At 40.8% G+C, this 72,089-nt stretch overlaps 1 long non-coding RNA gene across 1 annotated transcript; it reads right to left on the bottom strand.

Moving 5' to 3' along the window:
- Nucleotides 1–23,121: 23,121 nt before the first annotated feature.
- Nucleotides 23,122–61,248, bottom strand: LOC133261664 (uncharacterized). Its single transcript, XR_009741071.1, has 3 exons — nt 61,105–61,248; nt 43,078–43,197; nt 23,122–23,602 (listed from the first exon to the last, which is right to left on the bottom strand). It is a non-coding gene; the product is annotated as an uncharacterized LOC133261664 (long non-coding RNA).
- Between the last annotated feature and the right edge of the window lie 10,841 nt (nt 61,249–72,089).

Genomic DNA, 72,089 nt, shown 5'->3' with positions numbered 1-72,089 from the left:
TAGACTGGGCAAATGGGCTTGGGAGGAGTTGGATACAATAGAAAAAATTTAAATCTCTTAAGTCTGCAGATCTCTCCTGACAGTGGCCTCATCTGGTATCAACTGGAACATATCCTCAAAAGGAATACCTCTACAAAATGAAGCTTGGAAGATAGGCGAATGGGAGACAAATGAGGCCGGTGGTACAGAAAACACACAGGTCAAACTCAATCTGACTTCTGGTTTCCTACTCTCTGATCTATTCATGTAGCTTCAGGATTTGTTTATGATTGTTTGCATAGTTGAGAATCTCTGGGGCTTTTTGATTGTTTCTTCTTTCAAAATCCAACACAGCAGGATACAAGTTTTCTGCTTCTATTCCCATTTTATCAGGAAAGAACAGAGTGAAAACTTTTCAATCCCCCCCCCACACCTCCCGACTCCCAACATTACTGACATGATTTAATGCCTCATAACAGAAGTAATTTTGTGATAATGACACAAAGGCAGCAATTAAAAAGTATTGCTTATTTCAGGGCCTATAAATTGACTGTTGGTAATTGACAACAGAATGTGTTTTCTAATCCACTGAAATGATATCCTATTGCAAGCTGGCATGGTAATTACTGTATTTGTACAGTACCAGAGGAGTTCCAGCCCGAATTTGACAGGGAGTTGATTAAATCACCCAGGTGTAATTGAAGGTTTTGATTGCATTGCCTCTTAGCTGATCAGCATTAGTAATAGCTCGGCTTTCTGCTGTCATGTGTTTTTAGAGCTGGTGGTATATCAGCCCCTTCAATCTCCCTCCCAATCCTCAGCCTGCTCTGTTGTGCCAGTGTCAAGGGGAGCAAAGAGAGTTCCTCAGAGCAGAAAAAATGAGAACAGACAGCAGATCCTTCGTGCTGGACCTGAATGACATCATCTGAAACAAAGAGAAACCTGTTTCTAACTGCCTGCTTTGTTTCCTTAGACAGAGAGGGCAGGACTATGGCACTCAAAGATGCAGCTTGCACATGGCTTGTCAGTACAGCATGAGGACATATGTCCATGTTAGACAGAAAAAGGCTTCTGTTCATGATTTGCTCATTTGGTGATTGCAAATTTTTTTTGAAAAGTATCACTTTTCAAAAGGGGAAATTTAACTTGTTGATCTTAAATGAAGCATCTCAGTCAGTTATCAGGAAAGATTTTATGGTGCAGTGTTGTGAAGAACCCTTGAATTCATTGATATTGTCCCATTTATTTAAGTGGTATTTTCTGAGTACCTCTTTTGCATAAAGCACATCACCAAAGAGAAGATAAATAATTTCCCGTACAAAGCTGAACATGGTAAAGGCCTTACAGTTAATATAAACTTATTGAGGTAGAAGTACAGAAAATATTCAGCATATTTCAAAACACTTATCAACCACAAGCTAAGATTATCTATAGGTGATAGGAAGATGAAGGAAATGAGACTTCTTTCCTTTAAGAGTATACAATCTAATCAAGAAAGTAACAGACAATAAAATGATAATAGTTACTTTTTTAAAACGTGCTTTATCTCTGAATTTTCATAGAAGCTTCTGTGGGACATGCAATCTTTATTTCCATTTCACAGTTTCATAAACTGTGTGTAAAGAAGTTAACATCTCCAAGGCAGACTTGGAAACTGGGGATGAATAATTTGAGTCCAGATTCCTCACAATAACTTGACAAAATAATTGTTTTCCCCACTTAAGAATAAGAAAACTGAGGTAAAGGGAGTAAACAAATTGCGTAAGTTGAGCTGTTAAGAAGTGGTAAAGTAGAACCATAAACCAAAGCAGAAATAAATGTTTCAGCATATTAAGCAAAAGTGCTATGTGAGCACTAAGGAAGGGAGAAATAGTTCAAATGAGGTTTGATTGAGGAATCATTCATAAAGGACTCCGTTTTTGAATTGAGACCTGAGTGTAAGAACTGAGATGTGGAAATGTTCCAAGGGCTTCTTCAAAGCCCTTCAAAGTTGGGAAGGTCAAGTCCAAATCAATCAGTTTTCTTTTGCTACCTGTCATCAGATCCAACAAGGAATTGGGCAAAATGGAGAGAATTGTTTTAAAAGCAAATTTTCTGATACAGTTGGGAATTTTGAAGTATCTCTGGAATTCTTCTATCTACCCATCTTCCCACAGGTGTGATAACTGATCACTGATCAGAAAATTCAGATTTCTTCCCTCCAATAATTGGGCTTCCCAGGTGGCTCAGAAGGTCACAAATTTACCTGCAATGCTGGAGACACAGGAGATGTAGGTTCGATTCCTGGGTGAGGAAAATCCCTTGGGTTGGGAAGATCCTTTGGAGGAGGGCATGGCAACTCACTTCAGTACTCTTGCCTGGAGAATCCCATGGACAGAGGAGTCTGGGGGAGCTACTGTCCATAGGGTCCGCCATGACTGAAGTGACTTAGCGCACGCAGGCAAGCAGTCTCTGAGCCAACTCCCCTGTTCTCTTGATAGATGAAAACTCACAAAAGAGGGGCCCCCTGTCAAGGTTCTGTGGTTCTGTTGCTTTGTAGCATTAAGAGGAAAAGGTTTTTCATCCTATGCTCAGCGGATGGTTGTGCAGCAGACCCGGAAGACACTGGGTCACTTCCGGGGAGGACGCGAAGAAATTACTGGGGGTTTCAGGTGGACATTGCAACATGTTTGGATGTTGCTTCTTAAAGGAATGCTACAGGCGCAAAGTCTTAGAAAGAGTTAGTGCTTCCTAGGATGGCATCTTTGGGTAGATCTGCCTCTAGTCGGCCTCTAGAAGCCAGTGCCACACATTAATTGTCAGGATTTATTTTCTCAGTACTTAAACCAGTGAGGCAATTTGACATTATTTCCTCTGGACAATATCAATCTCTATCTATAACGATTAAGAGGGGTTTTGAAACCCTAAGGAGAGGAATATATATCTCTGAAGGTTGAGCACATTGAGCAAAGAATGAGCCAAGATGGACTTTATTTCCTATGCAAACTAGGCTGTGAGGCTCAGTTCAAGGACACATTTGGAACTGTGCCATTTCCTGTGCTCATGTGGCCCAAGTCCTTTTTAATCCTCTTGCAGAAGGGCAAGGTGGGGACAAGGGTGAGGCAAATGAGGCACTGACTTTGGGCACAAATTTAAGGAGCCATCTTAAATTCAGAATCTAGTTAATGTCTGCCCAAATCCAGTAAAGACAAGATCACTATCAAAGTTTTTTTTCCTCTTACTTCAGGTTCCAATATGGGGTGCCAGACCCTTGCAAAGGGGTGACACTTTGGTGGCACCTACCCTGATGCGCAGCACCCAAGGAGAGGGAGAAGAGCCTTCTACAGCACTTGAGATCCTAAAGTCTGACATTCAGAAGATATAATAGAGTAGGATCTAATTAGCAACATGGATCTTGTTCTATTACCCAAGTCATTCAGAGGATTCCAGGGTATCTCAGGCCTGGTGTCTACTGCTGCTGCAATTTCGTTAGGTGTGCCTACTATTGTTTGCAGTTATGTGTTGGCAGCCAGAAGTTAGAGGCTTGCACATACAGTCAGGATGTACATTTGTAGTCATAATGCATGTGGAGTAACAGACGTGTGAATTACAGAAGTGACTAGCTTGTTCTCATTGCTGAATAAGTAAATGCATGAATAAGTGAACAAATGGAAAAAATAGGACAGAGATATAGGACAGTCCAGGAAACTCTTTTTGCATGGTTGCTGGTTTTAACTTATTTGCATATCTGCAGTGAGAGCATACTTGGGCTCCTGGTTCCCAACTAATCTTAAAATAGTGAAGACCCCTTTTACAGGATGATCACACATTATTCAGCAGCGATTATACTTAGCTCTAGAGTGGGCATTTGAATTTGTTTTGCTATGTTTCTTAAAGCTAGGTTTCTCATCTGTTGAAATAGGGATGATTAAGTCTAAGGTGGTGATCCAGATGGCAAGGTGGCAAGTTTTATTATCCTTGAAACAGGGCTATGGAAGAAAGACAAAATATAATCTCTGTAGAGTGTAGTGTGTTGGCCTGAAGTTAATAGGAGCTGATCCTGTATTTCTTCACAAGATAAAGTAATTTCTTATTATCCATGGGGTTTGGCACATTGCCAGTACTCAATAAATGTTTACTGTGTAAGAAAATGTGATGTAAGAGACATTACATTAATTTAACATCTTTGGAAGGAATCACAAAGGCTTTTCAAATTTTTTAAGGTGCCAAAGTAGAAAATACATCACATCTACTAATTATGTGCATTGACTTATTGAGTGACAAGGTTTAACATCTAGCAGGGGCCAATCAGGAATAAGGTTATATTATTTGCAGTCTCTCCATGTATAACCATAATAGAGTTACAGAAAACTCCATCTACTGTCACAGCATTCAACCACAGTTTAATCAAGAGTCACATCAATCCCAGTTCATCTGGACTGGAAGCTGCCATTGTTGGGTGGATGGGTTCATTTAAGAGCGGCAGAAGAAAAGCCTCAGATTCATGACATGATTTATCCTGAGACAAACTGTGAGAAAATAGATTGTGGGGAATTGAAGAGAGTGAACTGTTGCTCATCTTTAGGAAACAAGACTCAGATGGGTAAAGGGATTTCCAAAGGTTACACAGCAAGTAAGAAGCACCAGGTTTCAAAATTGGATCTTCAGATTCCAGATCCCATCAGCAAGCCACAGGGTCACTGCAGGAATAGTTTCTCCCAGCTTCCAGGTGATTTCTCAGTGTGCACATCCCACTCCACTATTCTGTTTGCTTCTGTCTCCACCTATGGCAGGGATTGTTCTAAGCCATTAATCATCTCCTAATTTTCAAACCCAGTTACTTTGATACAATCTTTATTTTCCTTGTCCTCTCTTTAGTGTTCCACCATGCCCTCTATCCACCTTGAAACTGTTTTTCCTTGACCTCGATTGTGAAAAAAATGACCCATCCAGTTTTCAGATTAGAAACCTAGGCAGCGTCACTGTCATTAGTAACCCCCCCCCTCCCTTCTTTAACTATCTTTCTTTCTCACACCCACACAAATACCACACACTGGATTTTGGTAACTAATACCTAGCAAATATGGGCTTCCCAGGTGGTACTAGTGGTAAAGAACCTGCCTGGCAATACAGGAGATGCAGGAGACCCAGGGTCAGGATCCCCTGGGTCAGGAAGATCCCCTGGAGGATGACATGGCAACCCACTCCAGTATTCTTGTCTGGAGAATCCCATGGACAGAGGAGCCAGATGGGCTAATGTCCACAGGGTTGCAAAGAGTTGGACACATCTGAACACATAGCTAGCAAAAATGTCTTTTAAAATATCCTTCTAACCCCCGATTCTGGATCTTCACTGTCTCTGGCTTTGTTTATCTTCTATTGACTAGAATGCATTGCAGGAGTCCCCTGTGTGGACAGCTTGTTTTGAAACTATCTATCTTTCCTCCATGCTCCCACCCATTCCATTCTTTACTAGAAGAAGAAAGGTGTGCTATCATATGGCAGTAAATCCAACATGTTTTCATGGGCCAACAGTCCTTAGAGGAGATCTACAAGTATATCGAGGCACCTCTTCATTTGCTGGAGGTGTCCTTCTCCTCTCCTCGAAGTCCTTTACGTTCTGCTAGGTGGTTCATAGGGAGGTAAACTATGAGCAGACAGAGCTACACAGAGGATGTGAAAGTGTCCTGTGGGTACAGATGCAGCATCAGGTGGTGGAAATAGCACTGAGGTTGAGTCCTATCTCAACCACTCTCTAACCATGTGACCTTGAGCCAGTCCCTGAACTCCTCTGAACTTTGGCTTTGAAGTAGAGTGATAATACTTTCCTATGAGTTATTCTGTGGTTTTAAGTAAATATTAAATAGAATAAATATAATATCACCTCTTCAACCTTTTATATAAGTATAGGCAAGTTGGTTATTTTATTTTTAAACTATAAATGGAGAGAAATTTGGAAACAGTAGCTCTAGAGAAGGTAAAGAGAAGAAAATAGTGGAAGTGAAATAGGGAGAGGGCTAAAGATATAAATTGGGATGCAGCAGAAATGGCTTAATCTAAATTGTTGTACTCAAATTCAGAGAAATTACAACCTAGAGTTTATTACAACCTAGAGTTTAATAAATATTAAATTATCCAGTTTAAATTGTCCTGTATTGGAGTTCTAAGTCTCCACTTGAGAGTTGTGTCCTCAGACACATGAACAACTCCAAAATAATTTATTATTATTACTATTTTCCATAGCCTTTATTAGTATATATACTAGACCCTGTTCTAAAGGTTTACACGATTATTTCTGAGTTTCAGTTTCTTTGCATGTGAAATGAAAAGTGTAACTATTATAAAATGAAAAGCATAACTATTATGCTTTCCTCGTAGAATTACTGTGAGAATCAAATGAATTAAACAGTGCTGGTTATGTACATACAATTCAAAACAAGGCAGCCATCATTGTTAGCATTAGCTATAGAAATACTAAGTGTGGAAACAAGTGAGTGGGTAGATACACTTCTCTCTAGTCCTCCTGCTAAGTATAGTTACAAACCCTGGACATTGTATATAAAACAAATATAAAAAGACTCAAAGGTAGAGTGATAAAGACAATCTTGCTGGGCACCTTGGGCCATGGCAGTGAGTTTTTTGGGCTATCTTTGTGTCTCACACGTCCCAGACACCAAGCTGAAGGGCCCAGCAGCCTGGAAATGTCTGTAGGAGAAATAACAAAAGCTCCAACGAAAGCCTGCTGTCTCAAGCCAAAGACCAAGATTGGGGCACCCTAGCAAGACAGAAAACTTTTAGACAAAAACTATTGTCCCACAGACTCCCCAGCATTAGCCAAGGCTGAATGGGGAACCTAGCTTGGTTATTTACAGCCCCATTTGCTTGGATAACAAAGTTACAACAAAGTTCTTACCCCCACCTCCTGCCCAGTGGTGTCAGAGAAGACAGAGTAGGGAGCCAGGACTTTCACACCCATCTAGTGAAAAGCGTGCTCCCCATAGAAGCCCACTTGAGGACCCCATTCAGGGGTAATAAGGCTCTCCTACCTCTTCCTGCAAAGGCAATGACAGAGGAGGCCAAGGGGAACTTGGACTTTCACTTCCACATGGCAGTAAAGATGAGTGTTCCCACCTTGTTCTGCCTGAGTAGTATCAGAAAATGCTTATTACAGCAGAAGATTTAAAGAAGATGCAAAATTTCATGACAAATACTCAAAATGTCCAGATTTCAATAAGAAAAATACTCATACATACCAAAACCCAGGAAAATGTCAACTTAAAGGAGAAAAAGTATTCAATCTCCACCAACACCAAGGTAAAATAGATGCTGGGATTATCTGAATAGAATGCTAAAGAAGATATCCTAAAAATGCTTCAGTGAGCAGTTATGAACGTGCTTGAAACAAATGAAGAAATAGAAAATGTCAGTAAAGAAACAAAAGATACATAAAAGAACCAAACAGAAAATTTTAAATTGCAAAATACAGTCAGATCAGATCAGATCAGTTGCTCAGTCGTGTCCGACTCTTCGCGACCCCATGAATCGCAGCACTCCAGGCCTCCCTATCCATCACTAACTCCCGGAGTTCACTGAGACTCACGTCCATCGAGTCAGTGATGCCATCCAGCCATCTCATCCCCCGTCATCCCCTTCTCCTCTTGCTCCCCAATCCCTCCCAGCATCAGAGTCTTTTCCAATGAGTCAGCTCTTCACATGAGGTGGCCAAAGTACAATAATCACAATAAAAACAACAAATGGGCTCAATAGCAGAATGCAGAGGACAAAGGAAAGAAACAATGGAGTTAAAGTTAAAATACTCAGTCTGAACAACAGAAGGGAAATATCCAGAGAGAAAATAAAAAGACCTGAGGGACCTGAGAGATCTAACATTTGTGTTTTTAGACACGAGGAGGGCAGGAAGATACAGGGATGACAAAGTATTCAAAGAAATAATGATCATACTATGGTGGTAATCATAGTGTGATGTATAAGTGTATCAAATCAACAGGTTGTACATCTTAAAATTGTGTGGCTCAGTGATAAAGAACCCACCACCAATACAGGAGATGTGGACTCGATCCCTGGGTCAGGAAGATCCCCTAGAGAGGGAAATGGCAACCCACTCTAGTATTCTTGTCTGGGAAATCCCATGAACAGAGAAGCCTGGCAGGCTACAGTCCATGGGGTTGCAAAGAGTCAGACATGACTTAGTGACTAAACAACAACAACAATAGCACCTTAAAGTTACACAATGTTTTATGTCAATTATATCTCAAAACAGTAAAAAATGAATAAAAAGTTCCAACTCATGGGAAAAAATCTAACAGGCTAACTTAACAAAGTTAAGATACTGAAACAAAAGAAAGAATGGCTGAAAATTTCACAAATTTGGCAAAAAACATAAACTTAGATATTCAAGAAGCTGAACAAAAGCTAAACAGGATGAATTTAAAGAAATCCATAAGACAGTATGGATTAATTCAAACTTCTGAATGCTGAAGACAAGGAAAGAGCATTAAAAGCACCCATAGAGAAATGATACATAACTTGTAAGGGAAAAACCATTTCAATGACAATGGATTTCTCATCAGAAACCGGTGAGGATGGAAGAAAGTAGCACAATATTTTTCAAGTACTGAAACAGAAGAATTGTCAACCCAGAATTTTATATCTAGGGAGAATATTTTTTGGAAATGAATGGGAAATCAAGACTTTCTCAGATAAGGAAAATCTAAGAGAATTTTCACCTCAGTTGTATCCTAAAAGAATGGCTAAAGAAAGATCTTGAAACAGAAAAAAAAAAAAAGATTAAAGTATTCAAATGTCTGGAGAGAAGAAGAAATAAGCAGCAACAGAAAGATTTAAAATATGGATAAATTCAATAAACTTTCTTCTGTTGAGTTTTCTGATTTTATATTTGATGACTGAAGCAAAAATTATCACATTGATGTGGTATTCAATATACATCAAGGAAATACTTAAGACAAATTGTAAATGGGAGGAGGGAAAAGGAGTTAAAGGAAAGTAATATTTCTACACTTTATTCAAACAAGTAAAATTGACATCAGTCAGCTGTGACAAGTTATATGTGCATAATATAATGCTACGGGCATCATTTAAAAAATCTATACAAAGAAATATATCCAAAAATGCTGTAGATAAATCAAAAGGGAATTCTAAAATTTGTTCAAGTGACCCATAGGAAGGCAGGAGAAAGAAGAGAAATTAAAAATAGCAAAAAAAAAAAAAAAATTAAAAAACCAAAACAAAAAAATAAAAGGCAAGCTTAAGCCCTTATATATCAGTAGTTATATTAAATGTAAACAGCCTGTGATTCCATTTGTATGACATTTTTGGAATGATAAAATTAAAGAGATGGAGAGCAAATTAATGGCTGTCAGGGCTTCATAAAGTTGGGAAAGATGAGTAGATGTAACTGGAAAGGGGTAGTACCAGGGAGTCTTTTGTAATGATGGAACAGTCCTTGTCTTGATCCCAGTGGTGGTTGCATGAAACTACACCTGATAAAATGATATTGAACTACACACCCACTGTATCAATGTCAGTTTCCTAGTTCTAATTCGGTAGATGTAACCAGTGGGGGAAATAGATGAGGGGTAGGAGGGACCACTTGGTACTATCTTTACAGCTTACTGTGAAACTTTTCTATTTCAAAATAGAAAAGTTTGTTACTTTGCTTTGTCTTAAGTAAGCACAGAAAGCAGCAAAGGAAGTAGATTGTTTAGCATCCCCCGTCAAAATTCTCAGGCAAGTAGGGATTGGGAGTGAGATTTTGAACACTTTTTATTCCCTCTAGGTTTCACTTCAGTTTATTTTTTTTAAACTTGTATGGAGAATGGAGGATTCGATGCCTTCTGTTGACTGCTAAGATTTGACTGCCTAGTTGAAAGCTAAAACTTGTTAAAGGCTACCAGTCTGTCTCCAGCTTTAGCCAGATTAAGCCTCTAAACATCATCAGGCACAAGGTTTCAGCCACCAGCCAACTGTACCACTAGATGAAGTTCAATGCTGGGGTCAGGAGAGGGTGAAAAGGGAGACAAAGAGCGTGGCACATTTTTCACAAAAGACATGCTCCGTTTTCTTGTGACTGAGTATGCTCTCATGCTCTGCCAACAACAATATTCAGTTTTGAGATCCAGTTTTGGATAGTAAAACCTTCAGCACTTTACACAGCTGAGGGTTTCTTTTTATTTTATTTTTTCTCCTTCACGTGAACATGGAGATTTGATTACCTTCTGAGAGTGAAACAAGAGCGGGTGCAACTCTGTGGCTAAAATTGTCTGAGAACATCCATGTGTAATCATATAATCTTGTGCGGTAATGGGGCATGCCTAGATTGCAGTCATATTGAATTAATTATATTGTCTTTTGCCTGAAGAAAGAGCGCTAATGAAATAAAAAGAAAGAAAAGAATAATAATGAAAAGAATGACCAAGCAGCAGGGATTTGTCAGCCTTTGCCCAGAACTGTACAAAGAAAGACGATGAATCTCACTCGACCCAGCCATACTCTAGTCTTTTACCCTCTGGATCTCTTGCCTGTCTTCGTGTTTTTCAGCCATGGGAGATGACTCTCCTGTTCACTTGTGTCTTCCTTCTAATAAATTGTCACTACGTCTAGGAGAGACCTCAGGCTGGTATCATTCATTACAAACCAAGCAGGTACAAGTGAAGTGGGCTTTTCTTTATGTTTTAGGGTAAAGACTAGATTTTTATATATTAACCTAAATAAATGAGAAAGCAATAGTCCAACAGTGAGAAGTGCAATTGGAGGAGACGCTTCAAGGACCCAGGTTTCCTCTTTCTTGTTGCTATGCTATCCTCAGTTGTTGTTCTAGCCACAGGGTTGGATCTGGATCTTGCCAAGTTAACATTTTAGAGCCTGTGGAAAGGGCAAGTTTTGTTGAGAGTGTAGCCAGTGTTACAATTCTATATCAAAGTCTGATTTGACTGCTCACATCCTAAACACATGGATTTATCCAGATATAGGGAATCTATAAAATACAGGCTCTGGCTCTCGAGCTGGGCAGTCATGTATCCTAGGTTAAACGGAGGGTAATTGGTGTGGATGTCCATCCTCAAAAGAGAGCAAGAGGCAATAGGTAACTGAGGGGACAGTTAGTATCTCGTCCACATTTCCCATCTCACCACCATTCCCCTAGATGTCCCGGATTCCAACTCAGAAGTATATTTGTGTCTTGAGACGTTAACATCTCCATATGAGTCAGCCAGTAGGGACAGAGCAGAGTCTCAGGATAAAGTTGGTACCAGTCAGTCGATCTGTGCTCTGAATGTTATTATAGCCTTCACAGGACATCGATGGGAAGAGGAACCAATGAGAAAGGTGGAGCTTGAATGGAGTTTCCTCTACTGTATGTTCTTCTGATGTTTATCCCAAGTCCTTCCATTCTCCTGAGACCTCATTTTCTAAAATTCAAAGTCTAACTTCCTCTGCTCTGCTTTTTTAGTTCTGGTCTTCCTTCCATAAGGTAAAAGTACAGACTGTGAAACTAACTAAAAGAAGGGTGGGCCAGAGGGATAACAGAAAATTGCAAGAATGAAATTAACAATAAATTTAGGAGTATATACTTTATGCATCCTTATACTCTCAGACCCCAGAACAGTACCTGAAATGTAGTGAGTTTTAAGAAATGTTTCCTGAAGTGAATTATATTTTTTTGAGAGCAAAGATAATTCTGAGTTAGTCTTCTGAGATACCAGACAGGAGGTTTTACTCCACCATTTTCCTCATTAGCCCTGCAGTACAGTTCTGCCAGGTATTTAGTAACTAAGTTTTTGCTCCAGAAACCTCAAGTACAAACCAAGTAGACATTGAAATAACATCGGTCAGGATTCAGCTTGCTTCTGTGTTCCAAACAAAAGATAAGCTGTTCCTTTTCAGACAAATAAACCACATTAAGTTTACTGTGCTATTGCATTAACAAAATACCGTGTTCAAAATACCGTGTTGATGGCCAACAAGAAACATGTAACATTCATTTATTTAATCTATCCACTTTGCATGGATTTCTGATGAAGTTAAATAGATCTTTCTTTTTTTCTCATTTTTTTAAACAGACTTCTAAAATTGTATACTCATTTGTTCTTTAAGGGCATCTTGTTTTTCATATTTAATTTGATCATTTTCATCATTCAAAGGCTTTCTTCCTTTTAATTAATTGGAGGCACTCTTTCTAAATATATCTTGACCTTAATCAGTACAAGACCCATCAGACATCCCCTTCTATCTCACCAAATGCTTACATGTTCTAAATAATGAAAACTTGCAAATAAACCTTTACATAGCTTTTCTGGGCACATAATGTACAACACAAAATATTACATTGGAAATCAGGGATAACATTTTTTTTCTTTTCTGCACTTTATATTTTACACATCAGCTTTCACTTTCATTATTTGACAATTTTTGCAGCTTCATAATGAGTTATTTTTATTATCAGAACTATATAAATGAGGAAATTAGGGCTCAGAAACGTACCTAAGGTGACACAATCAAGATCCAAATTCAGGTCCACTGACTTCAAATATTTTGCTGCACCAACATTTCCCCCTTTTGTGCTTTGTTTACAAAATGTCAGTATTTGTCACTGAAAGTCAAGGTTGCTCATAGACTTTCTCCCATAAGCTGTTGTTGACCATGGAAATATATCAAGAACAAAAGGAAAGTTTCAAAGACAGTCTGGAGACTTTTGTGAATGTAATGTCCACAAAGGATGGTCAGCATAAAAGATAATCAGCTTTGCATAGCCAGACAGGTAGTGGAAAGTAACATTAGTAAGAAGAGCTGAGTTTGGTTTACTCCTCCAGAGCTTCTCAGTCCCTGTTGCCAGATAGTAAACAGTGAAGCCATGTTTTTAATCCAAATCTCTGATTCCAGCACCACAGTTCAGAAGCATCATTTCTTCAGTGTTCAGCCTTCTTTATGGTTCAACTCTCAACTGTGGTACTGGAGAAGACTGTTGAGAGTTCTTTGGACAGCAAGGAGATCAAACTAGTCTATCCTAAAGGAAATCAACCATGAATATTCATTGGAAGGACTGATGCTGAAGCTGAAGCTCCAATACTTTGGCCACCTGATGTGAAGAGCTGACACATTGGAAAAGACGGTGATGCTGGGAAAGATTGAAGGTAGGAGGAAAAGGGGGTGACAGAGGATGAGATGCTTGGATGGCATCATCATTTCAATAAACATGGGTTTGAGAAAACTCTGGGAGATAGTGTTGGACAGGGAAGACTGGTGTGCTGCAGTCCATGGGGTTGCAAAGAGCCGGACATGGCTGAGTAACCAAACAACAACTGATTCCAGAGATAGACACCATTCCTATGCTCTCCTATCTTCCCAATTACACTTAGTCTTCAAGAACATGCTACGTGATGACAGGCAGAGATGAATTTGTTTCTCCACGTAATTCATAATGGTTGACAAGAAGAGGCTATGTAGTTAATTTTTTTTAAGATTTAAAAGATTCTTCTTTGGGGACAATCATGAGTTTGCTATACTGGCAGCTCTAGAGGAATACTTGTCAGAAACAGTTACAGGAGGAACTCTGGTAAAGGAAAATCATAGAGAAGGGCTTTGTGTATTCTAAAATGATTTTTCCTATTGTCAAGAAATGAGTTCTTTCTTAGGAACTCATTGAAATAGATGCCTGTCCCTCTTGCTATGGTTCCATTTACTTATTAATTCATCAAAATTTTTTATTATCTCCTATATGCTAGGCTGCTAGCTACATGACGAATAAAACATGGGTCCTGACCTCAAAGATTTGTGGCCCCTGGAGAAATGGGGAGGGAGTAAAGTTTGGGTTAGATCATGGTTCCTGAGAGAGTAAGAGATGCGGATGAAGACGCAAAATTGAAAAGGCAAGTTCAGTATATTGTCATCAAGGACAGACTGCTGCCCAATCTCCTCTAGTAGGGAATCTATCCCAACTTTGAGGATCAGGAAAGACTTACAAAGGGCTAACAGTCAAAGTGGGTCCTGAATTAGGAATAAAGAAGCTGAGCAGGTTGAATGTATCAAATATACTTCCAGAAAGCAGTTGGGTTTAGAGGAAGACGAGGAATCTCAAGGTCAAGAGTACTTTACTTACCTTACTGCACAGGCCCCCTCCAAGGCCCATGGAGGAATCCTAGAAATGGATCCATGGTCATTGGTTTTGTAAAATTTTAGAAAGTAGATTCATAGCTCCAAAAGATTAAGAATCCTGTTTCTCCCTTTCCGCTATGATTTTCCCTCCATTAGATGCTGCATTCAGTTGGGTTGTCAGAGTGGCTGCAGTCATTTCTGAGATCCAGTCTAGGGGAGGCTGAGTTGGGGATATCTTTATTTTGCACTGGGTGGCATAAATTTTATGACTTACAGTCTCCTCCTTGCATGTCTCCTATCCGTATACTTCCATACCAAAGGACATGTTTCGTGACAGAATGACCATGGGTCCTTCCAACTGCATGTTACTCCCCTCCCAAGCCCTCCTAAGCAAACTCTGCCAAAGGGGAGGCTGAATTATTTTTCTGTTCTTTTTATAGAAAATAATATTACACAGTTGGTTGTCTCACGAAGATGCAGTTAAAGAGTATGCAGCCAAAAATGGACATATTTTCCCTGCACATCCAACTTGGAATATGACTGAATTTGCCATCCCAGAGCATAATAAATTACTTCAAGATTTTATGAACATATAGAGAATGTGTTCCATCTTGTGATGCTCTGCTCATATCCCCTGACCTTCCTTAGAAGTCACAGGCTTTCAGGCATACAGATAACTTTCTGTGTGTCTCTTTGTTGACAGCATTCAAATAGCTATGAATGCGTGCTCAGTCTGAAGACAGGGCAGGGCGAGCTGATGGGCCAGGAGCAACCCTGAGCCAGTGAGGGACTGTGATTGGTGGAAAATGCCCCAACTTTTTCTTCCCGCAGTGGGTTAGTTCTGAATCATGTCCTGCTGGCTATCATAACATAGCCCTTAATCTCTGCCTTTGAGTCTCCTTTGCTATGGCAGAGGACCCTGGATGGACACTCTGCTGTGTGGGTGTCCACGCCTGTGGATAAAGCATTCTGTGTGCTCACTCACACTGTCGTGTCTGACCCTTTGTGATCCCATGGACCCACCAGGGCCTCTGTCCATGGAATTTTACAGGCAAGAATACTGGAGTGGGGTGCCAAATCATAAGCACCCCATAAGCCCTGGTTAATGGTGCTAGCTGAGATTTAGTGGGCTGGAATGGCAAACCCATACCCAGAAAATGTATCTATCCATTTCAGAATGAAAGGGTCCTGTGTCGTCACTTTCACGCTAAGGTCATTTCCTCGAGAAATAGGGCCATATCAAGGATTCAGAGCTCTTTACTTTTGCTGGCAGGTTGGTAATCAAGAGGTAATAAGAACTAGTAGTCTTGGAAAGTTGGCACCCACATTGTTGAGCCCCTATGTAGCTTTGTCTGTGTTACAAACCACAGCACTCATGGGTCCTAAGTGCCAATCTGGAGTTGCTGATAACCAAGACTGGCTAATATCAACTAGCTAAGTCTACTTGTTGTTCATTTTGTCTATTCAGTTGTTCAGTGTGTCTTCAATAATGGATGATGGTGAAAAAAAAATGTTTGATGCTCATTCATTGCATCTAACCAGACTTCCTTGTCTCCAGTCTTCTAACTCTTTATTCCAAGCCCCTGACCAAACAGTCAAGTCATTGACCACCGTCTGAAAATCTGCACATGGTCTCCCTTTGAGCTACTTCTCTTTTCATATAAAGTGGGAGACCAGATACCTTGCTCATAGTTCCACTCACTGCGATTAGTCCCCTCATCCCTGTCTTTCAAGGCCCCTAGAATGTCTATAATGGAGCTGCCAACCATTTTTGGCTGGCACCCATGTACCACGCTGACCCTTCTGTAAACTAAGCTTGAGATTTTTCCTACTCCATCAACTGCTTCTATGAGATATCCTGCCCCAGTCTGATCATAGGAGTTGATTGGTGCAATTCGGTGAGTAACATGAGAGTCTGGACCATCTACTGGTAGTTACTCATGTTCACAGATCCTGCTCAGGCTCAACCTGAATGTACTCCTCCCATCTTCCCAGGAGCTACTGTTGCGCCCATCTGACTTTTTGACTGGGCAGGTTCAACAGGACTCAACTTATAATGGACAGTTCCAGCGTCATGGCCACTTGGCACCTCATAGCCAAGTGTTCCTTCTTTACCAGGGCACTATTCCAGATGTTGTTTCTCAAAAGGCATATAATTCTCTGCTGCAGATGGCATGGCTTCCCTCCAGAATCCCAGTGGCCAGACTTGTGATTCTTGCCCTGAGGCTGCCATAGACCCTGTATGAGGTCTTTTCCACCACAGACACCTCCAACACCAGGAAGTCTTCTCTATCATATGGTGAAAGTGGCTGGACTGCTTGCATTGCTGTTAGAGCTGGCTGCAGAGTCCCTTCCTGCTGTTGGCCCCACTCAAAGCTGTCTCAGCAAATGGGCTAGAACAGTATCCCAGGTATGGAAAGTTATGTCTTCTTATTCCAAAGAAGTCTAACAGATATTGTACTGCTTTGTGTGTGTGTGTGTGTGTGTGTGTGTGTGTGTGGTGGTGTTGGTGGTGGTAAAGGAGAGAAGACACATTTATTTTCCTCTTACTTTGAAGGTTATACTCCTTATGCCTAGATCACTAAAAACTTAACTGGTGACAGTGTTTCTGAATCTTCATAAGGCTTATCTCCCATCCTCTGCAGCTTATGAGTCTTCCAAGCAAATTAGTCAACTTTTGCTCATCCCATCTGAATAACATGAGGTCATCCATATATTATACCCATGACAATCTGTAGGATGGATGTTCAGGTCATCCTGATCTCTTATGACTATATCATGATGGAGGATGGGAGAGTTAACACAGCCCCAAGGCAAAATCTTCCCTCTTCAGCCAGAGGGTCCAACAGACTTTATGAATATTGTTTTCTGTCCTACATGAATGCAAAATCTTTCTAATCTTCTTTTCTAATTGGAATGGAAAATAACACATCTGTCAAATCAATCTTACATACCATGGATTTGAAGGTTTATTAAACTGCTCTAACTCTGATACGTGTCTGGCATAGCAGCTGCAATTGGGGCTTCTATAATACTTGGTTATGCCTTCAGTGAATTGGTTATGCCAGTGAAGTCATTCATTCTTCAGGATCCATCTGATTCCTGCAGGAGCCAGACTGGCATATGAAACAGAGATATAATTATTATCTTCTTTAATCTTGCATCTTATGGGTCTTTATTTAATGGTAGCATTATCTCTACCATGATCTTCCTTGGTGGCTCAGATGGTAAAGAATCTGCCTGCAATGCAGGAGACTCAGGTTTGATCCCCTGGTTAGGAAGATCCCCTGGAGAAGGGAAAGGCTACCCACTCCAGTTTTCTTACCTGGAGAATTCCATAAACAGAAGACCCTGGAGGGCCACAGTCCAAGGGGTTGCAAAGAGTTGGACATGACTGAGTAGCACACTTTCACTTTCATCTCTACCATGCAACCACGGATGTGTTATTGCTTTTGACTCACTGTCTTGGCCAGGGCCAAGGGCAGTTTCAGAAGTATCTGTTTGCTTTATCCAACATAGTGGATAGAGTTTATAGCTCTTATCCTACAAGCCAGTGGTCCCCAACCTTTTTGGCACCATGGCCCAGTTTCATGCAAGATGATTGTTCCACGGATGGGGAGTGGTGTGGGGGGTGGGGATGGTTCAGGCGGTAATGCAAGTGATGGGAAGCAATGGGGAGCAGCAGATGAAGCTTCTCTAGCTCACCCCATTTCTCCCCTCTTGCTGTGTAGCCCTTTGCTAACATGGACCAATACTGGTTCATGGCCTTGGGGTTGGGGACTCCTGCTATAAGCCAAAGACCAACATAGAGACTATTCCAACTGCTAGGTACATCAGTTTCCATTATACACTCCAGGACAAGGGAAACAACCACTAGGTGGGTTCCTGATTCCAATGAGTCCACTGGAGGTCAGATTTTAACCAGGACTGCTTATTACCTGGCTCTCATAAGTCCCCACTCTAACAGAGGGGCCATAATGTATTTGGGGTCACCAGCTATAGATACCAGTTCAGGCTCTGTGTCCAATAGTCCTCAGAATGTCTAGGTACTTCCATTTCTTCAGTGTGCTGTCACCTGAACAAATGGCCATCAGTCACTAAGGGGGAAGATTTGGAGAATCATTAAAATTTATATATGCCATGATATCACAGGGCATTCCTTCCTGGGGACCTGGTCTTCTCTTCAACTAATGAGCTCCCAAATGAAAATTGGTTCAGCTTGGGATCATGACTTTTTACTGGGGTGAACACCCTCAGTAAGTCTTCTGCTCCCCCATTCATTCATTCATTTTTTCACTCATTCATTCTTTCTCTTTCCCTCCCTCATCTTCCCTCCCTTCTTTCCTTTTTTCCTTCCTTCTTTCATTTTGTTTCTGATTATATGTTTACCAACATCTTTGTAGGCTGCCCACCTACTTTGCCCCTAGGAATCCCAAGCTCTTCTAACTATCTCCACAACTCCTTGGGTCTCAAACTTCATGATAGTGTCCTCCTAGCTTCTGTTAATAAAGTGCTGCCACCTGGCCCATTTGGAGACCACGTAGTTCCCTTGGCTGTTAAAGCTCTGTGATCATCTGTCTTCCATCAGCCCGGGCCCGCAGAGGACAGCAACCCCTTCTCAGCGGTTCTGCCGCCCCTTCACCTGTACATTCCTGGTGGCCTTGACAAAAGTGGTGTCCTCTGGTCACTCCTGGGAAGCATAATCCTCTGGGGTTTTCTAACTTCATAAAATATACCCATGCCTCTTTGTTTCTTCCTATACCCTTGACCAGGTTAAAACAGGCGCTGGTACTTCACTCAATATGTCACTCATCATTTTTCTCTAAGCTTCTGAGAGCCAACCTAGCAGCAAGGTTGTCCCATCCCTGAGGTTCTTGAAGATGCTAAATCCCAGGTTCCAAGAAAGTGTTCCCAAATCAATGAATTCTTATTTTCCCAATCTCTCATTCCAGCCCTCTTAATCAAGTACCGTTAAAAATTCTATCCCAGTGGTACTGCATTTTCTTCTTCTGGTACATCTGATTCCATCTTGAAATCTGCTTCTTGCAGAGTCAAATTAACACACAGTCCTTTAGAGAACCCAGGAGGTGAGCCCCAGCTGAACTAGTGGAAACTTACTCATTAGCATACCCTTTTTTGGTGTTTCTATCTTCATTGCCTAACTCCCCAACTCTCTTACGTGTTTCCCAAGCTCTCCTTTCAAATAAACTACCAGCATCCAAATGCTTGCTTCAGAGATGACTTTTGGAGGAACTCAAACTAAGACACTCTCTCTCTTAAAGCATAGCTACATAAAGAGAATATATGATTTCCAAAAGTGTTTATTTGCTAAAATCTTTTTTATTTAGCAATCATCTTTATTTTCTGATGTGTGCTTCTTTTAGAGTTATGGTAAGTTATGATTGGATGTCATTTAAGATGACCTCTCCTACCTCAAAGAAAGTTTAAACAAAGGTCAGAACCTCTTTGCTCTTTAAAGTCATTGTTCAGTTATACCCATGGTGCTGGCCGACAGGTTGTGACAAGCCTTTTTGAACACCAAGACCTTTTTGAACACGAAGACCAAAGGAACTATGCCAGTTCAGCAATCCAGACCACTTTCATTTCCAAAAAAAATTCTACCTTTGGTAAAGGGCAGAGTTCTTCTTTGTCTCTTGAGATCATGAAATTTCCTTTTTATTGTGAATAAAAGAATCTAAGTAAGAGGAAACTTTAAGGAGTGAGGAATGAAGCAATATTTTTTCCCCACAAACCCTAATAGGGCTCATACTGAACTTTCAAAATTCTTGAAAACCTTTCATTTTAATATATTATTTCTTTTAAAATATGAATTGATATCCTCAAAATCAGCAGTGAAAATTGACACGCCAGAAAATCTGATTTGTTCTCATAAGAATTCATATGTTTTCACTGAATACTGCTGCACAGCCCAGCTTGAGAATCGTGGCTTTCCATTAGAAAGACCCCCTGCCTCATGACCTGTTCTGTAGGGTTCAAAAAGAAAATAAATTCTTGAGAGCAGTGATATGAATGCATATATGAATATAAATGTATGCATGATGTAAACTCTGCTATGTTCAAGCAGTTCCCAAAGATTTTCATATAAAGGTAAAATGAAGAGAAAAATGGTTTAAAAAAGCCGGGGGTAGCATGAAACAAGGGCATCAGGGTACAAAGAAAAAACAATGAGTTAGTATATCCCCAAGTCTTATGCACAGGCTTGAACCCCAATGGAAAAAGAGAACACTTAAACCCTGCCACTGCTGCTAAGTTGCTTCAGTCGTGTCCAACTCTGTGCGACCCCATAGACAGCAGCCTACCAGGCTCCCGCATCCCTGGGATTCTCCAGGCAAGAATACTGGAGTGGGTTGCCATTTCCTTCTCCAATGCAGGAAAGTGAAAAGTGAAAGTGAAGTCGCTCAGTCGTGTCCGACTCTTAGCGATCCCACAGACTGGAGCCTACCAGACTCCTCTGTCCATGGGATTTTCCAGGCAAGAGTACTGGAGTGGGGTGCCATTGCCTTCTCCGTAATCAAACCCAGTGCTGTACAAAATGTGAAGGATAAGAGGAAAATAGAAAAGAGACTCCCAGTAACTGTAGCCTAGAGGAAAGGTACATCTAAGAACCACCACAACAAAAAGCAGCCATAAAACCTAAAAACTTCCCACAGTTAAGGTAGTAAATTCCATGAGATAAAATGCCTTAATGTTAAATAAACACTGGGGACTCTCAAATCTCTACTAGTCAATCAATCTAATGAAATTCCAATTGAAACGCTATTTTTCACTGCTATCTTTAGAAGAAACATTTGAATCTGACTGGACCAATTAATCATCTATTCCTTATTGACGCCTGCTGAAAGTTGGATCCATGATTGGCATACATATCACTCAGTTTGGGATCTTGAAACTATCCTACTTGTTTGGCCTGCCTGCCCCTGCCCATCGGGATGAGTGGTGGGAGGGGTTACCTCTTGGCAGTTGGGCAGTAAAGCTAGTGTTACAAGGACCTGGCACCTATACAGTGATGCTACGCTCAAAGTGGTGCCAACTCTGCATGCCCCACCACCCTTGTCCCTAATTATACTTTGCCTTTAGCTATTCATTTATAATAAAGTGTCCTGGAACACTGAAGCATAACAAATTTGGGGAGAGATTCTGGCAAGTGTGCAGATTGGCTCTCTGCGGTGTCTATACAATGCCCCTGGGGCAGCAGGTGAGGCTGTTAGAAGGATGAAACATCCAGCATCGTCTCTGTCCATGCTTCTGGCAGAAAAAGACAATGTCTGCTCAGGGTGAAACACATTAATCATTCAGAGGAGAATTCAAATGCAGTCTTTACATTTCAGAAAATGGCACCAGAACCCACCCAGTTACTTGGGCTGAAAACCTAACAGTCACAATTCTTTTTAACTTTTTCTCCCTCACACACTATTTCCAAACCACTCTCATGTCTGCTGTAGTTCTGAAACCATCCTGAACCCACCCTCTTGTCTTTACATCTTCAGATCTTACCTTGGTGCAAGCCGTCATTTTACACCAGGCTCCTGGAACGCTCCCTTCATTGATGGCTTTGATTCTTTCTTGCTCCCTTATCATACATGTTCCTCACAGAAGCTGGTTATCTGATTTTGAAATGTAAATCAGATTACCACTCTTCTGCTTAAGATTTTATCAGTCTCATGCTGACCTTCAAATAAAATCCAGAATTCTCACCATGACTTTGCCCTCTTCACTGACCTTATCTTAGTCCCCAATTTTTTCCCTATTCTAGGCATTTTTTTTCTTTAAGTTTAGTCCCATGCTTACTCCTTGGAAGGAAAGTTATGACCAACCTAGATAGCATATTGAAAAGCAGAGACATTACTTTGCCAACAAAGGTCCGTCTAGTCAAGGCTATGGTTTTTCCAGTGGTCATGTATGGATGTGAGAGGTGGGACTGTGAAGAAGGCTGAGCGCCGAAGAATTAATGCTTTTGAACTGTGGTGTTGGAGAAGACTCTTTCGAGTCCCTTGAACTGCAAGGAGATCCAACCAGTCCATCCTAAAGGAGACCAGTCCTGGGTGTTCTTTGGAAGGACTGATGCTAAAGCTGAAACTCCAGTACTTTGGCCACCTCATGCGAAGAGTTGACTCATTGGAAAAGACTTTGATGCTGGGAGGGATTGGGGGCAGGAGGAGAAGGGGACGACAGAGGATGAGATGGCTGGATGGCATCACTGACTCGATGGACGAGAGTCTGAGTGAACTCCGGGAGTTGGTGATGGACAGGGAGGACTGGTGTGCTGTGATTCATGGGGCCGCAGAGTCGGACACGACTGAGTGATTGAACTGAACTGAGCACCTTTGCACTTATTTCTGCCCAAATCTTCCCACTTAGGACTTTACTCAAATATTGCCTCTCCATCCTAGACTTTATTGATGAATATGTCTAAAGTACCTCTCCCTATAGCCAAACCTTGCTCAGAATAGTTTGCTATTATATTATCCTGTTTTATTATCTTCATAGCATTTATCACTAATTCAAATCATCTTATTTATTTGCATGTGTATTTATTTTTTGACTCTTCCCACCTAGAAAACAGACTCCAAGACAACAACACTTTTGGTTTCCAAAGCTTACATCAGTGCCTGTCACATAGTAGGCATCTAAAGCACATCTTTTGAGTGTATGGATCAATCAACTGAACAATCAACCAACGGAAACTCTGTTTTATACCTGGTAAAAAGGAACCCTGCCACCTTTAATTTAGTAGCTCTAACAAATACCTAAATTTTTCTGGGGAATATGCTTGGTGATTGGGTGAGATTCATAAGGCAAGTCTTTTAGGGTAAGATTTTTTGTGATTAAAGATATCATTCACATAATTTGATGTTAAGAATGAAATTTAAATCAACCTTTCCTCAGAGGATAGAACCTTCCATTGACCAAAGAACTTTGAATGCTATGTACTTCCAGGATCAGAGACTGCTATGGGGGGAAAATATATATATATATATATATATATATATATATATAAATGAATAATTTTGTTTATCTTATTTATTTCTGGCTGTGCTGGGTCTTTGTTGCTGTGAGGTCTTTTCTCTAGCTGTGGCAAGCAGGGTGATCCTCCAGTTGTGGTGCACAGGCCTCTCAGCGCAGTGGCCTCTCTTGCTGTGGAGTATGGCTCTAGGCCTTCAGATTTCAGGAGCTGCAGCCTGTGGACTCAGTTGTGGCAGCTCCTGGGCTCCAGAGCACAGGGTCAATACTTGTGGCACACAGGCCCCGTGGCATGTGGGATCTCCCCAGATGTGGGTTCTCCCCAGATCAGGGATTGAAACCAAGTCTCTTGCATTGGCAGGCAGATTCTTTACCACTGAGCCACCAGGGAAGTCTTCACCCCCTTGCTTTTGACCTAATCCTTCTCTGACCACACAGAAGAGAAGCCTTGGATGGATTCCCCAGGAAACACATTCTGAGATGGAGCTTAGCTTACAGGAGGTTCATTATGGAGTATTATTGGAATCAACACCTGTAGAAAGGAAGAGAAGGAAGCACTGAAGGAGGGAGAAGTTGAGCTGTGATTCAGTCTCCTTGGAGGTCTCAGTCAACCCTATGGGGAGTTCTGAAGCTGGAATTACCTTTCTTTTGTCCCAAGTTGGAGCAGGGAGGCTGAGCTTTAATATTTCCACTGGAATCCATCATGAGATGTAAGACACTCTGGAAAAGGGCAGTTTTCAGCCAGGCAGCTCTCTTTAGCAGAGGGAATCCCCATAAGGGAATCAGAGATGCTGGGGCTCTGCACTAGCCATACTCCCCATCAGTTGGGAGAGTAAGTCAGTCATCCCCAAAGGGGAATCTAGGTGATGCATCACAGCATCACTGCAGACCCAGAGTCCAAGAAGGACTGAAGTTGACCCTTCCTCACCAAACAGAGAAGGAATGGAAGGAACTTGCGCTCTCTGTCTTGAACCAATATCACAGAGGGGGCAATGTGGAACGTTCTTAAGCATGACATTCAGCAGCTGCTTTTAAAAAAGAGTCTTGTTCTTTTTTGTTTGTTTATTTCCTACTTAAGAAATGGAAAATATTTCTGCTCTGGTCTGTGTCAGACTGTGGCTAAGCTCTCATTGATCTAAACTCCTGTCTCTGCAATGGATCCTCCTCTTTTAATGGCTCTCTTCCATCCATACCAGCTTTTAGGTTATAGGAGGGTGTATTTGAAAGAAATAATTTCCTAAATTGTATAGTGACCAAAAACTAGTGGTAGGAGTTGACCTAAGAAAAAAAATCTATGATGAGTGAACTTCTAAAGTTCCAAAAAGGAGGGGTAATTGTGCCAAACTGTCTTACTCATGTTTTCTGATTCATTTTGTTTTTAATTCATTCCAATGTCCCTGATGTTAACAATATCTGTCTCTTTGGACTTCAAACTATAATGCATCCTAGAATAAGCTGGTGTTCTTTCGAAAAACATATTGTTGGGCTTCTTTCCCATGGAATCAGAAGATCCAAGTGGGTCCTAGGAATCTGCATTTTAAAAGTACTCCAGATGATTTCTGATGCAGATGACCCAGACATCACACTTTGAGAATCACTAACTCATTTCATGGCAAACACCATTTAACTAATGAAACAGTACTTGTACTGACTGATTCTTAGGAGCAATACAAGCAATGTAATTTGAGAAAGAACTTAAAGACAGCCTATTGTCTTGCCCATCTTCAGGGAACTCCATTCACACAAAGCACAATTGGATTATGCTCCCAGAATTCCATTGTTCATGTTGCAATCTCCTCTCTGTCAGCAGCACCTGCAAACTGATTTGAGAGGTGGCTCTGTTAAAGGAAATACAACCATCTCAGGATGAGTGGCAGGCTGAGGTCCTCACTCAACTCCTGAAAGCTCTGGTTTCCTTTCACATAGAGAAGGACCAGGATGGCTCTCGATCATCTGGAAAGTAACAAGCCTTCTCCCAGTTCTAGTCCTGGGGGCTTCAGTCAATTCCCAGACACCCTTCAGAGAAAGAATGTTTCTTATTCCCATCCATACCATGTTACCCAAAGCACAATCTTTTCTTAATTTCTCTCCAGAGCTATCTTGAACCCTGGCTGTCAGCTCTCTCATATAATGCTAAACTACACCTTTATGGGAGGCAACGAGCATTCCTTAGCATTGTCTTTCTCATAACCCCCTCCCTTGAACTTCTCTCAGTTAAAAAAAGTATTCTCTAATTGATAACCTAGCTCCTCTGATGGGTCAGACTCTTTTCTTTGGACTAGTTTAAAGCCACCAAACAAAACACAACATGTTATGGTTATGAATCAACTTACACACATCTACCACAATTACAAGGTGCCCAACCTAAAGAAGCTGTCTGCTTCCCAGGGTCAGGAAAGATACCATATTCATATTTGCTATCAAAAGCTCCGTTCTGAGGACCAGCTGTGTAATTACCTATCTTTAGGTCAAAGACTTTGTATTTGCATAAACAAATTTTTGGAAGATGGGATTATGCCCTTGAAATATACCAAATACTGTACCCAACATAGTATCTGTATTAACTCATCTTGTTGTTTAGTCACTAAATCATGTCCAACTCTTTTTGATCCCATAGACTATAGCCTTCCAGGCTCCTTTGTCCATGGGATTTCCCAGGCAAGAATACTGGAGTGGGTTGCCATACCTCTGTCCAGGGGATCTTCCAGACACAGGGATCAAACTCATGTCTCCTGCATTGGCAGGCAGATTCTTTACCACTGAACAAGCAGGGAAGCCTACTAACTCAGTTAAGCCTCATTAAAAACCCAAGATGGTAGTATTGTTAGTGTCAGTCTTTTGGACTCGGTGGGAGGTGGGGGGGGATGATTTGGAAGAATGGCATTGAAACATGTATAATATCATATAAGAAATGAATCGCCAGTCCAGGTTCGATGCAGGATACAGGATGCTTGGGGCTGGTGCACTGGGATGACTCCGAGGGATGGTATGGGGACGGAGGTGGGAGGGGGGTTCAGGATGGGGAACACGTGTACACCCGTGGAGGATTCATGTTGATGTATGGCAAAACCAATACAATATTGTAAAGTAATTAGCCTCCAATTAAAATAAATAAATTTAAATTAAAAAACACCCGAGATGGTAGTATTGTTAGTGTCTCCGTTTTACAGAGAGGAAAGCTGACTGTGTGTGCAGTGTGCTAAGTCACTTTAGTCGTGTCTGACTCTTTGTGACCCCATGGACTGTGCCCACCAGGCTCCTCTGTCCATGGGACTCTCCAGGCAAGAATACTAGAGTGGGTTGCCATGACCTCCTCCAGGAATCTTCCCAACCCAGGAATCAAACCTGCATCTCTTATGTCTCCTGCATTGGCAGGTGGGTTCTGCCTGAGAAAGCTGAGGGAAAAGTTAATTTTTGATGATCATAGAGCAAGAATTGGCAAAGCCAAGGTTTGTACCCAGAATCATAATTAGGCACAAAAATACACTTCCCAGGGCAAGATTGCAGTCTATATCATGAGGTCTTACCTGCCCCTAGGATGTCTTCCCCTAGTTCTGCTACCATAAAATTTCTATCATGAGACAAATTCTTGATTTGAGACCATATTTTCAGAAAACCATCATTAAAGCCAGAATATAGCCTAAAAACAACAGACCTTTTCCTCTTTTACACATAAGCACCACTAGAAAACATTTCTGGACTATTTTAGGAGATAATCTGTTCCAATGTTGACAACCAGAGAACAGGAAGCCTGGGAGAAGGAGCTTTAGGACTGTTTTTTTTTTTTTTTTTTCAAATTTCAGTTTATTTTTAGGAAACTTTTAAAAATTTCTTATTTGCTTTTTAAAAACTTTTGATTTTATATTGGAACATAGCCTATTAACAGTGTTGTAAAAGTTTCAGGTAGACAGCCATACATATACATGTATCCATTCTCCTCTAAAATCCCCTTCCATAGGACTGGTGCATTGTGGTGGGGGAATGAAAGGAAAGTTCTGGACATTGAATCACTGATTAAATTTCACTGTACATTTCTGGGAAGCTATGACAAGTGAGCCTACTTTGAGAAAGTAGAATTAAAGGAAGAGGGCAGGTAAAGTCAAGAGATGTGCTACCCAGCACAGATTTGGCCAATTTTTACCACTTTGCTTTATTCTTTACGGTCTTATTTTTAATTTGATTTTCAGAAATCAGTTTGCCATGTACAGCTTCAAGCTTTCTAACGGATGATCAATGAAACTTCTCCAGATCTGATAACTGAATGCTTATCAATCATTTAAAGTGAAAGTGCAGTCACTCAGTTGTGTCCAAGTCTTTGCAATCCCATGGACTATAGCCCACCAGGCTCCCCTATCCACGGAATTTTCCAGGCAATAGTACTGGAATGGGTTGCCATTTCCTTCTCCAATCAATCATTTAAAACAAGCCTCTGTCCACCAGCCCACACCAATCCCCCACCACACTTTGTCTTCTATCCTGATTATTCCTCTTCAAAACCAGCATCATTACCCTAAATCACACTCAATCACATTATATTTTATTTCATTACATTATAGTATTTGCTTGTTTATTGTGTCTCTTTGTCAAGATAGTAAATTCCATGAATTTGTCAGTCATCTTCATCCCTGCATTGCCAGCTCCTAAAACAGTCTCTAAAATGTAGTAGGTATACAGTGAAAAGTGAAAGTGAAAGGCACTCAGTCCTGTCCTACTCTTTGCGACCCCATGATCTACACAGTCCATGGAATTCTCCAGGCCAGAATACTGGAGTGGGTAGCCTTTCCCTTCTCCAGGGGATCTTCCCAACCCAGGGATCAAACCATAGATATTTGTTAGATGAACTAATAAATTATGGTATAGACTGCTGTAAGAGGTACTGAGCAAGTTCACATAAACATTATTTAGTGTTTACTATTTCCCAGGCCTGTTTCAAGCACTTCACAGACATTTAGTCCTTTAATATTCGTTATATTTTTATAAATTAGATACTATTATTATCCTCATCTTACAGATGAAGAAACTGAGGCACAGGAGTTTATGTAACTAGCTCAATGTCATGTCTAGGGCAGGGTGGTTTCCTTAAACACCATACTAAAATAAGACAAGACACCACCAGTTTGTTTGGGAAAAGAAGTCTTACCCACATGAAAAAGAATGAAGCTGATAGTGAATAACAAAGGAGGGATGATCAAGGTTTCTAAGGGCTGAGAGGAGAGAAGCCTCCTGGAGGACTGAGATGGTCAGGAAGGTCTCAAAAAGAGGAGGGAGGAGGGTTCAGGATGGGGAACACATGTATACCTGTGGCGGATTCATTTCGATATTTGGCAAAACCAATACAATACTGTAAAGTTTAAAAATAAAATAAAATTTTAAAAAATCAGAATATAAAAAAAATTTCTAACAAAATTAATACACGTTTTTATAAAAATAAAATAAAACAGAAGTGTAAAAACTGGACAAATAAAAGTTTCCCACAACTTGAAAAAAAAAAAAATCTGAAATTTGGCTGGTTCTTGAATAATGGTTTGGCTAGTGATAGAGATCTTGGACTCTGTGGGAGAGGGCAAGGGTGGGATGATTTGGGAGAATGGCATTGAAACATGTATAATATATGTGAAACAAATCACCAGTCCAGGTTCTGTGCAGGATACAGGATGCTCAGGGCTGGTGCACTGGGATGACCCTGAGGGATGGCATGGGAAGGGAGGTGGGAGGGGGGTTCAGGATGGGGAACACGTGTACACCCATGGAGGATTCATGTTGATGTATGGCAAAACCAATACAATACTGTAAAGTAATTAGCCTCCAATTAAAATAAATAAATTTATATTTTAAAAAAAGATCACTGAAGTCCCAATGATTACAGTTAAAAAAAAAAAAAAAGTTGCTCCAATAAAGACATAAAGGACAGTGATCATATGACACACAAAAATCTTTTTGAAGGTTCTGTTTGCCTTGGCTTCAAAACATTTACTGATGCTTATAATCAATCAGGGAACAGAGGAAGCAGAACTAAATGGCCTGAAGATGTCAGTCTCCTGAGATATTCTGGGAAAGACATCACTGCTTTGGGGACCCCAGTTCCTAGAAGTCAGGAATTCTGCCTGGAGAAAGCAAGACAATTGAGAAATGCTCACCCTCTGTCCTCCATTTTGTCTCCCATCCCTGCAGTGAAAACTGAGATATTATTACCAAAATATTTAGAAAGTCAGGACTTTGTTAGGAACAACTCATTTGTGCTGGGTGGTGATCTCCCAAGGGAAGTCAAAATTTCAATACACGATTCAATACTGATTGCCTTGATGATTTTTGAGATGTCAAAAGATTGGCATTGCTGTCAATGAGAAATAAAGTGGCTCATTCCCTCTGGGGTTATGATCTATGGAGCCAGGCACTGTAGGGGTTTCAGTGAGGTGAGGAAAACAGCATGCAAGACATGGCTCCCATTTTTCACTTTCCCATCCAAGGCTAGACCACAAGATTCCATTAGTGGTGCTTTCAATTCCTTCTATTCATCAGGGTGGCAGGATTCATGATTCAGTGACCTAAGAATTAGAATCTTTTCTCTTGAAAATTGGTTTTTGAAAGTGCCTGGTGGGTATGACTAAGAGGTTTTGTTCACTGGGGTTTCAGTTGATGTTTGTGTTTTTTTCTTATTATGACTTAAAGGAAAAAACCAAAATCTAAAATTAGTACTTGTTTTTTTTTTCAACTTGGAACTTTGTAAACAGACCAGCAAGGGTGTGTGTGTGTGTTTTGCAATAAGCAGTATTACAATCTTTTGACATTTTCATTGCTGTTTTTTGACATATTTAGTGAGGTTTTAAAGGTTTCTTTAGAGAGAGGGGGAAAAAAAGAAAGAAGAAAAAAAATGGCTGGCTTCCAAATCACCATATGTTTCCAATTGCAAATTTAAAAGCAGAAGACAGGCCTGAACTCCAGCTGTACAGACTTCTGTGGGAGTTAGAGAGCTAGAGAGGTAGGTCCTCTTTTAAAATTTTGCTAGTAGGATTTCAGTGTTACCCAATAACAAGTGATTAGGAAGAAGATAAAATGTTAGTCTCTCAGTCATGCCCAACTCTTTACAACCCCATGGACTGCAGCCCATCAGTCTCCTCTGCCCATGGGATTTTCCAGGCAACGATGCTGGGGTGGTTGCCATTTCCTTCTCCAGGGGATCTTCCTGACCCAGGGATTGAAACTGGGTCTCCTGCACTGCAGGCAGACTCTTTATCAACTGAGCTATGAGGGAAGCAGAAACAAGATAAAGCATTCAGCAAATATTCATTGAGTACCATATACTCAATGATGGTACCATATACTCCAGTATGGTACTGGGTGGGTGAGGGGGGCAAAGAGGTTTAAATGTGATATGGTTGGGGACACAAGATATGAGAGAAAGCAAAAATCCAATAAAAGATGGTAAGTGTATTCAATCAGAAATTGTCCAGGAGATCAAAGTAAGGACTGTGAAAGAAGGATTCATAGAAGAGGTAAGATGTGAGCTGAGTCTTAAACATGGACAATGGAATATTCCAGATTAGAGACACTATAGGGCCAAAGCCACAAGGATGGATGTGCAAAGCACATTCAGGTGTGATCTGTGCAGCTGCAACTGAGTTTGTGTCGGGGTGGAGAAGGGAGACTGGAGAAAAGATTGGAAAAGTAAGTGGAAGTCAGAATATGGTGAACCTGAAAGACAAGTTTGCTATGTGGTTTAAATTTTATTGAGTCCAAATAATTCCTGAGTTAAATGTTAATTATTAGCCCCATTTTATAGACAAAGAAACTGAAGCTCACAAAAGCTAAGTAGTAACTGTCCAAAGTCAAATAACGAAAATTTGCTGAAACCAGATTGGAACTGAGGTCTCAGTCAGTTCAGTTGCTCAGTCATGTCCGACTCTGTGCAACCCCATGGACTGCAGCACACTAGGCTTCCCTGTCCATTACCAACACCCAGAGCTTGCTCAAACTCATGTCCATTGAGTTAGTGAAGCCATCCAACCATCTCATCCTCTGTCTTTCCCTTCTCCTCCTGCCTTCAATCTTTCCCAGCTTCAGGGTCTTTTCTGATGAGTCAATTCTTAGCATCAGGTGGCCAAAGTATTGGAGTTTCAGCTTCAGCATCAGTCCTTTCAAAGAATATTCAGGATTGATTTCTTTTAGGACTGACTGGTTTGATGTCCTTTCAGTCCAAGGGACTCTAAAGAGTTTTCTCCAGTTCAAAAGCATCAATCAATTCTTTGGCACTTAGCTTTCTTTATAGTCCAACTCACATCCATACATGACTACTGGAAAAACCAAAGCTTTGACTAGATGGACCTTTGTTGGAAAAGTACTGTCTCCGCTTTTTAATATGCTATCTAGGTTGGTCATAGCTTTTCTTCCAAGGAGAAAGTGTCTTTTAATTTTGTGACTGCAGTCAGCATCCCCAGTCATTTTGGAGCTCAAGAAAATAAAGTCTGTCAATGTTTCCATTGTTTCCCCATCTATTTGCCATGAAGTGATGGGACCGATGCCATGATCTTTGTTTTCTGAATGTTGAGCTTTAAGCCAGCTTTTTCACTCTCTTCTTTAACTTTCATCAAGAGGCTCTTTAGTTCTTCACTTTCTGCCATAAGGGTGGTGTCATCTGCGTATCTGAGATTGTTGATATTTCTCCTGGTGATCTTGATTCCAGTTTGTGCTTCAGCCAGCCCAGCACTTCTCATGATGTACTCTGCATATAAATTAAATAAGCAGGGTGACAATATACAGCCTTGATGTACTCCTTTTGAGTACTCCAAACTGATGTACTCCAATTTGGAACCAGTCTATTGTTCCATGTCTAGTTCTAACTGTTGTTTCTTGATCTGCATGCAGATTTCTCAGGAGACAGGTAAGGTGGTCTGGTATTCCCATCTCTTTAATAATTTTCAGCAGTCTGTAGTGATCCACACAGTCATAGGCTTTGGCATAGTCAGTAAAGCAGAAGTAGATGCTTTGCTGGTATTCTCTTGCTTTTCTGATAATCCAACAGATGTTGGCAATTTAATCTCTGGTTCCTCTGCCTTTTCTAAATCCAGCTTGAACATTTGGAAGTTCACATTTCACATACTGTTGAAGCCTGGTTTGGAGAATTTTGAGCATTACTTTGCTAGTGTGTAAGATGAGTACAATTCTGCAGTAATTTGAACATTTTTTGGCATTGACCTTTTTTGGGATTGGAATGAAAACTGACCTTTTCCAGTCCTGTGGCCACTGCTGAGTTTTCCAAATTTGCTGGCATATTGAGTGCAACACTTTCACAGCAACATCTTTTAGGATTTGAAATAGCCCAACTGGAATTCCATCACCTCCACTAGCTTTGTTTGAAGTGATGCTTCCTAAAGCCCACTTGACTTCACATTCCAGGATGTCTGGCTCTAGGTGAGTGATCACAGCACTATGGATATCTGGGTCCTGAAGGTCTTTTTGTATAACAGGGTCCACTGGAGAAGGAAATGACAAACCACTTCAGTATTCTTGCCTTGAGAACCCCATGAACAGAACGAAAAGGCAAAAAGAACTGAGGTCTATTTGATTCCGAATCCTCTTACTTTCTTTACCTATAATGGTTGAGCAGACTCGAGTGATAATTACTGTTGGCCAGTGGGTGCAGTATTCCAGCAGGAACTCCTATTTTAAGAAGTCCTATTTTATGTCAAGGCCAAGAAATAGAATGTGTAAATTAAATATCAACTGCTTAGACCAAGAGGAGAACAAGCATTGTCAAAGTGGCAAGACCCCTAGAGCTACTGTGCCCGCCCTGTATGAATCTTCAAGAGGGACTTCATCATTGAAGGCTAGACTTCCTAACCTCAGAGTAGGACAGTCCTCCTTCCAACTCTGTGTATGAATGGAAGCACATTCATTTATTAAGAAGCCCATATTGGATAGGGAGTCAAAGCAGCTAAGTGTGTTTGGATCAATGGCCATCCAACATTTCCTATTTGAATAATTGTCCTCCTTGGAGAATTAAAAGATTTCCAAGACTCAGGTCCTTGAGTCAAATCCAGTTAATAAATATCCCAAGGCAGTATGACTCACTGAAGTGACAGCGGCTAGGGCCTCTGAAGCCACTTTGCTTGCAAGCAACATATCTAATTGTACAAAGGGCTTATTGTTTCATGTCACTGTAAAAAACAAAGAGCTGAGTTGACTACAAGTATAACTATTAATAGATCCAGGTGCTCAGAAAATATATGTGATTCATCTTTCACCACCTCTTAGCTTTGTTATTCTCAATAATGGTTTCTTTCTAGAGTCATTTCTCTAAGTGATGGTAAAAATCACTAAAAGTTCACATAATCCAAGGGAATGAGGATAAGGTGACAATGCATGCCCGCTAAGTCGTTTCAGTCATGTCTGACTCTTTGTGACCCTATGGACTGTAGCCTGCCAGGCTCCTCTGTCCATGGGATTCTCCAGGCAAGAATACTGGAGTGTGTTGCCATGCCCTCCTCCAGGGGACCTTCCCAACCCAGGTATTGAATCTGTGTCTGTTATGTCTCCTGCATTGGCAGGCAGGTACTTTACCACTAGTGTCACTTGGGAAGCACAAGGGTAACAGTGGAGTGTTTCTCTTTCCAAAAATGCAGCAAAATTCCTAACACTAGGTCTTAAGGATCTAGCTTGAGTCACATGCTCATTCCTTAGCCTATTACAGCAGCCAGTAGATGCCATGCTCTGATTGGCTACTCCTGGCTCACAAAGCTTCCCCCACGGTCAGGAGAGAGGCCCAGCTGCATCCAAACCACATGGTATAAAACTAGGAAATGGATGATTCTCCAGGGGGAAAGGGGTTGCCATTACTAAAAGATAAGCAAGGGTGGCTGGGCAGCTTCACAGTAGTGTTGAAGGCACTACTGACATAAGGAGTGGAGACAGGCCAAAGGGATAGTAGAAAAGAGCCATCTACCACTGTGATGAAGTAGACTGGCTTCTAAGTTTCCCACTTACTGTGGGAAGTCTGTGCCTCCCGTCTCTAACAACTTCTTCGCTACGCCCTTTGCTCTTGACTTGCCAAACAAGCTGGGCCCCGTCATGCATCCAGGCCTCTGCATGGACTGGCCGTCTGTCTGGAATGCAGACGCACCCCAACATCCTCCTCATAAGTCTGTATTTTCACATCCTTGAGCATACCTCCCAGCAGCACATCAGACATTCTTTTCTGTCTGTTCCCATGGCAATTCAACTTTTCTGGAGGGGGAATGGGGTGGTGGAGTAGGCAGTGGCCATTCCATGTTATGAGCTTCCCTTGGGAACAGTGACATATAGTATGCCACCTTGGTAAGCCCTAAGAGTTTGCTGAATAAATCGTTTGCTGATTGCTGTCTTTGAAGGGGCAAGGGAACCCAGTCCTTTCCTCAGAGATGATGTGTTATAGATGCTATGCATAGGACATGTATGTCTTAATATCATATGTCACTTAATATCAACCCTTAGCAAAGACATGAGGCAAAGTCTTTTAACTCTGCCTTCCTCACAGAACATAGATGTCTTTTAAGGAAACATCAAAATACAAAATCTTCTAGAACTTTCTAAGAGTAATTTAGATCCTTCCCTTACCACTGTGACTCAGTGCTAGATAAACCTTTGAGGTCCCTTCTAGTCATGTGTGAAGTGGCCTGATCCTTCCCACAGAGGCTTCCTAACAGATATCATGACTTGAGAGACCATTAGGACAGATGAAAGATGGCAGAATATTCCATATTTGATGACAGAGCCACCATTCATCCTCAGGTAACCCAGTTTATTCCATGTGAGGAACCCCAGGGAAGCCTACTTGGAATTAACATTCTTGCCATCATTTTTCACAATGTGGCATATTTAGGACAGAAACCATCAGACGTTTTATAATGGTGCTTCCCTGGAGGCCACTGGCAAACCTTAGTTCTTCACAGGACAGAACTTTCACCTTTTTTAAATTGTAAGAACTGTGATGGTGAGCTTGCCAAGTTTCCAGAATGTAGCAGGTCCTGCCCAACCAGCCCGGTCAGAGTGAGGTGATTGATAAGCCCAAGTCTGAGGCACCAAAAGGAAAAAAAGAATGGAAAGCCTCTGAAAGGGGCAGCTAAGAATAGTTTTCATTCCTCACCTTCCCATGATACTCTGGGATGGTCTCGGTAAGCAGGCAGCTGCATCTGTCTGGGGAAAGCCCATTGTATAGTCACAGCAGACATTAGTGATCAAGCAGGGCATTCTTGCTCTCAGGACCTGAGCTGGTCCTTCTTGTAACTGAAAGTGGGGTCCAGCTGCTTGCCAAAAAAGCCAAAAAAAAAGGGACAGGGTTGCTGGAAAGAAAAGTTTGCTTTATTTTGCAAGCTGGCAACAAAGAGGGAGTGCAGATGCCTGTCCAAAGATTGACTGCTCCCCACCCCTACGCACTGACAATCAGTGGGAGTGGGCAAGGGCTTTTATAGGCTAAGGGAGTGGGCTACAGGCAGACATAGTACAGTTAGCTCTGAAAGTAATCTTGTAGTTCATTATCATTTGTCCCACTAATGTCATCTTGATTGTTTTAAGCACAGTGAATCTTCGGTTCCAGGGTTGGTTTGTTCCCATTTCCTTGAGGCCAGTTCTTGGAACTGATACAGTTTATGTCATAGCTACACTCTGGTCATCATGTAGTTAACTTCTACCATGCAGTGGGGGTTTCAGTATCTATAAAACAGCTCACAGGATATGGTTCAGAATATTATCTATAGCCCTTGAGAAGCAGCTAAAGGTTAGTGACTACAGTATTATTATTTGGTCTCCTTTGGTTGTTTTCCTTTGTTTCTGCATTTTCTCACTTCTCTGATTAAACTTATTCTTTGGCTAAAGTATATCCACAGAATAAAAGCAGGTAAAGGACTTGGGGGACAAGGACTACAGGGTCTTGCTCTGTTTCATCATCACAACCAAATCCTTAGAAGAGGTACCTGAAATGAAACTCATTCTTTTCTAGTATACTTTTCTATGGCTTCCCAGTGAATTCTAGTAACATCTTTTCCTACTCTAGCCAAATTTCACTGATTTTCTAATATTTCTCCTCTCTAAATCCTATTTGAGACTCTTCATCATCCCAGTCAGTTCAGCATTCATTTGCCCTCTATCTTAAGGCTTTTCGGTAAGATCAAAAGGGATCTTAGTGGGTTCTTCTGTATCCATAACTTCCACAGTTCCAGCCAGAGGAAATAAAATTGCTGATTGGCAAATGAGTTTTGGACAAATAATTTAGCTGCTGAGTATGTGGGGGAGGAAATAACATTTATACAGCAATAGCTGTCTCTTGGGCACTGTGTCAAGTGCTGTACACACTTTATCTAATTTAATACTTGCAGCAGATATTTGAGGTAAGTGTTATCATCCCTGTTTTACAGGTTCAGAAACCGAAGTTCAGAGGACTTATAGATTTGATTAGGTGGTGCAGTGGTAAAGAATCCACCTGCCAAAGCAGGAGACACAAGAGACATGGGGGGCTCAATCCCTGGATCAGGAAGATCCCTTGGAGGAGGGCATGGCAACCTACTCCCATATTCTTGCCTGGAACATTCCACAGACAGAAGAACTTGGTGGGCTACAGTCCATAGGGTCACAAACAGTTGGAAAAACAGTTGGAGTTAGAGCACTGACTCCAAGACCCTACCAGATAACTAACCTTAGGGAGTATCAAATAATGAGAACTCACACAAAGGAAATCACTTGAATACAAGACCCAGCATCACCCAACCACAAGTAGCACCCTGTGCAGGATATCTTATCTAAACAACAAACAAAACAAAAATACAAACCCAATCAAGAGCAGACAGGATTACCACCTCACTCAGCCTTGCCCATCAGAGGAAAAACAAACAAACAACAACAACAAAAACTCAGCACAAATCACACCTTATATGAAGTTTACACAAACCACTGGACCAAACTTAGAAGGGCAGAAACCAAAAGGAAGAAAGAATTCAACCTTGAAGCCTGGGGAAGTGAACCAGTGAAGTTGCTCAGTTGTGTCCGACTCCTTGCCACCCTATGGACTGTAGCCTACCAGGCTCTTTCATCCATGGAATTTTCCAGACAAGAGTGCTGGAGTGGGTTGCCATTTCCTTCTCCAGGGGATCTTCCCAACCCAGGGATCAAACCCAGGTTTCCTGCATTGCAGGCAGATGCTTTACCATCTGAGCCACCAGGGAAGCCCTGGTGAAAAGGAGACCTTAAACACAATGAGTTGAAAAAAAATAATGAAAAGGCAGACTAATAATGCACAAATGAAGGAACAAAGTAGAAACACAAAAGTCCAAATAAATGAATAGGAAATAGGAAAACTACCTGAAAAAGAATTCAGAACAATGATAGTAAAGATGATCAAAAACCTTGAAAACAAATGGAGAAAATGCAAGAATCAATTAACAAAGACCTAGAGAAATTAAGTACCCTTGCCTGGAAAGTCACATGGATGCAGGAGCCTGGTAGGCTGCAGTCCATGGGGTCGCTAAAAGTCCAACACAACTGAGTGACTTCACTTTCACTTTTCACTTTCATGCACTGGAGAAGGAAATGGCAACCCACTCCAGTGTTCTTGCCTGGAGAATCCCAGGGATGGCAGAGCCTGGTGGACTGCCGTCTATGGGGTCACACAGAGTCGGACATGACTGAAGCAACTTAGCAGAAGCAGAAGCAGAGAAATTAAAGAATAAACATACAGAGACAAACAACACAATTACTGAAATTAAAAATACTCAAGAAGCAATTAATAGCAGAAGAACAAATCAGTGAGCTAGAAGATAAGATGGTAAAATAACTTCTGAAGAGCAAAATAAAGTAAAAAGAATGAAAAGAACTGAGGATAGTCTCAGAGACCTCTGAGACTATATCAAACACACCAGCATTCAAATTATAGGGGTCCCAGAAGTAGAAGAGAAAAAGAAAAGGTATGAGAAAATTTTTGAAGAGATTTATAATTGAAAATGTCCCCAAAGTGGAAAAGCAAATAGTCAATCAAGTCCAAGAGGCACAAAGAGTCCTATACAGGGTAAATCCAAGGAGAGACACACCAAGACACATACTAATCAAACTACCAAAGACTAAACACTAAAAAGGAATATTAAAAGCAGCAAGGGAAAAGCAGCAAGTAACATACAAGGGAAACCCCATATGCTTAACAGCTGATCTTTCAGCAGAAACTCTGCAGGCCAGAAGGGAATGGCAGGATACATTTAAAGTACTGAAAGGGAAAAATCTACAACCAAGATTACTTTACCCAGCAAGGATCTCATTCAAAATTGATGGAGAAATTAAAAGCTTTTCAGACAAGCAAAAGCTAAGAGAATTCAGTACCACCAAACCAGCTTTACAATAAATGTTAAAGGGACTTATATAGTTTAGAAATACAAGAGAAGAAAAAAGATCTAAAAAATCAACCCCAAACAATTAAGAAAATGGCAATAGGAACATACATATTGATAATTACTTCAAGTGTAAATGGATTAAATGCTCCAAACAAAAGAGACAAACTGGCTGAATGAATTAAAAAACAAGACCCATATATATGCTGTCTACAAGAAACGCACTTCAGACCTAAAGACACATATATACTTAAAGTGAGAGGATGAAAAATATATATTCCATGCAAATGGTAAGCAGAAGCTGGAGTAGCAATTCTCATATCCGACAAATAGACCTCAAAACAAAGAAGATTACAAGAGGTGAGGAAGGACACTACATAATGATGAAGGGATCAATCCAAAATGAAGACATAACAGTTGTAAATATCTATGCACCCAACATGCTGCTGCGGCTGCTGGGTCGCTTCAGTCGTGTCCGACTCTGTGTGACCCCATAGACGGCAGCCCACTAGGCTCCCCCGTCCCTGGGATTCTCCAGGCAAGAACACTGGAATGGGTTGCCATTTCCTTAGGGGCACCTTAATACATAAGACAAACATTAACAGACACAAACGGAGAAATTGACAGTAACACAATAATAGTAGGAGTCTTTAACACCCCACTCACACCAATGGAAAGGAAAGGAAAGCCGCTCAGTCGTGTACGACCCTCAGCGACCCCATGGACTGCAGCCTTCCAGGCTCCTCCATCCATGGGATTTTCCAGGCAAGAGTACTGGAGTGGGGTGCCAATGGACAGATCATCAAAACAGAATATTAGTAAGGAAACACAAGCCTTAAATGATACATTAGATGGGATGGATCTCATTGATATCTTCAGGGCATTCCATCCAAATGCAGAAGAACATACCTTCTTTTCAAGTGCACATGGAACATTCTCCAGGATAGACCACATCTTGGGTCACAAATCAAACCTCAGTAAATTTAAGAAAATTGAAATCGTATCAAGCATCTTCTCTGACCACAACACTATGAGACTAGATATCAATTATAAGAAAAAAACTGTAAGAAACACAAACATATGGAGATTAAACTACACATTTCTAAATAACCAATAGGTTACTGAAGAAATCAAAAGGGAAATCAAAAAATTTCTGAAACAAATAATAATGAAAACACGACAACTCAAAACCTATGATGTGGGGCAAAAGCAGTTCTAAGGGAAGTTTATAGCAATACATTCCTATCTCAAGAAGCAAGAAAAACACCAAATACACAATCTAAATTTACACCTGAAACAACTGGAAAAAGAAGAAAAAAAATTATTAGAAGGAAAGAAATCATACAGATCTGAGCAGAAATAAATGAAAAAGAAATGAAAGAAACAATAGTAAAGATTAATAAAATGAAAGGCTGGTTCTCTGAGAAGATAAACCAAATGACAAACCTTTAGCCAGACTCATCAAGAATAAAAGAGAGAAGAATCAAATCAACAAAATTAGAAATGAAAAAGAAGACGTTACAACAGACAATGCAGAAATATAAAGGATTATAAGAGACTATTATGAACAACTATATGGCAATAAAATGGATAACCTGTAAGAAATGGACAGATTCATAGAAAAGTTCAATCTTCCAAGACTGAACCAGGAAGAAATAGAAATTATGAACAACCCAATTACAGGCACTGAAATTGAAGTTGTGATCAAAACTCTCCCCAAAAACAAAAGCCCAGGATCAGATACCTTCACAGGAGAATTCTTTCAAAAATTTAAAGAAGAGCTAATGCCTATCCTTCTAAAACTCTTTCCAAAAATTGCAGAGGAAGGAACAATTCCAAACTCACTCTATGAGGCCACCACTACCCTGATACCAAAACCAGACAAAGACAACACAAAAATAGAAAACTCCACGCCAATATCAATGATGAACATAGATTCAAAAATCCTCAAAAAAAAAATTAGCAAACATATTTCAGCAACACAACAAAAAGCTCATACACCATGATAAAGTTGGGCTTATTCCAGGGATGCAAGGATTGTTCAATATATGCAAATCAATCAATGTGATACACTATATTCATAAACTGAAAGATAAAAACCATAGATCATCTCAATAGATGCAGAAAAAGCCTTTGATAAAATTCAGCATCCATTTTTTATTAAAACTCTTCAAAAATGGGCATAGAATGAACCTACCTTAACATAGTAAAGGCCATATATGATAAGCCTATGGTAAACATTATTCTCAATGGTGAAAAACTGAAAGCACTCCCCCTAAGATCAGGAACAAGATAAAGGTGTCCACTTTCACCCCTATTATTCAACATAGTTCTGGAAGTCCTAGCTACAACAATCAGAGAAGAGAAAGAATTAAAAGGAATCCAGATTGGAAAAGAAGAAATAAAGCTCTCACTGCAGATGACATGATACTGCACATAGAAAACTCTAAAGATAGTATCAGAAAATTATTAGAGCTAATCAGTGAATTTAGCAAAGTTGCAGGATACAAAATCAAAACATAGAAATCACTTGCATTTCTTTACACTAAGAATGAAATACACAATGAAAAATCAGAAGGAGAAATTAAGGAATCAATCCTATTCACCACTGCAACAAAAAGAATGAAATATCTAGGAATAAACTTATTAAGGAGACAAAAGAGCTGCACACAGAAAATTATAAGACACTTATGAAAGAAATCAAAGATGACATAAACACATGAGATATTCCATGTTCCTGGGTAGGAAGAATCAATACTGTGAAAATGACTATACTACCAAACACAATCTACAGATTCAATGCAATCCCTATCAAATTACCAACGGCATTTTTCACAGAGCTAGAACAAAAAAGTTCACAATTCATACCGAAACACAAAAGCCCCAAATAGCCAAAGCAGTCTTGAGAAAGAAGGGGCCTGGAGGAATCAACCTTCCTGACTTCAGATTATACTACAAAGCTACAGTCATCAAAACTGTATGGTCCTGATACAAAAACAGAAATATAGACCAATGGAACAAGATAGAAAGACCAGACCTAAACCCATGCACCTATGGGTACCTTATTTTTCACAAAGGAGGCAAGAATATACAATGGGGACAAAGACAGCCTCTTCAATAAATGGTGCTGGGAAGACTGAACAACCACATGTAAAAGAATGAAATTAGAACACTTCCTAACTCCATACACAAAGATAAACTCAAAATGAATTAAAGACCTAAATGTAAGACCAGAAACTGTAAAACTCTTAGAGGAAAACATAGGCAGAACACTCAGTGACATAAATCAAAGCAAGATCCTCTATGACCCACCTCTTGGAGTAATGGAAATAAAACGAAAGTAAACAAGTGGGACCTAATTAAACTTAAAAGCTTCTGCACAGCAAAGGAAAGTATAAACAAAGTGAAAAGACAACCCTCAGAATGGGAGAAAATAATAGTGAATGAAACAACTGACAAAGGATTCATTTCCAAAATATACGAGCAGCTCATACAACTCAATTCCAGAAAAATAAACAACCCAATCAAAAAGTGGGGAAAAGACCTAGATAGACATTTCTCCAAAGAAGACATACAGATGGCTAACAAACACATGAAAAGATACTCAGCATTGCTCATTATTAGAGAAATGGAAATCAAAATTACAATGAGATATCACGTCATACCAGTCTGAGTGGCCATCATCAAAAAGTCTACAAACAATAAATGCTAGAGAGGGTGTGGAGAAAAGGGCATGATCTAGCACTATTGGTGGGAAGGTAAATTGATGCAGCCTCTATGAAAGGCAGTATGGATATTCCTTAAAAAATTAGGAATAAAACCACCATATGATCCAGAAATCCCACTCCTAGGCATATACCCTTAGAAAACCAAAATTGAAAAAGATACATGTATCCCATTGTTCATTGCAGCACTACTTACAATAGCTAGAACATGGAAGCAACCTAGATGTCCATCGACAGATGAATGGATAAAGATACATGGAATATGCAGTTCAGTTCAGTTGCTCAGTCGTGTCTGACTCTTTGTGACCCCATGAATCCCAACACATCAGGCCTCCCTGTCCATCACCAACTCCCGGAGTTCACTCAGACTCACGTCCATCAAGTCAGTGATGCCATCCAGCCATCTCATCCTCTGTCGTCCCCTTCTCCTCCTGCCCCCAATCCTTTCCAGCATCAGAGTCTTTTCCAATGAGTCAACTCTTCACATGAGGTGGCCAAAGTACTGGAGTTTCAGCTTCAGCATCATTCCCTCTAAAGAAATCCCAGGGCTGATCTCCTTCAGAATGGACTGGTTGGATCTCCTTGCAGTTCAAGGGACTCGAAAGAGTCTTCTCCAACACCACAGTTCAAAAGCATCAACTCTTCGGTGCTCAGCTTTCTTCACAGTCCAACCCTCCCATCCATACATGACCACTGGAAAAACCATAGCCTTGACTAGGCGGACCTTTGTTGACAAAGACTCAGCCATAAAAAGGAACACATTTGAGTCAGTCCTAATGAGGTGGATGAACCTAGAGCCTATTGCACAGAGTGGATGGAGGAGCCTGGTAGGCTGCAGTCCATAGAGTCGAGAAGAGTCGGACATGACTGAGCGAGTTCACTTTCACTTTTCACTTTCATGCGTTGGAGAAGGAAATGGCAACCCACTCCAGTGTTCTTACCTGGAGAATCCCAGGGACAGTGGAGCCTGGTGGACTGCCGTCTATGGGGTCACACAGAGTCGGACATGACTGAAGTGACTTAGCAGCAGCAGCAGCAGCAGCAACACATATATATGGAATCTAGAAAAATGGTATTGAAGAATTTATTTACAGGGCAGCAGTGGAGAAACAGACAAAGAGAATAGGCTTATGGACATGGGGAGAGGGGAGGAGAGGGTGAGATATATGGAAAGAGTAACATGGAAATTTACATTACCATATGTAAAATAGATAACCAATGGGAATTTGCTGTATGGCTCAGAAAACTCAAACAGGGGCTCTATATCAACCTAGAGGGGTAAGATGGGAAGGGAGATGGGAGGGAGGTTCAAAAGGGCGGGGATATATGTATATCTATAGTTGACTCATGTTGAGGTTTGACAGAAAACAAAATTCTATAATGCTATTATCCTTCAATAAAAAATAATTTTAAAAAAAGATATTCACTGTTGCTGGTAAAAGTTGTGCATTTTCAGTGTTAAATTTGGTGCAGAATTAGCCAGACAGGAGGAAAAGTTTGGGAAGTTGTGCTCAGAGTGAGGCACAAAGAGTATCATTCCAAGCAGAGGACACTGCAGAAGTAAAGGCACACAGGAAAGAAACCAGACAGCTTGGGTAGAGACTATATAACTAGTCTGACTGCTGCAGCAGAAAATGTGCAAATGAAAGTAAATCAAGATGGAGCAAGAGAAATAAGCTTAGGACATATTCAGAGGTCATACTGGATGCAGCTGACAATAAGCACACTACAGCCACCAAGCTATCAGAAGAGATACTGGTCTGGGAGTCAACCTGTGTGGACAGGCATTACCCTTTAGTTGCCTGATTATGGAAGACAGCCCAGAAAGCTTGGAGGTGTGGCAGGGATGAGTGGAACGAAATGTTGAGCTCAGGACAGGGAGCTGGACAGGGGCCTAGACAGTTCATCTAGAGTAACCACGGTATGTATGCCAATGGGGAGATGTGGTCTGGAGCTTGCGGAAATTCTTTTCTAATTGTTTGGCTTTTCCCAGTGAAATATGAAGCCAGGCCATCAGCTAAGCCTGAGGATGGAGCAGAAGGGGCTGGAGATTTGTTGAGGGATGAGAAGGTCTCAAATAATCACGTGGAAGGAGAGTGAATCAGAAGGATGTGCAGGGTTGCTGGGGAGCACTAAGAACCCACTCAGGTTAATTATCATGAGACAGAAGTGAAACTCATCAGTATGATCCTGTGTTTTTCCTCTGTCAATGCTGAGCCCCCTGAGTGCTGGTGTGCAGTAGGTAGAGTGTTGGATTTAGACAAAGTTGTGCTTTTTTCCAAGTAGATGTGAATGAGAAGTTAAGGCCTGATGTCATAGAAGTATCTACACTTCTATGTATAGATAGCGTTTCCATACTCTGTGTTGTAAAAGAAGACTGAGGGACTCCCCTGGTGGTCCAGTGGCTAGGATTCCATGCTCCCAAAGCAGGGGGCCCAGGTCCAATCTCCGGTCAAGGCATTAGATCCCACATGCCACAACTAAGAGTTCACATGCAGCAACTAAGACTCAGCACAACCAAATAAGTAAACAAATAAACAATTTTTAAAAGATTGGATAGACCAAGTCTCACCCCATCTCTTAAATCAATTTTGCATACAGGCCCCTGACATCTTGCTCCTCCTCTTCACAACTAAATCTCTTGAAAATGTTGTCTACACCAACTGGCTTCATTTTTTTTGCATTCCACTGAGTTTTCACCTTACTTCTTTGGACACTTCTTCAGTCTTCTTTGTTTCCTCGTGTTCATCTCTGATTCCCTTTCAACGCTTCCCATTATCCCTGGGCTCTCTCACCTCCTTCCACAGTTTTCATGCCATATGCTTACAGAGCACTTTCAAATCTGTGTCTTCAGTTCTTATCTCTCTTTGAGCTCTGAGCAGCTTCTCCCACTCCTTCTGTGGCTAACCATTCAGATGTTATTTGCACAAGTTCAAATGTCCTACATGATTTATTATCTTTTTCCTAACATATAGCTCTTAGAGCTAATGTTCCTCTCTGCCTCAGTGGTTCTAGTCAGAAACCTGAAGAAGTGAAAGGTGCTCAGTCATGTCTGACTCTTTGCGACCTCATGGACTGTAGCCCATCATGCTTCTTTGCCCATGTGATTTTCCAGGCAAGAATACTGGAGTGGGTTGCCATTTCCTTCTCCAGGGGATCTTCCTGACCTAAGGGTTGAGCCTGTGTCTCCTGCATTGCAGGCAGACTCTTTACCATCTGAACCACTACACTCAATTCCCCCTTTCCTCGTCACATATATCCTATTAATTAATCAGCAAGCAGCCATCAACTCTACCTTCTTGATATTTTTCTGAATTTCCAAAATTACTGGCAATGGATATTTAATCAGAAAACTCTTAATTAAAGAAATATTTTTAATGTCAAGTTGACACTGGTGCTCAGATCACCTCCATACTCTTGGGAAACTTACCACAGACATTTGGCAAAAAAAAAAAATTTTTTTTTTCCTCTACAAACAGCCTGACAGTTTTTGGCTTCTGCAAAAAGAGACTGAGGGCAGAGCTATGAATACTTAATCTGTTTCTCATTGAATTATCCAAAAAAACAGAAATGGAAACCCCACCCACTGACCAGCCCTGGTTGCATAAGTCAGCATTCTCACATTTTATGGTTGGGGCGACAGGAGAAAATTCAAAGAAAAATTATGGGTCCTTTATCTTACTGTGTCAGAGCCTTTTATGGGCTCGTGGGCTGACTGTGTACCTTTCCATGTAGAGCTGCTGCACATCATGACTTCGAAAAGGAAAGCAAGCTGGAATGATTTCTCGGGAAATGCTGGATGGCTGGGGCATATCAAAGGGAGTTTGGAATGGTTTATGTGGTTTGAAAATTTTGGGGGCAAAACTGCCTTCCTGTTGCTTTTGGAAACTGCAGTCCAGAATTGGAAAGGAGGTAAACAACAGAAACTCCCTCACCATTTGGTTTGTTTCCCGTTTGTACTTAGCTAATTATTTTATGCTAACAAGAGAGCATGTCGCTCCACAGTCTTTTTTCTTTAAAGGTTGGCTGCAGTCATGGGACGCTTGGAAGATGAAATCAGTTAACTTTCCATTTACAAGTTTACACACAAATGGAGCCAGTTGTCTTCTGCTGTGCAAACCAATGAATGAGCTTTCTCATCTGCTTCCCTGCTCTCTCTGTTCCATGGTACCTCAAAGGGATGGAATTCATCTGGGATGTGATTAGCCATCATTCAAGGCTAGCAGTACTGAAAATTCAAAGCAGTAGTTGTTGTTCAGTCACTAAGTTGTGTCCAACTCTTTGTGACCCCATGAACTGCAGCATGCCAGGCTTCTTTGTCCTTCACCATCTCCTGGAGTTTGCTCAAACTCATGTCCACTGAGTTGATGATGCCATCCAACTGTCTCATTTTCTGTCACCCTCTTCTTCTGGGCTCAATCTTTCCCAGCATTAAGGTCTTTTCCAGTGAGTCGGCTCTTCACATCAGGTGACCGAAGTATTGGAGCTTCAGCTTCAGCATCAACCCTTCCAGTGAATATTCAGGGTTGTTTTTCTTTAGGATTACTGGTGTGCTCTCCTTGCAGTCCAAAGGACTCTCAAGAGTCTTCTCCAGAACCACAGTTCATTTGAAGCATAAATTCTTTGGTGCTTAGCCTTCTTTATGATTCAACTCGCACATGTGTAAGTGACTACTGGAAAAACTGTAGCTTTGACTATACAGGCCTTTGTCAGCAAAGTGATATCTCTGCTTTTTCATACACTGTCTAGGTTTGTCATAGCTTTTCCTACAAGAAGCTGCAGTCACCTTCTGCAGTAATTTTGGAACCCAAGAAAATAAAATCTGCTACTCTTTCCATTTTTTCCCCATCAATTTGCAATAAAGTGACGGAACTAGATACCATGATCTTAGTATTTTGAATATTGAGTTTTAAGCCAGCTGTTTCACTCTCCCTTTTTGCCTTCATCAAGAGGCTCTTTAGTTCCTCTTCACTTTCTGCCATTAGAGTGGTATCATCTGCATATCTGAGGCTGTTGATATTTTTCCCAGCAATCTTGACTCCAGCTTGCGAGTCATCCAGCCTGGCATTTGACATGATGTATTCTGCATATAAGTTAAATAAGCAGAGTGACAATATACAGCCTTGATGTACTCCTTTCCCAGTTTTGAACCAATCCACTATTCCATGGCTGGTCCTAACTGTTGCTTCTTGACCTGCATACAGGTTTCTCAGGCAGCAGGTCAGGTAGACTGGTATTCCCATCTCTTGAAGAATTTTCCACAGTTTGTTGTGATCCACACAAAGACTTTAGTATAGTCAATGAAGCACAAATACATGTTTCCATGGTATTCCCTTGCTTTTTCTATTATCCAATGGATGTGGGCAATTTGATCTCTGGTTCCTCTGTCTTCTCTAAATCCAGCTTGTACATCTGGAAGTTCTTGGTTCACATACTGTTGAAGCCTAGCTTGAAGATTTTGAGCATTACCTTGCTGGTATGTGAAATGAGGGCAATTGTGCAGTAGTTTGAACATTCTTTGGCATTGCCTTTTCTGGGATTGGAATGAAACTGATCTTTTCCAGTCCTGTGGCCATTGCTGAGTTTTCCAGATTTGCTGGCATAGTGAGTGCAACACTTTAACAGCATTATCTTTTAGGATTTGAAATAGCTCAGTAAGAATTCCATCACTTACACTTTGTTTGTAGTAAAGCTCCCTAAGGCCCATTTTACTTCACACTCCAGGGTGTCTGGCTCTAGGTGAGTGACCACACCATCATAGTTATCAAGTCATTAAGACCTTTTTTGCACCATTGTTTTGTGTAGTTTTGCCACCGCTTCCTAATCTCTTCTGCTTCTGTTAGGTCCTTGCTGTTTCTGTCCTTTATTGTGCCCCTCTTTGCATGAAATGTTCCCTTGGTATCTCCAGTATTCTTGAAGAAATACCTAGTCTTTCCCATTCTATTATTTTCCTCTATTTCTCTGCATTGATCACTTAAGAAGTCTTTCTCATCTCTCCTTGCTATTTTCTGGAATTCTGCATTCAATTGGGTATATCTTTCCCTTTCTCCTTTGCCTTTTGCTTCTTTTCTTTTCTCAGATATTTATAAGGACTCCTCAGACAACCATTATGCCTTCTTGCATTTATTTTTCTTTAGAATGGTTTTCATCACTGCCTCCTGTACAATGTTAACAACCTCCATCCATGTTTTTAGTCATTCTGTCTATCAGATCTAAACCCTTGAATCTACTATGTCACTTGCACTGTATAATCATAAGGGATTTGATTTAGGTCTTTCCTGAATGGCCTAGTGGTTTTCCCTACTTTCTTCAATTTAAGTGTGAATTTTGCAGTAAGAAATTAATGATCTGAACCATAGTCAGTTCCAGGTCTTGTTTTTGCTGACTGTATAGAGCTTCTCTGTTTTAGGCTGAAAAGAATATAATCAATCTGATTTCAATATTGACTATCTGGTGATGTCCATGTGTAGAGTCTTCTCTTGTGTTGTTGGAAGAGGGTGTTTGCTATGACCAGTGCGTTCTCTTGGCAAAACTCTGTTAGCCTTTGCCCTGCTTCATCCTGTACTCCAAGGCCAGACTTGCCTGTTACTCCAGGTATCTCTTGACTTCCTACTTTTGCATTCCAGTCCCCTATGATGAAAAGGACATCTTTTTATGATGTCAGTTGTGGAACCTGCTGGCGAATCTCTCACTGAATTCTATATCCCTGTCAGGAGAGCTTTGGGCTGTTACCTTCTTTCGTTCCTCTCAATGTGCACTTTTCTTCTATCTGCAATTTTTGTCCAAAAATTTGCTCTCTTGTCATCATCTCTGCCATTCATTTTGCTCTTATGGATTACCACATCTTTATATCCCTTTACTATGATGTTTTGTGGTCTGGGGAAGGAGAGAAGGTAAACCAGAAGGGTCAGTCACTAATTTTTAACCAGACCCCTAAATTCCTTCAAGGCAGAACTGGGTGTATTAATTTCTGTCCCAACTACTTAGCACAATGAACAGTTGGCATTTTCAGTCATGCTTAAGAAAAAAAGGGAAAAAGCTGGAACGAATGTCTCTAAGAGTTGTTTTGCTATGCTCATGCCTACAACAAGATATAAGCTATACCAAAAAGTTTAAACAGATAGTGGTTACAGAGCAGATAATGATAAGAAAATGGGTCAAACATACTTTGGGATCTACAGGAAAGCCAAAATGCATTTTCCTAAGTGGTGTTTTCAGAGATTTGATACTTGTCTTTGACTCATATGTATTATTCAGGTTTCCAAGAAAAGTTTTCCTATTGCCCAGGTGTCCAGCTTCCCATATGGTGCTAGTGGTAAAAAACCCGCCTGCTAATTCAGGAGACATAAGAGACACAGGTTCTATCCCTGGGTCAGGAAGATCCCCTGGAGGAGGGCATGGCACTCCACTCCAGTATTCTTGCCTGGAGAATCCCATGGACAGAGGAGCCTGGTGGGCTACAGTCATATGGAGTCAGGCACGGCTGAAGTGACTTAGCACGCATGCCTAGGGCATATTTATATACAACCTCTCCTACTACCACTAATCCTGACCATAGCTTCATCCCCTCTGAGTTGTTCCTTGAGGGTCAGGGTGCCAGCACTCCTGAACCCCTAGCTCAAACAGTTGAGTAGGAGAAGAGGTGGGTGGTTCCGTCATTTATTTTTGCATGCCTGATTTCAACCACGCCCTCCTCATGCCCTGACTTCCCTGGTGGCTCAGACGGTAAAGCATCTGCCTACAATACGGGAGACCCGGGTTCAATCCCTGGGTCGGGAAGATCTCCTGAAGAAGGAAATGGCAACCCACTCCAGTATTCTTGCCTGGAAAATCCCATGGATGGAGGAACCTGGCAGGCTACAGTCCATGGGGTCGCAAAGAGTTGGATACCACTGAGCGACTTCACCTTCACCGTCACCTTCTCCTCACCAAATGGGAGTTTTCAGCTCTTAGAGGAGACGTGCAGCCCCTTTTGTTTCTCTGCCTTTCAAGCCGCAAAGATGCCTTTCCCTAGATCAAAAGATTAAGGTTCCTTCCAGAATTCCATACCAGCTGGTTCTGAGCATTTTAAATGTGCCTGAAAAAAAAAGCATCTGCTCTTTCTGTGTTATTTCTATCTTCCCTTTACACTAAACACCTATTCATTTATGTCTGCTAAGGCTGAGAAGTGGAGAATCTCTAGTTTGTAAATATAAAAGCAGAACCCTCTGTCATGCACTTACTATGTCCCCAATTATAAGGCTTGCGATGTCTGTTTTTGACCGGCCGCCAGCCTGCTGTGCCTAGTGTTGACTGGAACTCTTTCTCAGGGTAGAACATGACATTAGCACAAGAACTTGGCTTATATATTTTGATAAACTTAAATCCTTGAGAGGCTTTCTTGAACTGCTGTTTTGAAACTTCCTAATGCCCCAATTAAAGAGGCTTTCAGTTTTCTCTGAGTTTTACAGCTCAGCCTGGTGTAATCTGGATTGGGATAGTTCCAAGAGAGGAGGTCAAAAAAAGTGCAGATTCATACATAACGTATGTAGGATTTTAATAAGCATCCTTTCATACAACAGCTTCTCTTCATGGCTTCCCATAAAACTTCACAAGCCACAGGCACTATGACTATTATTTTTTAAAACAGTAACAGAAGGAAATGTTCAACCTCTTGCAATCTAAGTTGCTCCAAGAATTTCAATGTCTTTTATACAGATGCCTCACAACAAAAATCTGTACTCTATGGCAGTAATCCTCATCAAAATTAGATAACTCAAGCTCTGTGAAGTTATACAGGCTTGAGAAATTTCAACACTCATTTCCCACTTATAAAGTGATGGTAAATTAAATTAATGCCTAATGAGAAAGGGGGGTTGAGCAACTACCTACTAACACTAGAGATGGAATAGATAAGAGGATATAATTTAAACAAAATAGACTAGGAAAAGGATTTTTTTTTAAGTTGATTTTGTCCTATTTTTATTTCATAGGATAAGGGCATATCAGATTTGAATGAGACCTGGAGAAGGAAATGGCAACCCACTCCAGTATTCTTGCCTGGAGAATCCCAAGGACAGAGGAGCTTGGTGGGCTACAGTCCACGGGTCGCAAAGAGTCGGACACGACTGAGTGACTTCACTTTCACTTTCATTTGGAGAATATATGAGATACTCAACAAAAATCTCTGCTGAGTGGTAAGACACATGGGATTGACTGTCTACCCAATAACCATCCCCAGATATCTTTCTCTTTCATTAATCCTTGGGAACACATCTCAGCACTAACAGAAGTCACATCGAGCCTTGATAGACCAACACATCATCTAGAGCTTATGGACTGAGAGCTGAATACAGTCCTGGATGAGATTTTAAGTTGTCTCTCTTCGAGTAGTGACTGAATGCATTTTGTAGATGTGGTTACCATCCACTTACTGGATAACCTCCAGGGAAAGGGAACTCAAAATAGTCTTTTCCATTCTTGGCTAAGTCTGAATGTTAGGAAATATTTCCTATATAAGAAGCTGAGGACTAGCCATAAATCTTTTAGTTGCAAGTCATAACTCCTAACTCAAATTATTTTGGTTTTTAAGAGTGGACTAATTGAAGAGTCCCCCAGAGTTGTTCAGGCTTGGCTGGACCCAGAGGTTCCAAAGCCCTGGGAAACTTGATTGAACTGTCTCCCACTCATCTGTGTGCCAGTAACTATAGTTTTGAGCTTAGAGAATCCTGGTCCGTCAGTTTTAAGTCAAACATCTATCTCTTGGGACCAAGGGCTGGGGAAGAGGAATCAGTCCCTCTTGAACCACATAGGTTGAACAGAATCCCCATAAAACAAGATAAAGAGAATTACCCAAAAGAAGGAGTGAAGAATGATACTGCATAGACAAAACCTCATTCTTGGTGCACAGATCATTTCACATATACCCCTCTCCCCATGTGATGTCAATTGCTCCATATACAACAGGAAAGACAGGGCATTCCTCTGCCAAGAGATATATTCAGTTACTCCTAAGTCCTGCACCTAGTTGTAAACTGAAGTTGTCCAACTGACAAGCATTCTTCTAGGGCAGGGCTAGATGTAGGATTTATAATACATTACTAAGTGATATATTAAAGCAGTCTCCCTCAAAAAAAGAACATGCAATATGGAGGGGGAAATAAAATATTTGCAATTCAAATTCCCAGTTGGAAAAGGAGAGAAATTAAGACAATATCAAAGATTACTAGATCACAACAGATCTCACACAAGTGGACAGAATTAGCAAGGAATCCCTCCCTGCAGTGCAGTAAGACAGTGGATGGCCGTCCTGGCTGACTCCAGGTTCTGCTTCAGGTGCCCAGTGTCACATGATTCCTCTTTGGAGAATGGCCCTGTATCTGTTAAATCTAACTGCATTGGCTCTGGATACAGATTTGGAATTTTAGGGGTTTTTTAGGGTTGAGAAGTTGCAGGATTAGGGTTTCTCTAGCAGTACAATTCCCTTAAAAACTCAATCAGCAACTGGGTAGCTTGTTAATAAGCACAACAATATATCTTACTGAGTCTTGGTCTCTGAACATGTACCCTGTTTCATAGTTTCTGTGTCTTAGGAATATGCCTGGCTCTTTATCATCCTTCTTGCTCTCAAAAAACTGCTTCTATTTTAACTATGCCTCACTTCAGTTCAGTTCAGCCGCTCAGTCATGTATGACTCTTTGTGACCCCATGAATCCCAGCACACCAGGCCTCCCTGTCCATCACCAACTCCCGGAGTTCACTCAAACTCACATCCATCGAGTCGGTGATGCCATCCAGCCATCTCATCCTCTGTCGTCCCCTTCTCCTCCTGCCCCTAGTCCCTCCCAGCATCAGAGTCTTTTCCAATGAGTCAACACTTTGCATGAGGTGGCCAAAGTACTGGAGTTTCAGCTTTAGCATCAGTCCTTTCAATGAACATCCAGGACTGATTTCCTTTAGGATGGACTGGTTGGATTTCCTTGAAGCCAAGGGACTCCCAAGAGTCTTTTCCAACACCACAGTTCAAAAGCATCAATTCTTCTGTGCTCAGCTTTCTTCACAGTCCAACTTTCACATCCATACATGACCACTGGAAAAACCATACCCTTGACTAAATGGACCTTTGTTGGCAAAGTAATGTCTCTGCTTTTTAATATGCTGTCTAGGTTGGTCATAACTTTCCTTCCAAGGAGTAAGAGTCTTTTAATTTCATGGCTGCAATCACCATCTGCAGTGATTTTGGAGCCCCCAAAAATGAAGTCTGACACTGTTTCCCCATCTATTTGCCATGAAGTGATGGGACCAGATGCCATGAACTATGCCTCAGGGCACCTCAAAACAATAGACTATAACAGTAAGAGGTAAGACACAGGTACTTTCAGTGAAATACACAGCAGGAAGTGTTTGTATATTCTCTGGATCCTCCTGGGTCCTCCTACTATCACATACTATTTCCCCACCTCCCTGTCTTGCTCCCACCAACATTTTTCTGAGGTAGAGAATTCAGATTTCCAGTCTTGCAAAGAATATGACTATATGATGCTCAGCTACTTTGCATTTCTGGGCAAGGACAGATATGTTCTCTTTTAGCAATAAAACAACCCAGGCTTATATCCATTCCTGAAACTCTATCTGTGGCAGGTGGGTGGAGAACTCTGATTGGTCAGGGTGAGCCATGTCCCCACTCCTGGGAGCCGAATCAGTTTATCTATACCACAGAGACAGGACCTCTTATGCCCACCATTCCTTATGCCCACCTCACATCCACTCTGCTTCCTTGTTTATTCCAGCTACTTGCAGCACCCAGACATAAATGACAGCATGTTACCTTAGGTACAATGCGCCTTGTATGTGTGTATATAATATAGAGGAAGTATGCATATGTATTTTGCCATTTCCTGCTGCAGGGGATCTTTCTGACCCAGGGACTGAACCCATGTTTCTTGCATCTCCTGCATCATTGGCAGGCAGATTCTTTACCACTTCCCCACTTGGGAAGCTCTGTGTGTGTGTGTGTGTATATATATACCTGTATATATATATATATATATATATATATATACACACACACACACACACACACACATATATATTGTGGTTTATATATGTATAAACCACCATTTACATATATGGTGGTTTAGTCACTAAATCATGTCTGACTCTTGCAACCCTATGGACTGTAGCCTGCCAGGCTCCTTTGCCAGGGATTCTCCAGGCAAGAATACTGGAGTGGGTTGCAATTTTCCTTTTCAGGGGATTTTCCTTACCCAGGGATTGAACCTGGATCTCCTGCATTGTAGGCAGATTCTTTACCAACTGAGCTAGGAGGGAAATCCATATATATGTGTGTGTGTGTGCGTGTGTATACACATATAAAACTATGTGTATATTTTTATATGTGTATATATACATATATATCTTACATTATGTATCTCTTTATATAATACATTACATTGTTATATATACGAAATATACATTAGTCTTTCCTAAGACCTCTTTTTCTCCACTGGTAAGGTTTACTCAGCTGTTCTGTGTGGGTGTGTCTGCTAAGTCACTTCAGTCATGTCTGACTTTTTGCAACCCTGTAGACTGTAGCCTGCAAGTTTCCTCTGTCCGTCAGGTTCTCCAGGCAAGAATACTGGAGTGGGTTGCCATTTCCTCATCCAGGGGATCTTCTCAACAAAGGGATCATACCCGCATCTCCTCTGTCTCCTGCATTGGCAGGTGGTTTCTTTACCACTAGCACCACCTGGGAAGCCCCAGCTATTCTGATGAAGATGCAAATAGGAGGTGAAAGAGAATTACCCTATGGATAGTCCTTGACCACTGAGGACAGAAGTCCGTGGATTAATACAGCCTCTTCTATTCCATTTCAAGATGCACTCTACATAGTTTCTTAGAAGGTTTCTAGCAGGATGGAAGTTTTTTTATCCTTCATTTTAACCTTTGGGAGAAGGCAATGGCACCCGACTCCAGTAATGTTGCCTGGAAAATCCCATGGATGGAGGAGCCTGGTAGGCTGCAGTCCATGGGGTCGCTAAGAGTCGGACACAACTGAGCAACTTCACTGTCACTTTCCACTTTCACGCATTGGAGAAGGAAATGGCAACCCACTCCGGTGTTCTTGCCTGGAGAATCCCTCAGACGGAGAAGCCTGGTAGGCTGCAGTCCATGGGGTCACACAGAGTCGGACACGACTGAAGCGACTTAGCAACTTAGCATTTTAACCTTCACTGGCCTACACTCCTGTTCTTTGAGAATAGTCCTCAAAATACATTACTTTTGTGTAAACCTTGCTTTACACAAGTGGCCCTTAGGAAGCAACACTATGAACAAAGCTAGTGAGGTGATGGAATTCCAGCTGAGCTATTTCAAATCCTAGAAGATGATGCTGTGAAAGTGTTGCACTCAATATGCCAGCAAATTTGGAAAACTCAGCAGTGGGCCACAGGACTGGAAAAGGTCAGTTTTCATTCCAATCCCAAAGAAAGGCAATGCCAAAGAATGCTCAAACTACTGCACAATTGCACTCATCTCACACGCTAGCAAAGTAATTCTCAAAATTTTCCAAGCCAGGCTTCTACAGTACATGAACCTTCAACTTCCAGATGTTCAAGCTGGATTTAGAAAAGGCAGAGGAACCAGAGATCAAATTGCCAACATCTGCTGGATCATCGAAAAAACAAAAGAGTTCCAGAAAAACATCTACTTCTGCTTTATTGACTATGCCAAAGCCTTTGACTGTGTGGATCACAATAAACTGTGGAAAATTCTGAAAGAGATGGGAATACCAGACCACCTGACCTGCCTCTTGAGAAATCTGTATGCAGGTAAGGAAGGAACAGTTAGAACTGGACAAGGAACAACAGACTGTTTTCAAATCGGGAAAGGAGTACATCAAGGCTGTATATTTTCACCCTGCTTATTTAACATATATCCAGAGTACATCATGAGAAATGCTGGGGTGGATGAAGCACAAGCTAGAATCAACATTTCTGGGAGAAATATCAATAACCTCAGATATGCAGATGACACCACCCTTATGACAGAAAGTGAAGAAGAACTAAAGAGCCTCTTGATGAAAGTGAAAGAGGAGAGTGAAAAAATTGGCTTAAAACTCAACATTCACAAAACGAAGATCATGGCATCTGGTCCCATCACTTCAGGGCAAATAGATGGGGAAATAACAGAAATAGTGACCGACTTTATGTTTGGGGGCTCCAAAATGACTGCAGATGGTGACTGCAGCCATGAAACTAAAAGACGCTTGCTCCTTGGAAGAAAAGTTATGACCAACCTAGACAGCATATTAAAAATCAGAGACATTACTATGCCAACAAAGGTCTGTCAAGTCAAGGCTTTGGTTTTTCCAATAGTCATGTATGGATGTGAGAGTTGGACTGTGAAGAAAACTGAGTGCCAAAGAACTGATGCTTTTGAACTGTGGTGTTGGAGAAGACTCTTGAGAGTCCCTTGGACTGCAAGGAGATCCAACCAGTCCATCCTAAAGGAGATCAGTCCTGAATATTCATTGGAAGGACTGATGCTGAAGCTGAAACTCCAATACTTTGGCCACCTCATGTGAAGAACTGACTTACTGGAAAAGACCCTGATGCTGGGAAAAAAAGGTTGGAAGAGAAGGGGACGACAGAGGACAAGATGGTTGGATGGCATCACTGACTTGATGGACATGAATTTGAGTAAGCTCCAGGAGCTGGTGATGAACAGGGAGGTCTGGAGTACCACAATCCATGGGGTCGCAAAGAGTCGGACATTACTGAGTGACTGAACTGACTGACTGACTGAAATCTTGCTTTAGAGCCTGCTTTGTGGTGGATGAGCACTGAACATGACTATTACAGGCTGAGATGCAAAAGAAGAATCATGGTCAGTGTCATGGCTGGTGTCCAGGCATTCTTTGAAACGTGCTACTTGCTTTGACCTGTTCAGTTCTCACAATAAGTCAGTGAAATAGGTGTTCTTTTACCTGTGAGGCACAGAAGGATGAATAACTTGACCAAGGCCCTGCAGCTGTTAAGGAGGAGGTAGGACTTGAACATGGGCAATTGACTCCACAGTCTGCACTTTTCATCACTACATCGCCTTGCTTATCAGGCTCACCCTGTGGTCTAACACCTCTTCAATAAGTCTATTTGGAAATATTTGAAGGTTTCTTGCAGAGCTTTTTGTGACTTCTCTCCTCTAGGTTTATCTAAGCATTTATCTCTACAAGTGTTTATTGAGAAAGCACTCTGTGCTGAGCAACGTGACAGGTATTGGGGCTGATGGAAAAAACAGGGCCTTTGGTCTCAAGATGCTTGTAAACCAAGCCCTTGAGGAAGGGCAGGGACAGGTGGAGGGTGGGAGGGAAACAGGAAACTGGGTGTGCTGTGCGATGGCCATTGAGATACAGGTCTGCTCGGGCGTAATGGAAAACTCTGGGAGGTACAATTACCCTGGACAAGTGGGGGTTGGAATGTGACTACGTCTGGTTATAGACTGGACACTGAGAGTCACTGAGAAAGGGAGGGAACCAGTGTTATCATGTGTGTGTGTGTCTATGTGTGTGTTTGGCAGGACACCTCTTCAGAGAGAGGACACTCAAGAAGAGGAATAGGGGAAAAGGTAGTTTGATTTGGAAATTAAACTAAGTTGCTTTGGGACTTCATTTAATCTACTCTCCTTAGTGTTTATGTGCAGTTTATGGGGGACATCAGATATAGGACCTTAAAGATACTTTGTTCATATATTTTATAATATGGGTAAACTCTGTAATTCCAGCCAGTGGTAGCCTTATTTCCATCAACTAAGGTAGATGCTCTTCTATGAGCTTCATATTTATTTCTTACTCCTTATTTTTGGCTGTGTTGGGTCTTCCTGGCCATGTGTGGGCTTTCTCTAGTTGTGGTGAGTGGGGCTCCTATTTCTTGTGGTGCGTAGGCTTCATGCTGCAGCGCAGGCACTAGGCACACGGGCATCAGGAGTTGCACTCGGGCTCAGCAGTTGTGGCAAGTGGGCACAGCTGCTCCATGGCACAAAGACTCTTCCTGGGGCAGGGGTCAAACCCCTGCCCCCTGCACTGGCAGGGAGCCTCCCGTCCCCTCCACCATCAGGGAAGTCCAAGCTTCAGTTTTGAAAAAACTCTCACTGCCACCCATGTCTCTGAACATTGTACTACTTCTCAATCTGTGTTTTTCTGCTTTTGCTTGTGTTTTATTTCTGACCTTTTTAACCACATCACCCTCAGGACTCCCACTGAGTTGGCAGTCAACCAAAATCTTTTATTTCTTCTCATATTTCTTGGGGGTTTTGTTGTTTTGTTTCCTTAAGTATAGCTGCTACTTTTTAATACCTATTTCATGAAATTGAGTTCATTGCTGTAACTTGTCAAGATCTTCTGAGTTTGGATACTATTCTTAAATACTTTGGCTTCTCCTCCAGTTTTGTGCCATTGATACAAGGCTGTAGTTTAATGATTATGAGAATAAGTAAGGTTTCAAAAACTTACAGGCACATGCTGTCCTAACTTTGAAAAGGAAGAGAAAGAAATGTTTCAGGAAAGCTAGATCACTGAGCTTGCCTATTTATTCCTGGCAAAATGCTAAAATAAATTATTAAATAGATGTTTGGATAGCACTGAGCAAAGAAAGTACCAATTGCTTGAAAACAGCATAAGTCTACTAAGAAAAAATATACCGAACTAATTTGATTTTTCCTTTCATAGTGTTGTAGACATATGCTATGTGAATTTCAGCAGGGAATTTAATAAATCCAATCCTTTTAGTTGAGATGGATTGAATTATAACAGAATAAAGCATCCTAACCAAGTGTATATGGTATAGTTGAAAGAGCATGAGCCAAAGTTTCTTGTCAAAATGTTGCTGTGAGTTCCTTCCCCACTCAAAGACAGACAAGTTAGGTAAAATGAGAAGTGAAAGATAAAAAGATGTAGCCTTGCTCAAAAAACAAGACAACTTCTCTGACCACCAAATAAAGAACAGAAACATACAATGCCAAAGGGAGTCTAAAGGCCAGATCTCCAAAAACAGGAAGACAGAGCTGAAAGTTTGAGTCCTACAGACTGAAAGGGCCTGAAAACCGTCCATTTATGCATTTGGGTGGGCCATGTTCAATCATTCTTGAAAAGGCTGGATTTACATGTTCTCTTTAAAGAAAAAAGAGAGATATTTGGACAGTAGTAAGCCCTATAACCATAACCTGCTAGAAGAAAATATAATCTCTCATTTCATCCTTTCTACAACATTTTTTTAATGTAACTTGCCTGGCATCTAGGCTTTTAAGTTTGATATCTCCACCAAAGGTAAAAGTTATAATAACTTATATATATAATTACATTTGTAATTAGGCACAGATCCAAAGTCAGCTTCTCAAGGCCATGTACCTATATCATACCATCTGTCCTTTGCATGGACTTGGGCAGGGAAATTTTGAAGGAAAAGTCATGGATGTCAAACATTACTCATGTTGAAACTTCAGGTAGAAATGGTGGTAGAGGCCAGTAGAGACCTATCGCATACTTGCCTGGTCCACTGCCTATTGCTTTTGACATTGTGGCTTTTCTGGGTCTACCATATGCATTTCCCATTAGCATACAGTTTTCAGCTGGCCGCAGAGGAAGGCAGCTGAATGCCAGGGTGTGGGAAAGAGCACACACCTCTACTGTTTTGCAGCTAGAACTCACCAGGGGAATTGACACCCTACAAAATATACCCAGCTCCTGCTCCAGATGAGTCTTCCAGCCTCATGACTTCCAGCCTCCCTTTGTGAACCTTAGTGCCAGAGAATTGAGGGGAGACACAGAATCATGAGCAACAGGAAAAATAAGCCACTTGGGTATGTGTCCTGTAACACTCAAGGGATTCCCGGTTGGTTCAGCTGGTAGAGAATGTGCCTGTCAATGTAGGAGACACAGGTTGAAACCCTGGGTCAGGAAGGTCCCCTGGAGAAGGAAATGGCAACCCACTCCAGTATTCTTGCTGGAAAATTCCATGGGCAGAGGAGCCTGGCAGGCTGCAGTCCATGGGGTTGCGAAGAGTCAGACATGATTGAGTGCACATGTGCACACACACACACACACACAACTTTTTCCTTGTCTTCTCCCTCCCTTTTCAACTCCCTTTCACTCCCTTCTTCAGGAAATCAGCAAGTCATCTGAAACAGAAGGCTTTCAGGCAGCCTAATGGAGTAAGCACTTTTTTTTAGGGGAAACTTTCCTTGTTAATGTCTCTGTTTTTCTCAGGACACCTCTTTGTTCCCCTAATCCAAACCAGCCCAGGAATCTTTTGGTAGAGTTTTGGACTTGAGGTGGTAGAAAAGTCTGTTGGTCCTCCCAAGGGGTAGAAACTGTAAGACTAAAAGAAATTTTAAAAAAGCTTGGAGCTATCACTCCCACCCCACCCCACGTTTTCAGCAATGTGGACAAAACTAATTTGCAGTGACACAGAATGAATTTCCTATGAGGAAAGAAGACCAGGCCAGAGTTGGAAAGGGTAGGGGATGAGGGGCAGCAAGGAGAGAGAGTTTCTTGTTTATTTACCGGAAAGCATCCTTGTTCTTCCTATAATTTGGTTGTTAAATAATTTCTTTGTTGTAATGAACAAAATTAATTCCCTTTAAAAAAAAACAACTAGTTCTAGTTTTAGTGCTTTCATCGCAGACAAAAGGTCAACTAATACAGCATTAAAATTCTTCCAGTAAGTAAATGTCTTTTACCTATGATTAGATTATTCTAAGACGCAACATTCAGACCCATCAAGTTGGGCCACTCTTGTCAATAACAAACCGAGATGGCTTGCCCTTCTCAGCTGTGAAAAGGTCACATCCTACAAATGTTTCAAGTAGAACACTGTCCCTGGAGGAGATAATATCAAGTTACCACCCACATGCCTCAACCCATGTGCTTTTCAGTTCTGGTAAATCTTAATGCATCTCCCAAACTAAAAAAAAAAAAAAAAAAGTCTTGACCTTACCTTACTCAAAGATGAAGAAATAGGCAGCTGAATTAGCTAGGATTTCAGACCACAGATGTTGTCCCGGAAGAACAGAAAGGCTTAGTTATGCTCTCTCTGAAGCAGTGATTCAGAGTAGGTTGCACGGGGAGGGGCTAGCCCTCAGGAAAGTTTCATCAGAACCTTTGGACCGGAGTAGGATGGGGAGACACACAAGAAGTATCCATTTATGCTTATTCAGCCCTTCCCAAAGCCTAAACTGCTACCTTCTCACATGAAGATCTAATTCTGTCTACATCTTGTAATTTACACCTGTGTAATACTATGTAAATAAATACAAGTGCATTTATTTCTAAAGGCAGAAATCATAGCTAGATATGGTCTTCGATGTGAATGTATGCTCAAACCACTCAGAGAATACAAGAGGGCTTGCTTAGGTCAGCTAAACAGTGCTTTTCCAGTTAGGTGGCACAATCAGCTATAAGGTATGTTTGAAATAAATTATCACTAGTAATACAGTACTGAAATTCATACAGTGTTTATTTATAAAATATAGTGGACTCGTGGAAATCCCTTACATCACTTTTTACTCATCTCAACCCTTCTGCATGGAGGGAAAGAAAAATGTATAGGTATTACATTTAATTAAAACACAAGAAATTGGATATAGCCTTAGGTAAGTCTAACACACGACTGTAGGAAAAGTCTCAAACGTGAATACTATCAGTCATGTCTGGGAAAGAAAAAAAGCTGAGACATGCTGAGCAGAGGGTGTACTAAAAGAGGTATGGGCCATGGAATGATTATGTACAAAAATTAATACCACATTTGTAATGGTGGAAATCTGAAATCAATCTAAATATCCAATAACAGAGGATGGCTTACATACACTACAATATGCAGATGCACATTTAACTGTGATTAAAATATATGTCCTCAAACACTAATGACATGGGCAAATGCTTAAGAGATACTTGGAGTAAAACAAGAGTATTTTTATAATCTCATTTTTAAAATAAAAAGAAAAATAAATTAGAAATATATCAAAATGCTAACAATATCAGAATAGTGGGATTGTGGGAAATTTTAGTTTGATTTTTGATTTTTTCTATATATTCCATATTGAGTCTGATGAGCACAAATATTAAGAATTCTGTCACTGGGATTAGTGGGAATTCATTCAGAAAATAAAAATTAAGAAACTTAAGGTCAAAATGAACACAGAGAATGTTAGTGTTTCCCCCATGCTTTCTCTACAAGTAGTCAAATTCATTTGGGCAGCTAAATGTTGGAGGAGGTAAATGAGAAGGATGAATGAAATAGCTTGATAATCTCAACTGGAAATTATTTAAGATGATAACTTAAAATGCTTTTCTCTTCTTCTCATTTACAGCAGAATCACTTAAAAGAAGTATCCTGTTTCTTCGACCAAAATCAAAATGATTTTATTCTCTGACATTTACCCTTTAGACACCAATTTTTTCTGCTTCTTGATTCTACTCTGTAATTTGAAGCCTTTCCTAATAAATATTTTTGGCCAAAATGAAGATGATTTAAAATGACAAAATCTAGCCCTACACAGTGCTGAGACTCAACTTCTGATGTTCCTTTTTCTAATTTAATTCCACTTCCTAAACTCTCCTCTGTACTCCCCAGCTTTGTTCCCACTACTTGGTGGTGATTTAGTCACTAAGTCATGTCCAACTCTTTGAGACCCCATGGACTGAAGCCCGCCAGGTGCCTCTGTCCATGGGATTCTTCAGGCAAGAATGCTAAAGTGGGTTGTCATTTCCTTCTCCAGGGGATCTTTCCAACACAGGAATTGAACCCAGGTCTCCTGCGTTGCAAGCAGATTCCTTACCGCCTGAGCTATAAGAGAAGCCTTCCACTACTTACCATCAATAAACTCATTCATACTAAGGGTTAGGACTCTGTGATGGTAATAGACCCAACTTCCATGCATGTTCTCTTCATTCAATATCCTCCTAGGACTCAAGTTTTTAAACACAAGATTGAGGTGTTTTGTTTTGTTTTGTTTTTTTGCCCTTCTGCTACCAGATGCCATGCAGGGGCTTAGAAAAAGTTCTGAAAATGTACTCAAAAAAAAAAAAAAGAAGAAGAAGAAGAAAGAAAGAAAAGAAGAATGTGGAATTGGTTCTGATTACAAATTCAATGACCCTGAGAAATTTCTTAATCTTGGCAGCTGTGAGGATCAGATAAAGTAATTTATTAAATATTTTAGTGCAGCACTGGGTACATGTTCAGTACATGTTTAATCGATATTTTGGGGATGAAAGGCAGATATTTCTGGGTTCAAATCCCTATTCTGCTACTGCTAAGTCACTTTAGTGGTGTCCGACTCTGTGTGACCCCATAGACAGCAGCCCACCAGGCTCCCCCATCCCTGGGATTCTCCAGGCAAGAACACTGGAGTGGGTTGCCATTTCCTTCTCCAATGCATGAAGTGAAAAGTGAAAGTGAAGTCGCTCAGCCGTGTCTGACTCTTAGTGACCCCATGGACTGCAGCCTACCAGGCTCCTCTGTCCATGGGATTTTCCAGGCAGGAGTACTGGAGTGGGGTGCCATTGCCTTCTCCAATCCCTATTCTATCACTTACTAATTCTATGAACTTGGACCAGTTTCTTAATCACTCTAATCACTGGAGACAATGATATCTACCTTGCAGTCCATTAAATATACCTAGGAGAAAATGCATGACAAATACCCATCACATAGAATGTGGTTAGTAATAATAATAATTTTGTTATATTTTTAAAATACTTATTATTAATTAGTGAGACACCAGAAGGAAAAGCTATAGCAGAAGACTGTCTATATAGGGGGAAAAAAGGATAAGAAACCACATCAATTCAGTTCAGTTACTCAGTCATGTGAGTAACTGTGAGTAACACAAAGAGTTCAGTTACTCTTTGTGACCCATGGACTGCAGCACGCCAGGCCTCCCTGTCCATCACCAACATAGCTTACTCAAACTAATGGCCATAGAGTCAGTGAAGCTATCGAACCTTCTCATCCTCTGTCATCCCCTTCTCCTCTCGCCTTCAATCTTTCCCAGCATCGGGGTCTTTTCTTTTTTTTAAATTTAAATTTATTTATTTTAATTGGAGACTAATTACTTTCAAATGAGTCAGTTCTTCACATCAGATGGCAAAAGTATTGGAGTTTCAGCTTCAGCATCAGTTCTTCCAATGAATATTCAGGACTGATTTCTTTTAGGATGGACCAGTTGGATCTCCTTGCAGTCCAAGGGACTCTCAAGAGTCTTCTCCAAATCACAGTTCAAAAGCATCAATTCTTCAGTGCTCAGCTTTCTTTATAGTCCACCTCTCACATCCATACATGACCAATGGAAAAACCATAGCTTTACCAGACAGACCTTTGTTGGCAAAGTAATCTCTCTGCTTTTTAAATATGCTGCTTAGGTTTGTCATAGCTTTTCTTCCAAAGAGTAAGGGTCTTTTAATTTCATGGTTGCAGTCACCATCTGCAGTCCTTTTGGAGCCCCCAAAATAAAGTCTGTCACTGTTTCCATTGTTTCCCCATCTATTTGCCATGAAGTGATGGGACCAAATGCAATGATCTTAGTTTTGTGAACATTGAGTTTTAAACCAACTTTTTCATTCTCCTCTTTCACTTTCATCAAGAGGCTCTTTAGTTCTTCTTCACTTTCTGCCATAAGGGTGGTGTCATTTGCATACCTAAGGTTATTGATATTTCTCCTGCAATCTTGATTCCAGCTTGTGCTTTACCCAGTCCAGCATTTCTCATGATGTACTCTGCATATAAGTTAAATAAGCAGGGTGACAATATAGAGCCTTGATGTACTCCTTTCCCGATTTGGAACCAGTCTGTTGGTCCATGTCCAGTTCTAACTGTTGCTTCTTGGCCTGCATATAGATTTCTCAGGAGACAGGTCAAGTGGTCTGGAATTCCCATTGCTTGAATAATTTTCCACAGTCTGTTGTGATCCACACAGTCAAAGGCTTTGGCATACATAGTCAATAAAGCAGAAATAGATGTTTTTCTGGAACTCTTTTGCTTTTTCAATGATCCAACGGATGTTGGCAATTTGATCTCTTGTTCCTCTGCCTTTTCTAAATCCTGCTTGAATGTCTGGAAGTTCATGCTTCATGTACTATTGAAGACTGGCTTGGAGGCTTTTGAGCATTACTTTGCTAGTGTGTGAGATGAGTGCAATTGTGCAGTAGTTTGAGCATTCTTTGGCATTGTCTTTCTTTGGGATTGGAATGAAAACTGACCTTTCCCAGTCTGTGGCCACTGTTGAGTTTTCCAAATTTGCTGGCATATTGAGAACAGCAACTTAACAGCATCATCTTTTAGGATTGGAAAGAGCTCAACTAGAATTCCATCACCTAGCTTTGTACACACACAAACCAATTTTCCAATTTTCTTTGCTTCTAAAATCCATCCAAAAAAATATTCCTTGCTAACATGAATGAACATGAAGGTGTTTTCTTTCCCCCATCACCAGAGATGGTACTAGAAATGGAACTGGTGAACAGGCCCAATTCAAACAAAGATATCTAAAGGAATAACATTGGGAGAGACACAAGATTTCTTTTGGCAAATAGAAGAGATTTCTGATTGTTTTGTTTTTCTTCTCTTGGAGCCAGTCAGCATCTGGCTTTGAGAACTATGGGTATGGTCACCATATGTCCTACATTTTTTAAAGGCAGTCTCTATTTAAAATGTTGAGTCATGTTGCCCCCTTAAGAACATTTGTATTTGTGAACCCGTGAATCCTTATTTGTAGTTCAGAAAATACAGTCATGTAACAATAGAACTCTGCCCTTGACAGGTTAAGAGTAGAAATCACAGGAAAATGGGGCAGGTCATGAACTAAAGAAAAATAAACTGGAATATGTATATATTCCATGTATACACACACACACACACACACACACACACACACACACACATATATTCCTTTGTGATATTGATTCCCTCACACTTTATGCCAAGCACTGGGTTGGCACATTTCTCTCATGAAAAGAGGCAAGATAATAGGCTTCCAGGGTGACTGTGACCAATCCAGTATCTCTGAACAGAGTCAGATAATTTTTTATTGAAAAAGTGGAGAAGGGAAGGGAAGAATAGTACCAACAAGTCATTGCTTGCAACCACCCTATAAGCAAACACTAGTATTCCTTCCTTTTGCTTATATGGAAACAGGCTCAGAGAGATTAAGTAACTTGCTGACAGTCACATGGCTGGTGAGAGACAGAGCTGGGATTCAAGCCTGGCTTCGATCCCAACTCTTTTCAGTGTTAAACTCATCACACATTGAAGTAAAGTGATTATTTTTGAAACAGGAAGGTTGAGAGTCAGGTCTGCAATTTCTGGGGTGACTATGCAGCTGTGGGAGAATCAGGCAGGCTGCTGCTCTCAGAAGACCAATTCTCTCTAGGAGTTGTTTTTCATACTGGAGAAACCTTGGAGCCAGAACTCTATTATATGAAAGTAACTGTATCTGGATGGGATTATTAGAGATGTGCAAACCCAGGGGTATTTGAGGTTTGGCTACACATTATGTTCTATTTTTCAAAGGTTCTGGGAGAGGCAAAACTCAAAACATGTTCCTGCACAGCAATTATCCCCTTTAGTTTCAAATCCACATATATTTCCAGAGGAACTAACTACTCTGGGCCTGTTTTTTTATTATTATTATTATTTTAGTGGATGCCCCTCATAGAAATATCCACAAACAGACCAAGCCTATAGTCCTGTAGGACATGGTGGAAGTCAGAAGACCCAAACTCAATCTAATGAGACCAGAGCGACAACAAAGGAACATGTTTAAAACTCTCCATCCACACTCTAACCATAGAAAAATTATATATATATTGCCTTCTCTGATATATATATCAGAGAAGGCAATGGCACCTCACTCCAGTACTCTTGCCTGGAAACTTCCATGGACGGAGGAACCTGGTAGGCTGCAGTCCATGGGGTCAGAAGAGTCAGACACAACTGAGCGACTTCACTTTCACTTTTCACTTTCATGCATTGGAGAAGGCAATGGCAACCCACTCCAGCATTCTTTATATGTATGTGTATATATATATATATATATATATATATATATATATATATATATATATTGTATTTGCATGCATATATATGTCAGGGTGAGAAAAAGAAAAAGAAATATATTGGATACCTACTATGCAAGCTAATGTTCTTGATGCTAGTGACCATCCTTATCCTCAAGAAACACTCACAATTATTCTGCAGTTTTTTGTTTTTTGTTTTAATCTAAGGAGCCTGGTAGAGCTTCCCAGGTAACTCAAACAGTAAAGAATCTGCATGCAATGTGAGAGATTAGGGTTTGATCCCAGGGCTGGGAAGATCCCCTTGGAGAAGGATATGGCAACCCACTCCAGGATTCTTGCCTGGAGAATTCCATGGACAGAGGAGCCTGGCGGGCTACAGTCTATGGGGACACAAAGAGTGGGACACAACTGAAGTGACTTAGCACACACGTAGTGGATTTACATTATACTAGTTTTAGGGATGTGACATAGTGACTCAGCATTTTTATAGATTATACTCCATTTAAAGTTATTATAAAATAATGGCCGTAACTCCCTGTGCTGTGTAATCTTTGTGTCTATTTTATACATAGTAGATTGTACCTCTTAATCCCATACCCCTATCTTCCCCTCCTCCCTTCCCTCCCCAATGGGCACCACTCATTTGTTTTCTATATCTGTGAGTCTATTTCTGTTTTGCTATATACTTGCATTTGTTTCATTTTTTAGATTTCACATATAAGCGATTATCACAGAGCATTTATATTTTTTGTTCTGACTTATTTCATTAAGAATAATGTTCTGCAGTTTCATCCACATTGCTACAAATGGCAGAATTTCATTCTTTTTTATGGCATTTTGGGCTTTCCTGGTGGCTCAGTGGTAAAGAAACTGCCTGCCAATGCAGGAGACTCAGGCTCGATCCCTGGGTCTGTCAGATCCCTTGGAGAGGGAAATGGCAAACTTCTTCAGTATTTTTGCCTGGGAAATTCCATGGACAGAGGAGCCTGGCAGGCTACAGTCCATGGGCTTGCAAAGAGTTGGACATGATTGAGTGACTAAACCACAACAACAACAATAGTTCACTGCAGATACCTATTACAACTTTTTTATCCATTAATATCTAGGTGGATACTTGGGTTGCTTCCATGTCTTGGCTATTGTAATTAGTGCTGCTATGAAAATGGGGATACGTGTATCATTTCAAATTAGTACTTTCCTTCTTTTGAATATATACCCTGGATTTTAGGTCATATGATAGCTCTATTTTTAGTTTTTTGAGGAACTTCCATGTTTTCCACTGTGGTTGTATCAGTTTACCTTCCCACCAACAAGGTAGGAGGATTCCCTTTTCTCCACATCTTCATCACCATTTGTTATTTATGAACTCTCTGATAATAGCCATCCTAACAGGAATGGGGTGATATCTCATTATAGTTTTGATTTGCATTTCCATGATTATTAGTGATATTGAGCATTTTTTCATGTGCCTGTTAGCCACCTGTATGTCTTTTTGGGGAACATAGCTGCCCATTTTTTGATTGGGTTGCTTATTTTTTGATATCAAGTTTTATGACTATTAATATATTTTTAATATTAATCCCCTGTCTGTTGCATCACTTGCAAATACTTTCTCCCATTCTGTAGATTGTCTTTTTGTTTTGTTGATGGTTTCTTTTGCTGTGCAAAAGCTTTTAAATTTAATTAGGTCAATTTGTTTATTTTTGCCTTTATTTCTTTTGCCTTAGGAGACAGATCCACAAAAATAATGCTGTGATTTATGTCAAAGAGTGTTCTATGTTTTCTTCTAAGAATTTTATGATTTAAGGTCTTACATTTAAGTCTTTAATCCATTTTGACTTTATTTTTGTGTATGGTGTGTAGAAATGTTCTACTCTCAATCTTTTACATGTAGCTATCCAGTTTTACTGGTATCACTTACTGAAGAGACTGTCTTTTCTTCATTATGTACTCTTGTCTCATTCATCACAGATTAATTAACCATAGATGTCTAGGTTGAATCCTAGGATCTCTATTCTGTTCCATTATGTGTCTGGTTTTGTGCATATTCAGTGCTGTTTTGATTACTGTAGCCTTGTACTATAGTCTGAAATCAAGGTGGATGATACTTCCAGCTTTGAACTTTATTCCTCAAGATCACTTTGGTAATTCTGGATCTTTTGTGATTGCATCTAAAACTTAGGATAATTTGCTCTAGTTCTTTGAAAAATTTCGGGGGTGTCTTATAGGGATGGCATTAAATCTGTAGATAGCTTTGGGTGGTATGGCCATTTTAATAACATACATTCTTCCAATCCAAGAGCACAGTATATCTTTTCATTTTATATAATCTTCAATTTCCTTCATCAGTATTCTATATTTTTCAGAATATAGGTCTTTCACAGATAATTATACTACATAGTTTAAAGAGGATAGAGTTTCATAGAGGCATAGACACAGGGCATTATAGCTGGCCTTGAGTGATATTACAGTTATTTTCTGCTGTATAACTATCCAAAAAATTTGTCACTAAAAACCATAGCCACTTATTTAGAGGTCATTTGTTTGTAAATTAGGAATTTAGGCAGGGGTTAGCTAGGTGATTCATTTCTTTCGCATGTTATTGATGGAGGTTACCTGGTGATATTCAGCTTTGGGGTCAGATTATTCTGAAAAATCCAACATGTCTTCACTAACGTGTCTGTGACCCTGCCGGGGATAACAGGACTCTGTGGGTCAAAGCAGTCACAAGCCTTTGTAGGTTCAAGTGGAGAGGATTTAGATAACTTCTTTTAATAGGAGTGTTAAAGAATCTGTAGCTACATTTTAAAATTGTCACAGTCATCTCTGTTACCAAAAGTCATCTAAATTTCTCATATATGCAAAATACATTCACTTCCTCCTCCTTTAAAAGTCTCATCTTGTGGCGTTGGATTCAGGCCTGAGATTCAACATGTCATTGCCCAAATTATATCAATAAACAGATGAGTCTCCTCGGGTCCAGTTCTCTAGATACAGCTCCTCTCAATCTAAAGAGGCATTTTTCTATCTTCACCCCCAAGGTAGTGATAAGGAATAGGAAAACTGAAATATATCATCCTGTTCCAAAAGGAGGGCAATAGAAGGAACATTGCAGTCACTGATTCATAACAATTCTGAAACTGAATCAAGAATATGTTTTCTATTCTATGATTAGGCCTGAATCATGCTCCTAGGAATTCTCCATGACTCCCGGGTCCATTCTCTGTTCTCTTGATTCCACTCCCTGCCTGTGTTTTCAGCTGAGTAATTTTCTCAGTGTGCTTCTTGCTCACAGAAAAGACATCTTTTCTTTTTGTACTGTTTCTGTCCCTTTAAGTCCCTATTGATATAAATTCTTTTAAAATTTTGTGGGTTGCTTATGTAACAATTAATAAAATTTATTTCAATAAACAAAAAGTCACTGTCATAAATCTCTTAAAGATGAGTTCTTTTCAACTTTGGGCCACCTGTGAGGCTATTGTGGGGAAATGCCTCTATGAATCTTGGAAACAATACTTTTACTAAGAAGGCCTATGAGATACATCCTTAAGATACTTAGAGAACTTGTTATTAAATTAAGAGGGTATGTGAGGCATACCGGCTCCAAGGAGCCGTGGCTGCACGGGCACAGGAGGGCCTAGAGGAGCTATCCCACATTGAAGGTCAGGAAGGGCGGCGGTGAGGAGATATCCCTCGTCCAAGGTAAGGAGCAATGGCTGCGCTTTGCTGGAGCAGGCGAGGTGTTGCAAGAAGGCATCAGAGGGCAAACACACTGAAACTATACTCACAGAAAACTAGTCAGTCTAATCACACTAGGACCACAGCCTTGTCTAACTCAATGAAACTAAGCCACGCCCGTGGGGCAACCCAAGGCAGGCGGGTCATGGTGGAGAGATTTGACAGAATGTGGTCCACTGGAGAAGGGAATGGCAAATCACTTCTGTATTTTTGCCTTGAGAACCCCATGAACAGTATGAAAAGGCAAAATGATAGGATACTAAAAGAGAAACTCCCCAGGTCAGTAGGTGCCCAATATGCTACTGGAGATAAGTGGAGAAATAACTCCAGAAAGAATGAAGGAATGGAGCCAAAGCAAAAACAATACCCAGCTGTGGATGTGACTGGTGATAGAAGCAAGGTCCAATGCTGTAAAAAGCAATATTGCATAGGAACCTGGAATGTCAGGTCCATGAATCAAGGCATGGGAAATGGTCAAACAAGAGATGGCAAGAGTGAATGTTGACATTCTAGGAATCAGAGAACTGAAATGGACTGGAATAGGTGAATTTAACTCAGATGACCATTATATCTACTACTGTGGGCAGGAATCCCTCAGAAGAAATGGAGTGGTCATCATGGTCAACAAAACAGTCCGAAACGCAGTACTTGGATGCAATCTCAAAAAACGACAGAATGATCTCCGTTCGTTTCCAAGGCAAACCATTCAATATCACAGTAATCCAAGTCTATGCCCCAACCAGTAATGCTGAAGAAGCTGAAGTTGAACGGTTCTATGAAGACCTACAAGACCTTTTAGAACTAACACCCAAAAAAGATGTCCTTTTCATTATAGGGGACTGGAATGCAAAAGTAGGAAGTCAAGAAACACCTGGAGTAACAGGCAAATTTGGCCTTGGAATACGGAATGAAGCAGGGCAAAGGCTAATAGAGTTTTGCCAAGAAAATGCACTGGTCATAACAAACACCCTCTTGCAACCACACAAGAGAAGACTCTATACATGGACATCACCAGATGGTCAACACTGAAATCAGATTGATTATAGTCTTTGCAGCCAAAGATGGAGAAGCTCTATACAGTCAGCAAAAACAAGACCAGGAGCTGACTGTGGCTCAGACCATGAACTCCTTATTGCCAAATTCAGACTGAAATTGAAGAAAGTAGGCAAAACC

Source organism: Bos javanicus, chromosome 15 (assembly GCF_032452875.1).
Source record: "Bos javanicus breed banteng chromosome 15, ARS-OSU_banteng_1.0, whole genome shotgun sequence".
Lineage (NCBI taxonomy): Eukaryota > Metazoa > Chordata > Mammalia > Artiodactyla > Bovidae > Bos > Bos javanicus.
This window is presented reverse-complemented; position numbering and strand designations above follow the sequence as displayed.